This window comes from Ammospiza nelsoni, chromosome 5, assembly GCF_027579445.1.
Source record: "Ammospiza nelsoni isolate bAmmNel1 chromosome 5, bAmmNel1.pri, whole genome shotgun sequence".
Taxonomy (NCBI): Eukaryota; Metazoa; Chordata; class Aves; order Passeriformes; family Passerellidae; genus Ammospiza; species Ammospiza nelsoni.
The window spans coordinates 50098433-50167767 of NC_080637.1; the positions used below are offsets into that span (position 1 = coordinate 50098433).

Below are 69335 nucleotides of genomic sequence, written 5' to 3' on the forward strand. Positions count from 1 at the left end.
TGCATGGCATCCATGTATCTCAGCTTGCAGTCTGTGTCCTGCCCTGTCCCTCTCTCTTTTGCAGGCCATAACAAGGATGTAGTTGGATCATGTCCTCAGGGAAGCAGTCAGAAGGTGTCTAGGACAAATGACAAGTGGTTCTCAATCCTCACCGCTGTTTGGAGCAGTTCTTGCTAGTCTCGAGTCAGGGACAACAGTAAAATCACTTGTGTGCCTGCTTGAGCAATGCAGACAAAATCAGAGAGCACTGATTTTGCTCTTATTTGAGATCCTTTATTGGCAGACATAGGCTGTTTCAATTGAATCAGCTCAGCTGGGGAGGAGGGAAGACACAAAATTCAATCTCACTGCTTCCTCAATATTATAAGTCAGCAGAAGAGCACTCCGGGAGCATGAATGGTGTATTTTAATGTGTGTGATGGCCAGCAGTCAGGCTGTGGCAGCAAGGCTTCAGGAAGAGCCCTGTGTGTTTCCCTGTGTGTATTGTGGCTGCAGGGGCTCCAACATGAGAGATGTGCAGTTTCAGTCATGGGCAGCAGCACAGTTGTGGTGAGGGTGGGAGTGTTAAATAGTCTTGACTTCCAGCAGTGGCTTGATACACTCATAATGACATCTTTGTGGCAGATGTATTCGATTCAGATGCACTTCAGAAATAATTGCCAGTTAATTAACCTCATTCTATGGAATGATGGCTTTTGCTGCAGGGTTTTTCTGCCAGAGGATTCCAGCTTCCTTTCCTGTAAATCCTCTGTCTATTGTTTTGTTACATTTCTTTCTTCAAAATATACAAAGATTACAGATCCTTCTCCTTCATGCAAGGCTCACAAATATACAGATATTCAACCAGGATTAGGTACACGGGCAGAATTACTTTTTTTTTAAGCTTCTTTTATGCAAAGATAGAAAAAAATGCAGGATTTGGAACCTGGGTCTACAAACAAGTTTCCTTAGGTTTAGGCTTCTGTGAGCTTGGTCTCAGTGATGTCATTCAGAGCATTCCTGTGGGTAAAGCTGTGAATAGGTACAAATAATTATAGGAATGGGTCTGAAGTCTGTATTAGAAGTAGAATGGACAGATTTAGTACTGACAAAGATTTGTTTTCTTGCCAGTATCAAAAGAAGAATTCCCAGTCCTGTAGAAAAACGCATAGCACAGCATTGTCCATGTCATTAAAAAGCTGCAGGCAAGTGCCTTTGCTTTAAAACAGGATGACACTTTTTCAGCATTGCAGCAGCAGCTTATGGTTATTTAATGCCACTGAAGGTTGCAGTCATGCACCTTGATGAGCACAGTCAGACTCCATCCTTGCTCAGAGCGACACTGAGATCAGCAAGGCTTTGGGTGTGCCTAGAGACTGTCAGCATGTATTGCATTGCAGGGCTGGGAATTTAGGAGTCATTTCTGTCTTCTTCTATCCATAAGTGAGTCCTTTTGAAACTAACAAGAGCAGAGTCTGTGTGTGAGTGTGATAAGGCAGAATGTGAAGTCAATGAGAGAGCAAAACAACTTTCCTAAAGATACAAGATAGAAAATCTGCCACTTTCCTTGTTTGTACAATGGCTTGTCACCTCTTGCAGTTCAAAATGTGCCCTAATTTAAATATCTGGCTTCAGCTCATAGTCACTAATCTTTGTCATTTGGGTTTATCTTTTTTCTGCCAGTTTGTGCTGGAATGCAGACCTGGTGCAAAGCATTTTTTTCTTGGTGAAAATACTTGTGCCAGATTCTGCCTGGATACTCCTGTGGTTCTGTCACTGAGCTTCTGCCCTAACCTTGAGTCAGTCAATTAACTACTTGACCTGGAAAACATGTGGATAGTAGGATTTAGCAAACGAGGCCATTTGCAGCATTAAATGCATGTTTGTCCAGCATTTCACAGTCCTCCAAAGGAAAGTGCTACAGAAGCTTGTGAGCTGCTCCATTAATGTCTGCTCATTGAAAGCTTTATGCAGCACTTGGAAGATGAAATAGTGCACCAAGTTTCTGTTGGTTGTATTGATCAAACTTAATTTAACCTCTGTTTATGCTTCTTACCCTCTCAGAAATTGCTGTGCCGTATTCCCATGCAGCCAAGATCTCCTCAGGAATGCAGGATATTGGTCACTGAACCTCACCATCCATGCAAAAGTAAATGAATTATATGATTCAGTGGTTACCAGATATACAGCTCCCCCTCTCATGTTGAATTCCCACATTTCTCATTCCTCCCTCCCTCTCTCTCTCTTTTTGTGATTACTCTCCCATTTTCTCTGTCCCCAGTGCTAGAGATTATACACGCAGTATTCCTGGTTCCAAGCTGTTCTGCTGCCTTCCTGGTTTTGTGGAAGCTTTCTCTGCAGGAAAGGAAGAAACATGGTCACTACTCTGCTGGATGAAAGATGAACAGCATGACTGAGGAACGTGCCACCATCACATCATGTCGTTTCCCTCTACTGATGATGTGTGACATATGTTTAGGGAGACTTTTTTTCTGTTTTGATGCTAACAGAGGCTGGGGCTGGAAAGGAAAGCCATGATTTTTGGCAAAGCTTGCAGGAGGTGACAAGGGAAGAAGGAAGGGTCTCTCTGCCAGAGCCAGCTTGCCACACTCGCTCTGCTCCCACGGCAGACAGAAGGGGATGGTGGGGGGGGGCGTTGTGAGGCCTCACACAGCTCCACCCCAAGGTCACCTCATCTGCCTTTACCAGCTTCATCCTGAGGCTTCCCACAGGTACAGGTGCCCTGATACTCATCGTTTCTCTGCAGGCCACTGTTTCCAGCCATGCTGGAAGGGCAGAGAAATAAGATGGGGCAATAAAAAGAACAAATGTTAAGGAAGGAAAGCTGGAAACAACAGATTCCTTCCCCAGCACCCTTTGTGAGAGTTGGAGAGCCAATGAGCCAATGTGGAGAGCTTCTGCCAGAGAAAGGGGGAATGATGAGAGTGTGCTGATCACCCCAAGAGGGAGTCAAACCACTCTGCAAAACAGAGTTTGTACTGTTTTAGGGTAGATGGATTTATGAGGGAGGGAAATGGGTTGTTTCATATAATTTTATTGATCTCCCTGATACACCAACCAGAGTTTCATCTCCTTGAGTCCTGGGATTATGTGAACTTTAAAAAAAAAAGAAAACAACTTTATAACAGAATTGTTTCTAGATGTCATGGCTGCAGGGAGAAGCTTCAAAACATGACTCATAAGCATGTGAAATACCAGAGAGCAAAACTAAAGAGATTTCAAATGATTAGAAAACACAAACAAACTAGTAATGTTGGAGTCCTACTCATCTGAAATGCTTGCTTTTGGCAACATCTTGTCTCACCAGTTCTTAACACCACCTGCTGCCAACACAGATATTTGCCTTTCTGTGGGCTTGGTATCTCCACAAAACATCCACCCCAAAAGCTGTGACTGTAGGAAGGGTCTTTGTCCAAACAAAGATTAATCATGAAACAGATGGGTTGGTCCACCAACACTTTTGCACATAATCTGATGTGCAGCTGCAGTGTGTGCTCAGTAGTGGCCCCAAGAGGGGAGACAGTTTGGGGGACTGGCTGGAGCCTGCTCACCATCATGTGCCTCTGTTTACTGTCCTCAAACCCTACAAAGGTTGGGAAATGTGATACTCAGGTACTTGGGTGACAGACTCATTAAAAGGGGATGAGAGGGAAGCTTTAGCTAAGCATCAGCACAGGATGGGATTTTGAATTTCATTTTTATTGCAAAGCCTGTTGGAACAAGATCTTTTTTAGTGATGGGCTGCCAACCACTGACACCCACTGTGGACAATGGTCCTGAGAGCTCATTTCCCAGGATTTGATTATGCTTTGAACACCTGCAGTACACCAGACACCTGAGCAATGGTCACACTAGATGACTAAAGATAAAGACACATCAAAGGACTAAACACTTCTGCTTTCCTGGGTGTGGAAATAGAAGAAATAGAAGGTATTTCTTTGCATATGGATTTGTATCCTATATTCCTGTAAGTCCTCCATCCACACCTCCTATTGCCACATCCTTTTCACAGTGAGAGTCCACTTCTAACATGGCATGTCAGGTTCCTCAAGTTTTCCTACTGATTAGGTGAGAGACACTTGATGGTGTGTGTGATTTGAAACTTAGGCCAAGTAAAACATACAACCATTAGCTTCCACTGAAACACCTTAATAAGGGCAGCTCTTTAGGTTTCTTTCCTCCATCCAAGCCACTGATTGTCACTAAGCTTGCCAGCTTGGCCATGCAGGAGCACAGGAGCCAATGCTCTTGCAGCCAACCAAGCTAAAAAAGCCATCCCTCCCCAAAGAAGAAAATCCAGACCAATTTTTTTTCCATATATGTATGGTTATTTTGAACATCATAACTTTATTGAGACACCAGTAGTTACCACCTTCACTTTGTTAACCACAAATATATAGGACATTGTAAACACAGGTGCCGAGGTGGCGGGGTTCGCTGTAGTTGAATTTCGGAAGGGACGGGGGCAGGGGCAGGAGGAGGAGGAGGAGGGGGGGGGGGGAGGGGGCTGAAGGGACACTCGGGCTTAGACAAGACCACTCAGAGGATCCTGTATGCGGCAGGCCATCCATGAGTCATCGGGTATAGTATATATGTATAGCTTTATATTATACATCTCTTTAAATATATATATATAATATATATACTATACACAGGCAGTAATGTGGCAGGGGAAGGGGCAGGGCAGCCCAGGTGGTGTTACAAATGCCACACAGGCAGCAGGGAGTTGTCTGGATGGATGGTTTGAACTTGCTGCATGAGGTGGCCTCACTGGGTTCCTTACCTTGTACCTGCTCTGGGGATGGGAGCTGAAACTCTTGTGGGAATCACCCTGCAATGCTGCCTTCCTGGGTCCTCCCAAGTGCTTGCAAGGGTACAGGGACAAAGACACCTCCTCCCCTGTGGGAACTGCCAGGAATAACGCAGAGAGGAAGGGCGTGTGATGAGGTTATGAACAGGGTGGCGGGGACATGGGTGATCCAGGGATGGGGACACATCAGGAGGCTCAATGCACAGACAGAACTGGGGCAACATTTCATCATCTCTTTGCCCTTCACAGCCTCTGCTTCCACAAAACAGTCCCTTACTTGGGGGTTTCATAAAATAAGAAGACATTTAGGGGCCATTGCTCCCAACAAGGGATGTGTAATCCCTGTAATCGGGACAAATGGCAGAGAGGGAAGAAAGCTGCCTTATCATTTTGCTTATACAGCCTTCCCTCTGATCTCCTAATCTCTAGAGCAGGGCTGATCTCACCCACACTTAGAATGTAAAAGGGACATGTTCCAGTCAGCTGCTCAGGTCTCGCCTATGATCACCAGAAATAGGCAGCACCTTATCAGAAGCACCTAAGATAAGATAACCAGCCCTTTGGGTAGGTCTGTATGTCTCATCAGCTACAGAACCAGCCAAATGCCACTGGAAATTGCATTCTGCATTTTAAAGGGCTACGTGCAAACAAGCAGAGTCCCACTCCCAGGTCTGCTATCACCAACCCTCCACTGCAAAGGCTGAAAGCACATGAACCCAAGCAGAGTATGTCTTCTCCCATAAGCAAAAGCAAGAACTTGTCTTGAGTATCTACTGCTGTAGTGTCACATCAATGCTTTTCTTATGACACAAAACAAGGAGAACAACAGAGAGATGGGAAGTCACCCAAGATGAAGTCACTTGGCTCATGTCCCACTGAAGTGCTGGTTCTGAGGGGGAGGCTCATTCCTGCCTCAAGCCCACCTGAGCCATCAGCTGGTTACATGAGGGAAGCAAGCCCAAGAGGGTAAAGAAAAGCCTGCTCATTAGTCAGCCCCAAATGGCGTTTAGCCACCTACATAACTCTGATGGGAGAAGCGGCATGCAAGATGCTCCTGCACCACACCCCAAAACAGAGCCCCAGGTAGATCCCCCACATACTGCCTGTACCTCTCCTTATGTGCCTAGTCACTCACAGAGGAGGGGCCTCCCAAAAGGTACAACATATTTTTGTGCTGAGGGATGGTTCCTTATAGCCTCCACCTCCTCTCAGTTCCCTCCCCACATCCCAAAGGAAAGCATGAAGGATGACACAGATGAATCTAGGTGAGTACAACTAACTTCTCTCCTCCTCCACCTCCTCATTCAATTCTTCCCTGGTGGGAGACAAGCAGGAGGGTGCTCCCCCCACATCCAGTCACAACAAACCTCTCTCAATAAAGTAAACCCATCCCAAGCCTAAATATTAGGCTGAACCCACAGAAAATGAAGCTCGAGGGGCTTCCTTCCAAAAGGCACCCCTCTTATTTACAGTATTGCATTCACTCCTAGGCACAGAGCAAGGGATGTGTGCCTGTGCCCAGTCATTCCTGCTGTGTCCTTAGGGCCACCTGATCCCCTCTCCTGTCCTCACCAGTGGGTAACAACCAGTGAGATGGGCCAAGCCTGGGGAGAACAAGCCATGGGGACAGCCACAAGCAGCACAAATGTGCAGGAAGGAACAGGGAGAAACGGTGCCTGTATATACAGTGGAGAACACTGCTCCACTTCCCCCTGCTGCTCTACAGTTTCTACCCCTTCCTTATCATTGTGGGGCACTGGGAGGAGGGAAGGACTGGGAACCTTGGTGTCCTCCAGATAAGATATTCACACAACCACAGCCCAGGCCTGTGTCCCATTCTCCCCACTCCTAAGGGGGCTATGAGGAATAGGCTGGATGTGCAGTGCAGGCACTGACAGATTTTGGATCTGCTCCTGATCTCTGCTACTGGGACCAGTGTTGCATCAAGCAGGGTGGCTGCCTGGGGGATGGAGCTTCTCACTTCTGCAAGATAAAGTCTGCTTCTTGTGCTCTGAGAGATGTCTGTGCCCAGGAGAATTGTCTAGGTAGCTATTGCTGAATTATTTCCATTTAGAGGAAACCTGGAATCTGTCTTCATGCACAGACCTAACTTCTAACTTGGAACAAAGAGTGGGCTTCCACAGTTGTGTCTTTACTTGGAGCACAGTCATGAGGAGTGTGGAATGACACCCGTAAGAGCTCTATCTAACAGTCACTGCTGCCACCTAGGCGAGGCTTTAGAGTCAGCCAGGATCTGAGATGCTGCAGAAGAGCACTAAGGTATGGTCTGTGGCAAGTACAGAAAGACCAGTTTTCAGACAGCTCAATCTGGCCCCAACCAATTCTCTGCACATCAAGATCTCTTTCCTATCTGAGTGGGAGGCAAAGCGCAGCCGTACAGGGCAGGACCCTTCCCACTTGGCTGCCCTCCTGTGCAAGAGCCAGACAGGCTGGCTATCCCAGCAGCAGTATTTCTTCCTAAGTGGGGTCCTTCTCCATTCCTGTGCGCTACAAAGATGGTGTCAGCAAGAGGCTTTGCACTATTCTAAAGGAACAGAGGAAGAGAGGAAGGTTCAGCAGGACGTGAGGAGCAAAACTGTCTTTCTCCTGGTCTGGGTGAAATGACAAAGCTCCCCTCTCCCCCTCAAACCAGCCCAGCTGGGATTGAAAGCTATCTTCTAGAAAGCCCAGCTCCTCCATCCTTCCTCCCACAGGCACTGTCTCTGGGCCCAGAGGCTGGCCATGGCTCCCCTCCTGCCTCATCAAACACTGGTCTGGGAAGAGCAGTGACTAGCAGGACGTACAGCCGAGGGGAATCACCTCCACCTCAATCCAAGGGGGCTGAGGAAGGACTGAATCTCAGGGCACCACCCCTCTGCTCTGCTCAGTCTCTTGCTAGACCCTACAGACGTGCCTGCGATTTCTGATTGTACCTGCAAATCTTCCTTTTTCCCTTTCCATTTTTTCTTCTTGTAGTCTCCTCCTCTCCAATACCACTTCTCCCAAACCCTCTAAAAATAAAGGACCCCTCCCTCACTAGCATGTGGCAGGGAAAAGCTCCCTTGTCTTTACATGGAGAATGCTGTTCCTTCTGTCCTCCAGGCCCCTCCTCACACTCTTGAATGCTGACTCCAACACCATTCTCCTCCCTGAGCCACTAGGTGCTCCAAACCAATGTGGATGCTCCCACATCTACTCCAGCCTTTAGCAATACCATCTCTTCTAGGAAGGTCCCAGGTCCCTCTCATTTCTTCTGTTCTGCCTCCAACATCCTTTCCCCTGCCCTGCCAGTGCCATAGCTCCTCTCCTGTTCACAAGACAGACTCTGCCCTCTGTAACAAGGTAGAGGGAGAGGAGGAAAGGAGGGACTTTCCTATCAAAATGCAGATTTTGGAAGAATTTGGTTCTGGCAGGTAGCTTGGTGGGAGAGGAGAAGGAATAGGTGATGGGGAAACCTTTTTTTCCTTTTTTTGTTTTTTGCCTTTTTTAAAAACAATAAATAAAAACAGATGACCCAGAAGGCTGGAGCATAGCTGATAGCCACCTCTTGTACCACTATGCACGTGTCTTGTTTGTGCCTCGGCTTTCTGCCGGCAGTGGGAACGGGGGCAGAAGGGAAAGGGGAAGGGAAAGGGGCGTCGGTGGCTCAGTAGTTCTGCGTTTGGTACCCCTGTGTCTCGGTGTCGAAAGCATCTGCTGGAGGGGGCTGCTGGTACGTCCCCACCGCATCTGGAGCATCCTCCTCGTTGGTGTAGGGAGCATAAGGCATACCGGAGTCCTGGCTTGGGTCCATGTAGTCCTGGGAGAAGAGGGCCGAATCGGCACCCAGCTGGAAACGCTGATATGCCAGGAACGCCTGGCCCACCTTTAAGGGAGGAGGTGCAGGGAAGACATGGGAAGCAGAGAGGGAAGAGGAAAAAGAGGAGGAACGTACCGAAAAAGAGAAACAAACAAAAGTGGGTTAGTAGTGGTTACGGATTAGTGTGCGAGGCCCGCCTGGCAGGTCACCGGTGAAACGCCCCACGAGCGTGGAAGTCCATGCTCTCCCACAGAAAGCACGAGCCCACAAGGAGAGAGAGCAGGGATGGCTGCGAGACCAGCTGCCTGTGTGCAGCCTGCCAAGGCTCCCTGCTTTCTCTGGGATGTTCAGGGCACCTCCTGTCTGCCAGTGGGGTTTCACCAACGTTGCACAGGTGGCAGAGGCTCAGTTGGCACTGGTTATCCCAGTCAGCCCCTCCTGGCTGTGGGAAGGCAATCTGCCTTGGCAACACCAGAGGGCTTGGCTGCTGGGCTGCGTCCACGAGGCCATTTGACTTGTAAAGGCCAGTGAGGAGAGCAGGGTTTGACACAATGTACTGAGGTAGAGGTCACCCCCTGAAACACCTTCACCAGTCAACATCTGCAAGGTGTAGCACAGACCTTGGGAAGGAGCAGCAGGAAGTAAGGCAGCTGCTTCCCAGACCAGGGGACAGTTAGCAAGCAAACTGCTGTCTCCTGCCTCAAGCACCTTTTGGAGGACTGCAGGGGCCTGGGCATGGGGTTTAGCAGGCATGGCTCATTGTCCCAGAGCATCCCTGAGAGAGGTGAGGAGTCTAGCAAGTGATGGGGGAAAGGTTTTTGGGGAATGAGGTCTGGGAAGAAATGGAAGAGATAAAATAGTAGGGGCAGAGGGCATCTCCTGGCTGAAGTATTAGGTCTGAGCAGTCATCAAAAAAAGGCACAGTGGTGTTAGACAGCATTAGTTAGGGTATGGGTGAGGGAGAGAAGGGAGCAGAAGAGGAGAAGAAATTGCCAGTTCCAACTCTCCAGAGGGAGATCCACCATTTAATGGACAACCCCACTCCAATTCAATGGCCCATATCTTCCCATCCCATGCCCTGCAGTGAGCACACACTCATAGTCAGGGCATTGGAACCAGCTCTGCTCAGTGACCTCCTCCAGCTGCATCCCTCCACCCCTTCCCCCAAATTCTCCCATCAGCAAAGGGCACTAAGGCAGCAAGGATGGGGAGTTAGGGAACAGGGTATTGTATTCCTCCTGAAAATTAATGTCTCCAAGTCTCCGGAAAGCCAGAAATGCGAGGCAGCCCTGTGAGGAGAGAGAGGGTTGTGGGAAGGAGAATCAGTAAGGTAGAGCAAACCAGAGTGTTTGACTGAAATAAAAAGCCCCCTGAGGAATCAGGGGAAGAGGATGCCATTTTGGCCACTTGCAAGCCTGTGCATGGGAGAGGATCACTGCAGGTGATGGCACCTCCAAAAGTGTCCTGAGGGACCCCTTGCAAAAACCCTGCTGCTTGTCTCACTTTCTGCTGGAGCTTGCAAGGAGCTTTTGGCAGCTCTTGAGTGCAGGACACAGCTCATGAAGGGAACACACACTGCTGTCCCTCAGTCCTGCCCAGTGTCACCATGGCGAGGGTGCTGACAGCACAACCCTTAGCAGCCCTCCTTCCTCTTTGACAGCTCCTTGGTTTTATGGCACCTTTCCTACCTGGCCCCTGCCCAACATCAGAGCCTGTAGGAAGAGGAGAAGATAAAGCCACAAGAGCTTATGCATGGAGACAAGGGTAAAATGTTTTCCTGCTTGGCACTATCCTGTCACTTCAGAAAAAACTCACTTGTGCTTGGTGCACTCAGAGGCAGGAGGAAGTCATCAGAGATAATTATATTTCACCCAAGTTTTTCCAGGAAACTGGCAATAAAGAACTGCTGAGGAAAGGGCACTTAAGAGAGACAGCACTATCACCTTCCTAAAAGGTGACCCAGTGAGGTGGCACTCCAGTGGTGGGTGCAGAATCCAGAAGAACTATGATGACATCTTGCATGATGGGAGCAAAGGTGGGAGGGAGATGGATGCAACCCCTGGCCTGCAGGTCCCTTCTCTGTTTAGTGTCTGTAAGGTGAAAATGCTGAAGCCCTCTGACACACAGAGAAAACAGAAACAGGTTGTCCAGAGAGGTGGTGGATGCCCCACCCCTGCAAACATTCAAAATCAGACTGAACTGTGCTCTGAGCCACCTGAGCTCGTTGAACATGTCCCTGCTCTTTGCAGGGGGGGTTGGACTAGATGGCCTTTTAAAAGTCCCTTCCAACCCAAATTACTGTATGATTCTATGACAATGGTGGTTGGGGAGCTGGCTTGTCCAAGGTCATATTAAAGGTCTGTTGAGAATGCTCCTTAAAGGGATATGAAACTCTCTTGCTCACTGTGCTTATTAGTGCTCTAAAACATTTTTCCATGCAAGTTTTTGAGTCCCAAATTTATTTCTCAACCACCTCCTCTCCTGCACTTCCTTTCAGAAGCCATGTGAACTAAGATCCCAGGGGCCCCACTCTTAGCCAGTCTCCTTTCATTCCTCATAAGATAATACAGCACAGAGGACATTTGATCCCATGTCATGGCTACTCTACTCACCCAGGTAAAGATGGAGAAGAACGAGAACGTGATGGCGGCTCGGGCTGCATCCCCTCCCTCATTCAGTGGGTTGTCCTCTGGTTTCGAAGCTTGCCACTGGTTGGTCAGAAAGCAGAAGCCAACGAACCAGAGGAATGCCCAAAAGGCTGGGATGGACCACCACCAGCGTGCCAAAGGGAAGGACAAAGACAACAAGAAGATATGCGTGAGCATAACATACACATATTACATTTCTCTGGAAATTTCAACCCTCTGAGACCCACCACTGTGTTGCAGACTGGGCAAAACTGACTGCTCAGCCAGTCTGAGCCCAAGAGAGCTGGCAGGCTCCCTGACAGCAAACTGTCAAGGTGACCAAGAGGTGTCTGCAGAGAGCACCTCAGGAGAGTGCATTTGCTTGTGTTTGGATTGATCATAGGACTTGCATTTGGCCTTGGGAGGGAGCCTGAAGGGCTTCCAGTACTAGAGCAATCACCTGGGCTCAATGAAACAGCCACTGCTTCACGATCCTGTCCTGCAAGGACAAGCAAAGAGCAATTTCTTCCACGGGAACTGCAAAAGAGTGGGAAGCAGCTGGTCTGCAGTTACACGGAGATCAGCTTGTGCTCAGGACAGAACAGCTCAGAGACTCACATCAAGGAAAGGTGCTGAAAGATCACTAACATGCTGTGCCCCCAGGAAAGGGTGAAGGTAGGAGGTACTCACCCTCTGCCAAGCACAGGCAGACACCTGGCAGTGAGGGAAACGGGCAGTCCAAAGCAAAAGAAAAACAGGGCACAATCCCTCCCCTTCTCTTGTCAGCTGTACATAGGACTGCCAGGCAAGGGGCTAACTGGGAAAGAACTTGCAAGCCCAAAGTCCTTAGCAAATCCAGGTGCTTCACCTGCTCCTGCCCTCACTCCATTCCTGGTCCCTCTGCCATACTCCATGGAGAGCCTGACACTGAGCAGTTTGCTGACAGCTGGAACAAGCCAGCAGGGCCAAAGGGCCGGGAAGCTCACCCGAGACGCCAATGTCCGAGAGCACTGCCTTCTTGCGGTCCTTGACGCTGCTGATCTGCGGGAAGTAGGCATCCAGGGCCAGGTAAAGAAGGCAGCTGAGGAAGGCGAGGACACCCACGGTAATGCCATAGTTGCAGGCATTGGAATTGCGGTTGAAGATGCAGTGCTCTTCCACCTCATCCACGCGGTTCACGTACCCTTCATTGACAATGGAGCCGAACACCACGATGGAGAACACCTGGGGGGGAGGGAGGCCAGAGACACATCAGGGCAAGCCCCATCTCTCTGCACCAGCAGAAAGGAGCAGAGCTCTGCAGGGGACAGACACCCTTCACCAGCACCTTTCTGCTCTGCTGAGCTCCTGCCCGGCTGCCTTGCCTGGGTTGTAGCCACAGGGAATTTACTGGGAACATGGTCTCATTTTATTTCTGAGGATTAACTTATAATAGGACATTTTTAGATTGAACCTTTTTATCCATCTGACCTAAAGCGATGCAAAGCAGTTGCAGTCTGGAATAAGGGTGGCTTCCCACAGACACACAGGGAGGTGACATGGAATGTAAATTGGGATATGGTTTTGGTGTGGGTGCCTGCATACAATGGCTTTTAGTAGTGGAAATCCTCTTAGTGTGCACTTACTCTCCCACTCACTCCTTTCTCTTCAAGAGATTAATTGTTTCTACCATGCATCTGTTCACTGAATTTATCTATCAAGCTACTACACTCTTTACCCCATCCACCCTCGCACAATCCACAGCCTTGCTTGCTCTGCAGCTCCATTCTGCTGGGCTTCCATTCTCCCCATTTCCCCACACTACACACCTCTCTCCACCAGTTTTCCATCAGCCCACTCCATGACACCACCTATCCTGTCCACTCACCCATATGCCAACACCCTCCAACCTTCCCCATAGATTTCAGGGGCCAAACATCCCTACTCCAGGTCCACTTGTAAGAGCCACTTTGAGTCCTCCCTACCTGTCACCACCACTGCCACTGCATGTTATTTTAAATCAGGCAGAATTAAGGATGAGTCCAGGTAGAAATGCCCTAATCCGCAGTTGCTGGTCTAATCTTTGCTCATGGGCTTAGCCTTCGTCGCCTGCCGCAAGGCTGTCCCTCTTTGACACAGCAGGTTCACCAAAGCACAGAGCTATTTACAGCAGCCCCAGTCCTGCACCTTGCATCTCAAATAAACAGCTTCCCCACAGAAGAAAGAGGGGAATATTAAGGCAGCATGTACAGATTTTTCCTTCGGGACATCTGGAGACCCTCACTACGAACAGCTGACTGGATGCTGCCTGCAAGAAGAGCCTCAGAGAAATGGGAATGGGGCCTCAAGTATGGGATGAAATTACATATGAAGTGCATTAGGGCATCACCAGGGTACTCTGCCAGCCTGGGAGATGTCTGCACAACAAGACTTGGCACCTTTGAAACCACCCTCCCATCCCCAGGGAGAAGCAGCACACAAGAAGATGTGGCCAAGTCTCCTGCAGGAAGTGGAGCTAGGTCTGAGTGTTTGCCTGGTCAGGACTCCAGTTCCACTTAACCCAACCAAGCACCAGAAGAAAACCCAGAAAAGCAGCTTTGTGAGTGCAGGGAAAATGTTTGATTAATGCCAACCCAATACACCACCTATTATCAGTGAGGTTGGATACCCAAGATCCAAAGCACAGACCTCTGCTGCTTGGCCTGGGGCATCAAGATCCAAAGGAAAAGACTTACCCAGAGTCCCCCAATAGCCCTTGGGCAGACACTCAACATCAACCACATTTCACCTGCAAAACTCCAACAAATATCCGCTGACACCAATATTATTTTTTCACCTCAAGTCTCATAATTGGGTCACACTTGAGTTGCTGAAATTGAGTATATCACACTAGAGCAAACTAAAAAAAGCTGGAAGCTGGTGTTCCTAAGCATAGGAGCTATATGGGTTCTCTGAAAATCATAAGAGCTTTTTAAGTTTAGAAGTAAAATAACCAATTTGTCCTCCTCCTCCTTCTTCTTGCAAATCAAGATTGATCATATTTCGCAGAAATTGCCCATGAAAATTAAATAAGAACCTCTTCTGTTAGAAGCAAAGATTTAGTCCTCAAAATTTCAGCCTGAATGGTTTGGAAAGCAGCAGAATTGCAGAAAATTACAGCCAGGCTCTTTCAGTGGGATGTCTCACACCTTCACAACAGGCTGGGCTGGCAGGTCTGCTTAGGGTCATTGAATATAACACCCTGCTCCTCTGACCCAAGGGAGAGCTGACAGACTCCTGAAGTGACATCCCAATGTGAGGCTGTGACCAGCACTGATGCTGACACCTGAAGTACCAACCTCCATATATTGAGCTTACAAAGTGGGTGCCCTGTTCTCTACAGCATTCGACAGAAAGCCTATCTTCTCTTTGGAAGGTGAGGAACAGCCTCTAAAGTAGCATAGTCTGGTGTTCAGTTTTGGTTTAGGACTCAAAACTAGTAAAATGTTGATTCCGTGAGTCAGACAAACCCTTGCAATGAGATTTATTGCGAGTCTCCGCTTACTCATTTGGGATGAATGAACTTTTGCAATGGTCTCTCCCCAGAGACATATCCTGATACACATCTCCTCTCTGCTTTGGGTTTGCTGCTGGGCTGGACAGAATAATTTCTTTTTACATTTGCTCTTTCATATCTTTTTATGCTGGCACATCATAAAGGTACAGCTCAGAGTCACAAGACTAGAGTTGTGCCTCTCCCTAATTTTCAAGCAGAGGTGGCATTTCTAACTTCCTTTCTCCACCTGCGGTCAGCCAAGATGCCAGACTTCTCTCCTATGAAGAGAAACCTGTTTCACAGCCTGGAGGTGCCCCAGGTATGATTTACTGGCAAGCATCTGGTTTCAGATGATCTTAGGAGTTTCCTAGGGAGATTCCACTAAGCATGTTCTCACTTGTGAGCACAATAAGACACTGTGGATGCTTATCCTCTCTGTCCTGAAACAGCCATCCCAAAGTACTCTTTGTCCTTAGGAAAGCTTTCTATGGACCAAAGCACACTAGCTTACAAGATGTCTCCTTCTCTCTGTGTTTTTCCTCACCATTGGCATCAGCTCTGATCCATGCTCCCCTCCCTGGCACTGCAGAGAGGGCAAAGAGGGCGTGCTCCCTTTGTCTGCCTGTCACTACCCTGGTGACAAAACACTGTGAGGACCCACTGTGCACAGAAGCCTTGAGCTGGGCTGGGTTACACTCACTGGGCAAGAATGGGCAGGCTCAAACCAGAGATTCCAGGCAGAGCTGGACAGCAAAAGAACCAACTGCTGCTGCTGCTGCTGCTGCTGCTGACAGGCAACATCACCTCTTTCACTGCCATGATGTCCATACCTGGAAACTGTTGTGACAAACAATTTTCTAAAAAAATCATAGTTACGAGCATAGATCTTGCAGCCTTTAGGAGAAGCAGTTGCACACTTCATCCATGGCAGCTATTCCTTGTTGGTAAGGGAGCAGCTGGGTAGAAGCTCACTGATGTGGCAAGTCATCTTAGAAAGAGCAAATATATTTTATTTCCTTGATTTCACAATCCATGCCCTGCAAGATGATCCAAGCAGCAGATGCAGAATGAATGACTGCTTAGATGGTAAACAAAGCACCAAGTTTCAAGGATGAAGTGTTTACATTTCTGTTCCTGACACATATGCAGCACTTGTAAGGAAACACCAGTGACCACCAGCACTGGCACAAGCCTCTTACTGCTCTGTGTTACTGCTGCTTGTGTCTTCTCCCCCCATTTGACACTTGCTGCACAAAGCCTTGCCTACAGCCATTGATAAAGTGGCCCAAAAACCACATCCAACTGCAAAGAGGAGGTAAAGAGAAGATGGCAGAAGTCTTCTCCTGACTGAGCAGTGAGATGCAGACAAGTGGCTTGTCTGCAGGCCAACAGGAGGTCTCCCCAAGCTCCCAAATGCAGCCCATCCTTCCACTCTGCAGAGGGAGATCACTGGCCACTTTCCTATGCTTGGTAATGAAAACCAGCCAACCATCCCCAGCTTTGTGCACTTAAGCTGCTTCATTTCTTCAGCAAGGCTACTTAAGTCAGTCAACAGACTTGAACTAACTAGATTTTTAGGTTGAGAGGGTTTCTTTCAGCCTCCAAGAACAACATCAATTGGGCAGGTGTGTGGCCTGTCTGGAGGTACTCATTTAATAAGCAATAATATATTTGGCTATGCTCAACAAAGGGACAGAAAAGAGCACGTGGAAAAGATGTGACCAACTCAGCCCTGCTGCTGGGACTGGGCTTTGCTCCACTTCACTGCTCCTTACACACCACATCCACATAGGTTGTTGCCATCATTTTCCTCGATTCCTGTTTCCATCCAAGAGTTTTGAGGACACCGAGTGCAGCCAGAGCCAGGTGCATTGCAAAGCTGACACAGGCAGAGCAATGTGCCAAGAGACGCAGCAAAATGAACTTAATGCTTAGCACTGCAGGGAGCAGAGAGAGAAGCTGAGAGTTTTCCTCTCCTTGTTTCTCAAGGGGCTCATGCTGGCCTTTACAAGCATGTAAGGGTTCATTACAGTGAGAAAAGTGCAAACCAGGCAAAATTCTGCCTCTTGTCATAAAACACCTATTTTTTTCCCCTTGGTAAACTAGGTGATCTGGTTTTGCCAAAAGCAAAGGTGAGAGATGAGAAGAGAGGCTCTCCAGTCCCTCCCCACTGCAGGCTCAACCCTGCAGAAAGCCAGGCAAAACCTCCTGAGCATCATGTGAGGCGCTTTCCACCATGCTGCCCATCCCCAGCCACGCATCAGACGCTCCTGAGCATCATGTGATGGATGCAAAGCACGGCCAGCCTCTGGCAGTGCACTAGGATTTTCCTGTACCTCATCCCAGCACTTTGTCATGCTGCCTTCCTGCCCTCATCCCCAAGATCCCCATGATGGCTGTGGTTGGGATGAGGCTGAAGAGGGTTTCTGCCGAGCTGCCTGCTCGGGCTCACTGCAATGCCCTCCAGTCACAGCCTCTGTCGCACTGTGTGCTGCCTCTCCCTCTCACATACCCCCTTTTTTATTCTGTTATAGAGAGGAAATAGTTTAATGACATAATATTCCTCATGGGACTTTAAATCAAATCCCCCTCCGGCAGAACGAAGCCATAATCTCTTCTGAGTTTGATCTGGTAATGACCAGGAATGAATCTGTTTAAAAAGAAAGCAAGAGCAGGAGAGGGTGCAAATGATAAACTGGCAGAGATGATCTGGCTTTCATTGTCATTCAGCCACTTGAAAATGGAGTCTCTGGAAAGCTTTGGAGTGCCCTGCACAGACATGGAATATAATAATTATTATTATTGTCATTAAATCTACTTGTATTTAGTTCATTTTGAAGAAAACACATGCAGCTTTTGAGATCCATGGGACTGGCAGCTTGGAAACAGGCGGCCTCTATTTATTCCCCCCAGCCAGCACCACGCAGGCAGCAAACAACTCCTGCCCACAGTCTCGACAATCTGAGCCTTGTGCAGCTGCCGGAGGAGGCCAGTCTCCCTGGACCCCATTTCCCTGAACGTGGGACAGGGGAAAAGCACGGCTGTGCCAGTACTTCCCTCCCAGCTCACCCTCCCTGGCCATCAGCCATGTGGCACCAGCTCCCAGCCAGGGTTGAGCTGGAGCAGGTGACTGAAGGGAGAAAGGCTCCGCATCCCTAATTCCTGCCATGGGATCTGGGACACACTTTCCTGGCCAGCCAGCCTTTTTTTTACATGTGGTTTGGCAGCTGACTGCCTGGCCATTAACCCTTCTGCTTCCCACCAGACCTGTGCTCAGGTCTCATGCAGTTCCCATGGTTAAACAGCATCCCCTGTCCCACCACTGCTGGTGACAGCCTCCACAATCACATGTCCATGCTGGTATCCAGGTTCTTCTGTACTTTCTAGATGGTTCCTACATTGCTGTGCCACTGGCCAGTGAAGTGGCTGCCTAGAAGTTGCATCTTTTTCCCAGATGAAAAGCTCAGTTTTCTTTCTAACACCACATCTCCCCCCCCATGGCTTGGCTGTGCCAGCATAGGCAGAGAACTGCACGCCGTGCCACCTGCAGTGCCTGCTCCTCTTGCAGCCACACAGGCCCTCTCTGCTGCCTTGTTTCACACAAATATTTACATTAGCCATGTCCCATCACCACGCAGCTCCTGTGCTTCTCCCCTGTATGCCTCTCATGTTTTCAAACAGCAGACTACATATGGTTATTTTTTGCTCATGTTTCTGACTGCCTTTGGTCCCTATTGGTACTTCTCAGATTTTTATCTGGAAATATCATTAATGAGAGATTTGTTTCTGCTCCAAGATCCTTCCTGGAAATGCTGTGCTGGAAACAACACAACCTGCTGTATCCAACCTGAATCACTGAGCAACTGTGCATATCTGTTGTTCATCTTGTGACACAGCCTTTCACCCAATCTTAATGACAGCAAAACCTCAAAAATCCTTTTGAAGCTGACCTAGGCAAGGGCATCCCATGAAGAACTGTCCCTAGGGCTTGACTGAGAGCACGTGCTTTGAACCTCCATGTTCCTTTCATCTGCACCAATTTACCTCACAAGCACACAGCCAGGGAGCATGGGGGCTGCAGCAAAATGGAGTGGAGGAGCAGAGGCAGAAAGCATGAGCCAGGGCTCAGGAACAGGGGCAAGATCTCAGCTAAATTAGCTGGGGACAGAAGGAAGGTGGGAGCCCAGCTGCAGCTGGTTTTAGACTAACAAGGCCTCCAGGCTCTAAGGCTCAGCTTAACTGCCATTACAAGCCTGTACTATGTCCTTGGGAAGAGCCTAGTGGTGTTGTAAGCCAAGCACGAGTGTGGCAAGCCAGGGACCTGCTGGCAAGGCAGGAGATGGGGCTCTCTGCCATGCTGTGACTAGCTCCCATCCTCCAGCTTTCAGGTGCCAGCCTCTCATGGGGAAGCCAGGAATGTGGTTCCTGTCCTTCACCTGCCTTGTCTGCTCAGCTGGAGCTGCTTGGGATGTGCTGTGCCTGGAGACACAGGGGACAGCCCTTCCAGTACCAGTTCAAATTTTCCTGATAGGATGCTCCTATCAGCCAGAGGACATGGTGGCACCAGCAGCAAGTGATGGAAAAGGAGACTGAGTGCCTCTCCTCACTGAACCTCCCTTCAGAGAGGCAGTGTCCTTGGTGTCAGAGGGGGACTTGGCACCTCAACCTATGTGACAAGTTTTAACGGGCTGCTTTGTCTGTGCAGCTCTGGTTAGAAATACTCTTACTCAAGCCCACGTCAAAACAAGCTGGGCCTGCTTCCAAAAACTGAGTTACTTTTGCCTTGTTAGGCTTTTACATCAAGCAGCACTTCAGTTTCTCCAGCAAGTAGGTTTCCAAGCAGACAGGAGCACCTGGAACAACCTGTTTCAATTAGCATTTTACTTATTTATGGCGCCAGCGCTATATCCAACGCCTGTGGGCTGCAGAGGAGCCAGCCAGCTCCCCTGCACCGGCTGTGGAGAGCACCGCTGCACTGCCCTGTGGGTCAGGACACAGTAGGAATATGTAGGGATGCGCTCACACTTGCCTGCTTTATTTCAAGAAGAATCCTGGAGCTGTGCAGCCCCAGCTGGGTGTGGGTCACCCAACGCCACTAGCTCCAGCTGTAGCACCAATGGCTGCAGCTTCTGGGTCACCTAAACACCCAAACCTGACACAGGAACCCCACAGAGCCACCACTATCACCCGCACACACACCAGGCAACCTTTCTGGAGGGAGACACTCACTCTGCTGTGCCTGCTGACCTCCAAAGCACCCATGAAACCTGAGCTGCCTCACAACACTGTTGTGGTGGACAGATGTTCCAGAATTGCTAAACTCTTTCCACAGTTTAGCATTCTGCTTGTCAAATTTATCCTATCTCCTTTTCAGCAAGGAGCAACAGAAATAATCTTTGGTCATCCCATCTGTTCCTGATCCTGCAGTTCTCCCTGGAGATTTGCTGCTGCCTCAATTGGGCTGCAAACTCTGTGGGCAGGAGCCAGTTTTGGTGCCTCTTAGTAAAAAGTCATGTGCACCTCTGTGCCATCATGAAGTCTGCTAAAAGGCAGCCTGACCCAAGCACAAGGTCACTGCCTAAGGAAGCAATCATGAGAATTTCTGCTCAGTGAAAGCTCATCACGTGAAACAGGCCAAAAGGAGCCTCCAGCTTGCCCTGGAGGGACAATGCACCATTCATGCCATGAGCAGGATAAAGGCAAATGAGATCTCGGGAGATGGCAGGCAAAATACTTTCAGTGTGTGCAAAAGCATGTGAAAGGAAGGATTCTCAGGGAGACCACGAGGAGGGAGAGCCCTTGGCCACCAGAAGAGTTTGGTTCATAGAGCCTGGCACTGCAAAGTCTAAATATGGATGCAATCAGTTTATAAATACCCAGGGGAAAACACCAGGGACGGAAAAGCACCATTTAAACTGAAGGGCAAAAGATCACAAAAGTAAACAGATACCAAACAGATTTACAATGGAAAACCTCTGACCACTGGAACCATGGAACCCCCTCTCAGAGGAAGTGAGAAGGGAAGAAAACCACAAACTAGTCTTTTTTCAGAAAAGCTCATGCAATTTATGGAAGGGGCCATAAAGGGTCTGATGCTTGCGACAGCCTGAGAGAGGGTTTCGCTGCCCACAGGGATCTCTCTTGGTCTCAAGTTTAAAGACAAGACCAAAACTACAACTAGGTATTTGGGGTGAGCTTTTGGTTTCCCTGCTTTGTTAAAGGAGAGATGCTCAGGACAACACACAAGACCAAGCCAGTGGAAAAGCAGGTGAAGGAAGGCATAGCCTTACACCATGATGGCCATGCCATCCTCCCTTGCTGAACTGCTGACCTGGAGCATCTCCAGCTTCTGCAAAAGAACTTCAATTTCCAGGGCCAAGTGAAGTGCCTGGGGTAAATCCCATCCTGTCCTCTGTCAAGGTCAGACGGGCAGGGAGAAATAGCGTGGGGTCCCAAGGAGATGCTGCTCTGTAGAAAGTGCCTCTTGCCAGGGAAGACCTTGCAGGGCACAGAAATGAGCTCAGCAATCAAGCCAACAGTGTCTGACATACTCTGAAGCAGATTAGGTGCCTAATTAAAAACCAAATGTATTTCTTGTTCTCTCTCCCTCACCTGGTGCCTCTGGGAAGCCAAAATCCTGCAGTGCTTGGATGAAAAAAACCCACCAGACTGAGAGGCAGATAGAGAAAACATAAAATTCTGCCACAGAGATTAGCAACCGGAGAGCCTTTGTAGGTCACATCACGTCCATCATGCCTGGGCACACAGGCTGGCTCCACGCCAGCCTCCCAGGGGCGGGGGGCACGCGTGCCCCCTCGCCTGGCGCCCAGCAGCAGCTCCCCCTGCCCGTGTGGTGTGCTGTACTGTAAACAAGCTCAGGCAGATGGACAGACAGACAGAATGCCCGCATTAATCAAGTCCTCAGCTGTCCTAGCACTCTCCAGCCACCCCCAAGTCGTCCGGAGGAGATATCACACACCCACCCGGTTGGGAAGGCAAGGGCTGCCTCTCCACCACCATCAGCAAGCCAGGCCACCCTCCCTTTTCCTCTTTGATTGCACCTGGCACTGCTTTTATTTTATTTTATTTTATTTTATTTTCCAAAGTCAGCCTGCCGCTTTGCCTCGCAGCTCCCGCGCGCATGTGTCTCCCCGGCGCTCTGCCTGCCCTCCCTTCTCCTCTCCCGGCTCAGACCTCAATCTCTCCCCCGCCAGCTCGCTGCTGCAGCTCTGCTTCCTTAATCCCAATGACCTTCTTGAACAAACGCGCCAGCCCCATGGGCAGCCATGGATCCGCGTCACGGGAAGAGGGAGAAACCTTCCCGTGACACCCCCGCTAGGCTCCTCTTTCCCCCTGCCCCCTTCCCCGCCAATCACCAAGAGGAAAACGCTACAGGGAAGCAGGTTGGGGGGCTGAGAGGATAGGGGTAAAAGGCAGAGCAACATCCAGCCCCCACAGCCCTTTCAACTCCCCAGCACGGCCTGAGCCCAGCACCCTCTGACCCACAGGGAGGCAATTCCAGGACTGCAGCATCCCCCATCCCGGGCTCCCCCTGTCACCCCACATCCTGCCGTCTCCCTGCATCCACCATAAACACACAAGCATGCCAGAGTGAGAGAAGACAGCCCACCCTGGAAAGCACCAGAGACCGAGACAGGGTCATGGTCCAACCTGACTCACCCTGTCCCTTCCCACGGGAGAAACCCCAAACCAGCCTGCTCCCACCTCATATGGGCCTGTACTCACACACAGATATATGTGCACACAGCTGTACATCTATGTGCATGCATACGTGTGGATATGCCTGGACATTTATACATACAGAGATATATATATATAAACCCAGAGACAGACCCTACAAACATATCTATAACAGAGGCATAGCCATAAACGCTATGGAAGCATATATGCACATATCTCTGTGCAAAGACCTAGGCTGTGTGGAGACATATTGATGGACACATGCATATTATATATATATATATATATATGCGGATACATGCGCAGACACATGCATATATAAAGCATATAATAATAAATATGTAATACATAACCGCATATGATGATAACATATAATAACATATAATGCTATACAACATACAGCGCAATGATTTTAGGTGTGTGAGTGTGTGTGCAAGTGTGCAGGAAGGTCAGGGTCGGTGGCGGCCGCCCGCCCGTGAGGGAGCCCCGCGCCCCTCGCAGCCCGGCGGGCCGCCCCCCGCCCCGGTGCCGGTGCCGGTGTCGGTGCTGCCCGCGGGGGCGGCGGGGCCTTACCCAGGAGACGAACCGCAGGATGGTCTGCGGCTGCCGGATGAAGGCCTGCGGGTCGAAGGCGCCGCCGGCTTTCCCCGCTCCGAAGGCGCCCCCGTCCATGGCGGCGCGGGGGTGGGCGGGAGGCAGGCGGGGGGCTCGGCGGGCGGTGCCGGGCTGCGCCGAGCCGAGCCGGGCTGCGCCGAGCCGCGCCGAGCCGAGCCGTGCCTGGCAGCCCGGCGGCGACGAGCCGCGCGCGCCCGCCCACGGGGACGCGCCGTGCCGGGAGCGCGCAGCCTCCCCTTCCCCCGCCCCGCCGCTGCCGCGGCCGCCCGCGGCACATTGCGGGGACAAACGCGCGGCCCTGGGGCCGCAGGGTGCGGGGTGCCCGGGGTGCGGGCACTGCGGGGCGGAGAACACCTCCGGTACCGGGGCAGGACACCCAGACCCCGGGGCAGGGATGGGGGCGATGCCACCCTTGGGTTCTGCTGTGGGGCCCAGGAGGGCCAGCCCCCCGCCCGCCCACAGCCTCTGCTCGGCCCCAGGGAGCTGTGCCCAGCCCTGGACTCCCAGGTAGGGGGCAAGGAGCCACCGGAGGGGGTCCCGCAGAGGCCGCAAGGAGGATTTGGAGTCTGGAGCGTCTCTTAGGAGGAGAGACTGCGGGAGCTGGGCCTGTTTGGTCTGGAGAACAGGAGACTGAGAGGGATCTCATTAATGCATATAAATATCTGAGAGGTGGGTGGATGTGCCAGACACTTCTCAGTGGTGCCCAGCAGAGCAATAAGCTAAAATACGACAAATTTCACTTCAACATGAGGAAGAACTTCTTAAGGTTCGAGGTGGCAGAGGCACTGGAACAGGCTGCCCAGGGAGGTCATGGAGCTCCCTCTGCAGAGACACCTCGTGCCTTCCCATGTCACCTGCCCTAGGTGTCCCTGCCGAAGGATGAGGTGATCTCCAGAGGTCCCTGGAGAAAAGGGACCTCTTTAGGCACTTTTAAAAGGGACTTTTTAGCAGTTAGTCCTGTCTTTCTGGGATGCTGCCCCACAGAGGGGTAACGCTGGGCCCTTGGGCACAACCCATTATCCCTCACCAGGTGCCTGCCCTGGACAAAGATGCTCGGTGAGCCTCAGGATCACTCTGCAGCAAAGCCTGGGGCTTTCATTTCCAGCATCCACCACTCCACCCACACTGTGTCCTAGGAGGGGGTGGGAAAAGGCCCTCTGTGAACATGGGGCCTCCAGATTTTGGGGAGACTCCTGACTCTAGGAGGCAGAGACTGCACGATACACACTTTGCACTGTAGAGGCTGCAGCCTTGACAGTAACTTGGGCTTCTCCATATCTCACATTGCCACCATGGCCCCTGGCACAGCCAGGAAGGGATGTGTGGGGAGAAGCCTTCCAGCCTTAAGAGCAATTCCAGCCCCTTGGCCTGTGCCTGTTGGGCAGACTAGCTGCACACCAGTGGTCTGCTGGCTGCTGCAAAGTCCCTAATAATCTGGAATGGAAAGCAAGCCCTTGGGTTATGACATGGCTCCGTAAGCCCAGCAGTGGGAAAAAAACATACAAGAGTGAAAGGTGAATGTATGAGGGAGATGGAGGAGCATTTACAGCCAACCATGGGCTCCCATTGGGAGTTCCAAAGAGGGAGCAGCCATTCCTCCCCTTCTGTGGGGCTCCTTTTGAGGGGCGGGTTGGTGGTAGAAGATGGACATTTCTCCATCACATCCATCTGCAGAATTCTAGAATGGTTTGGGCTGGAAGGGGCCTTAAAGGTTATCTGGTCCAAACCTCCCTGCAATGAGCAGGGACATCTTCAACTAGATCAGCCTGCTCAGAGCCCTGTCCAACCTGACTTTGGATCTTTCCAGGGGTGGGCCATCTCTGTTTTAGGAAGATGACCTGCAGTGCCAGCACAGCTGGATCCTTAGCTCTCCAGTTCATTCTGGGTGCAGGAATCTCCTCGCTATCTTGTGTCAAATACATCCTTATTTGTCAGCCCCAGGAGATCCTGAGGATGCCCCATGTGTGGGAGGCTCTAAACCACCCAGCTCTGGCTTCCACTGATACCATTGCCTTGGGTTTGCATCCTCTTCTGTACAAGCAATAGTGGATTAAGGCCCGTGTTCATTATAATAACACAGATGAAATTTCACAAAATTAAAATAAATTAAATTTTGAAACTCCATTTCAAGAAAAAAAAAAAGAAATGAAAATCCATGGAATGAAATTTCAAAATTTCATGAAACTGAGTGACATTTTGAAATTTCATGAAATGAAATTAATATTATGAAATAAAATTTAATTAAATGAAATGAAATGGAGAAATGAAATGAAGTTTAATGAAATGAAACGAAACGACACGTCAAGTTTTCATGACATTAAATGAAATGTAGTTGAATGAAATGGGATGAAGTGAAATAAGCATTATCTCTTATGACCGAAGTTCCCCACAAGCCCCGCTAGATAATTTATGCGGTCTTGTTTTAATGCGCATCGGTGCCCGCGCACCTTTTTGGATGCGCCCGCCACCCGTAGCGCCGCGCGCCCTCTCGCGAGACCGAGGGCCGGGCCGCTTATAAAGGCTGCGCGCGGCGCTGGCGGCCCTTCCGGCCCGGCGCGTGGACAAGATGGTGGGTGCGGAGGCCTCGGGCCTGGCCGCGCATCCCGCGGGCATCGCCGCCATCCCGGCCCCGTCTGCCGCGCCGCCCCGCTCCCGCCGTCCCCGGCACCTGCGGGACGCCATGCGGGGCTCATGGCGGGGCGCGGGCCCGGCGTTGTGCCGGGAGACCGGGTGGGCCAACCTGGTGCCGGGCGGGGAGCCGGGGTGTGCGTGGCGCGGGCAGCTGTGGGGGCATTTGGGGCACTTTTTTGTAGGAGGGGGGCGGCTTCTCTCTAGAGAGCTCCTGTGGTTGTGGCCCTTTTGGGGATTTAAACTTCGCTTAGGGTAACTCTTGTGGGGTATTTTTTTTCTTATATAAATGTGTGCTCTTTTTAGTTCCGTGTACAGCTGCACGGTATTTTTCTTTAATTTGCGTGTGGGATTGGATGGGTAGATCTTTCTTTGGCCTGAAAGTTCTCCGGGTGGAAGTTAGTCTCTAATGGCTCTGAGGCTGCAGGGGTGGTACTCAAGGAGAAAATCTTGGGGAAAAATACTGCTCTTCCACCCAGAGCAATGGCTCAAAGGCGGGTGTTGGCATGCTGCTTTACTGCAGTTTTTCAAACTGAAATTGTGTCTGTAATGCTTATTTTGGTGCCGATTCATTGGAAAATGTGAAGCTGTCTGTGCTGCATTTTTTAGACTTGTGAGGTGGGACTGAACTTGTAGTGGCACGCTGTGGCCAAATTGCAGCTTCTGTAGTTCCCTGGCCAGAGTGGGACTTGGTGGCATCTTAGAATAAGCTTGGAAGGGGCATTAAAGAAATCTGGGAAGTTCATAGTTAATGCGTGGGGATTGCATTCTTGTAACATAATAGAGTTCAGAAGCCCAGCAGGTGATAGAGGGAATTTCTATAATGCAGAATGCCTCGGATATATGTAATATTAGTGTTCCCAGGCAAGGACAGAGCTGGCCTTGGCCCCGAGGGGGCCCAAGTAAGGCTCTGCAGCAAGCACTGAGTGCTGGTTGTCTCTCGCAGTCTCACCGCAAGTTCTCGGCCCCGAGGCACGGCTCCCTGGGCTTCCTGCCCCGCAAGCGCAGCAGCCGGCACCGCGGCAAGGTCAAGAGCTTTCCCAAAGATGACCCCAGCAAGCCCGTCCATCTCACTGCCTTCCTGGGCTACAAGGCTGGCATGACCCACATTGTCCGCGAGGTGGACAGACCTGGATCTAGTATGTATTAATGTTCTCTTGGAACAGGAGGTGGGCTTGGTCAGGAATGGTCACACGTGGTCCCTTCAGCAGCAGCTCTGGGTTCTAGTCCTAGCTTGACTTCACCCTGTTCCGAGTCCAAGTAGGAGGCGTATTTCTGCTGTAACCACTGGTTTGGTTTAGCTGCACCTTGAGATGGCTCTTCTGGATGGGGGGACATCAGTCATCTGCATTTGGTGTTTTTTGGGAGATTGTCCAGTCCTTGCTGCCATCCATTTTGCCTATCCATTTTGGCTGACCTTTCTCCTGAGCCAGCCTCAAAGTTTTGCAAGGCATTAAATAATGATGTCAGAGTTGGTTGCTTTACTCTGCATCATCTCTGAGAAAAGAGCTTGAGTCATTTAACCTTTCACATGGAGGACTTGGGAGTGAGGAAAAACAGGTGGTGTTAGAAGAGTTGCTGCTGGAATTAATTGTGCTGTGTTTCTGTTTCCATCCAGAGGTGAACAAGAAGGAGGTGGTGGAGGCAGTCACTATAATAGAGACCCCTCCCATGGTCATCGTGGGCGTCGTGGGGTACGTGCAGACTCCTCGTGGTCTCCGTAGCTTCAAGACCATCTTTGCTGAGCACATCAGCGATGAGTGCAAGCGCCGCTTCTACAAGAACTGGTGAGACTGCGGGGCCTGGCCTGCTCTCAGGCCATGATTTGTGTTTTTACTGTTGGGCTGCAATGATCCTAGCATGGCTTTTTAGCAGTTAGTGTTTAGCTGTGACAGACTGGCCTAATAAAGGGCTAGGCTGTAGGAGTGGCACCATAGTGAGGGTGCACCGTAACTTTTGGTGGTGCGGGTGTGGTGGGCTTGGCTTTGCCCAGGCACTCCCTAACAGGCTACACGTGATGATACTTCGACGGGCGGACATAAGGAAATCGCCTCTGGCGCTTGTTGATGAGTGTCGAGTCCTGACTGTAGCCCTGTTCTCTCAGGAGAGGGGAAGGCAAGTGTCACTTGTGATTGCCATTCCAGGCGCTGTTGTTGTGATTAAAAGTGTGTTTGCCCAAGTGTGGTTCCAGCGTGTCTGGAGCTTCCAGCCTGTTTATGAACTTGGCAGGCTGAAAAGACGTCAGAGTGGAACAATAAGGTTCTCAAGGGTGTTTTACTAACAACCTTGCTGTCGGGCACACAAGGGGGGGAAATTAGGGTATTTTGAAGCAGATCACAGTCATCTCGTAATAGCTTTAAAGATCTGTTTTTTTTCTGTTATTGTTTGACATCTCCTTACAGTCTTTTGTTTTCTGTAGCGTGAATGTTAATGTGCTTTGGAATTCATGGCAGCTCCGCTCAGCTTTGGCAATTTTGCCACTGTCTGATGAGCTCCAGGCTCCGCTTGCCAGTGGAAAAGAGTCATTAGAAGCTGGCAATGAGCCAAAGCCAACTGAGGTGGCAACTCCTTCCGCTCACCCCACTTCTCTGGGGATTGATGAAGGGCTTAGCCAAACCTTGTCTCTGCTCTGCTCCTGAAGGCACAAATCCAAGAAGAAGGCCTTCACCAAATACTGCAAGAAGTGGCAAGATGAGGAGGGCAAAAAGCAGTTGGAGAAAGATTTCAATAGCATGAAGAAGTACTGCCAGGTTATTAGAGTCATGGCTCACACTCAGGTAAGTGCCTGTGGGCTCAGGTATGTTGGAAACTGCTGAGAGAGCAAGCTTGAAACTTGATCCATCTCTGTAGGGAGATTTCTGCCTTCCCTTGCAGCTTGACACTGTCTATTCAGCACACTCATTCTCTACAGAACTGTACTCACTGGATGTTTGAGGGGCCTTGGCAACCACTGGCTGGTTTTGAAAGAGTGTCCAAAAGAGACTGAGCTGTAGTAGGAACTTTTTGGCCTCAGTCATTTGCTGATACTGTGTAGACCTAGACTCTTAATTTCAGCTACAAATAAAACCTGAACATTTAACTCAGGGCTTTATGTGCTCAGCATCATTTCAGGCTGCATTCTCTTGGGATTGCAAGCACTCAGACTTTTGGCAGGTTCTCTTGCTCAGCTGGAGGAGGTCTTCTGCTGAGTGATGTGTCTCCCCAGCTGTCAGTGCTCTAACTTTCTTGGGAGATGGATTAAATCTTTTGAGTTGGTTCTAATTGCAGTAAGATGGCAAATTTTAATAGAATTAATTTCCTGTAGTAGACAGTACAGGTAGTGTTGCAACCTGTATTGATTCTATCACCAGTTCCCTCTGCTAAATACAGGAGAAGTAACTGTAAGTACAGTCCAACCCAAAGCAGCCTTAAGTGTGGCAGGCTTTTATCAAACAATCGGAGCAGTTTGGGTTGGAAGGGGCCTTAAGGATCATCCAGTTCCAACCCCCATGCTCTGGGCAGGGGCTCCTTCCACTACACCAGGTTGCTCAGGCCCCCCCCTCCCCCCGGGTCAAACCTGACTGAACAGTTGGAGGGGGTGGAGGGGCTTCCAAAGCTTTTCTGGGCAACCTGTGCCAGTGACTCACGAACCTCATATTAAAAATAATCCTTAGGTCCAATTTAAATCCACTCTGTTACAGTTTAAAACTATTGCCCCTTGTTTTCATGTTAATCCTCAGTTGAATTTTGCTGATGGCTGTGAGGTTAGAGAACTCTGTGCTACTGTGGGTGGCATATAACTTCCAGGTGCAATGACTTGCAAGCCACTAAATAACTTTCCCCCTTGTTGTAGGGACTTCTTTAAGTTCTGTATTTTGGAAAAAGGATACTAGAGAAATATATTGGGCCAGGGCTAAAAGGAGGCTGGGCTTACAGGGTCCATTGCAGAAGAGCTGGAGCCGAATGTCATATTTTCTGTGTCCTAGATGCGTTTGCTCCCGCTGAGGCAGAAGAAATCTCACCTGATGGAGATCCAGGTGAATGGTGGCACTGTTGCTGAGAAGGTGGATTGGGCCCGGGAGAAGCTGGAGCAGCAGGTGCCTGTGTCAACAGTCTTTGGCCAGGATGAGATGATAGATGTCATTGGAGTCACCAAGGGCAAGGGATATAAAGGTAAACACATGGAAGCCGTTCTCTTGGTGATAGGATACAGTTTTTAATGAAATGCTGGCCTTGTGTTTTCATAAGTGCATGTACCAAGAGCTGGGTAGGTAAATCTGTACTGCTGTCACAGTTCAATGATGAGACCATGGAATGAGCGCTGGGCACAGCGCCTGACACCCGTGAGGAGTCATTCCATGCTGCCTTCCTTCTGAGAACACAGCCCAGGGACAGCCAGGGAGGGACCTTCACCGGGAAGTGGTGATTCCTGGGACGCTGCATCTGTGCTTTTGTTGCCTGGGGACTGCAGCTTGACAAAGTGGCTTAAACTGTGATTGAGGACTGAAGTGACATCTCAGCTTGACAGCAGGCTGCTTTGGTCCCTTGCAGGTGTCACCAGCCGCTGGCACACCAAGAAGCTGCCCCGCAAGACTCACCGTGGCCTGCGCAAGGTGGCGTGCATCGGTGCCTGGCACCCCGCCCGCGTGGCCTTCTCTGTGGCACGGGCGGGCCAGAAGGGCTACCACCACCGCACTGAGATCAACAAGAAGGTTGGTGTGTCTCAGCTGCTGGCCAGGTGCGAGAGCTGCCTGATGTCACTTGCTCTGTGACAGTGAACAGACAGCGTGGGGAGCTCTGCTTGGGGTGTTTTGCTGTGTTAGAATGTTGTCTTGGGGATAGTGGCCATGGTTAGTTTTGTTAAATAACTAAAATTCTTGGATGGCCACGTGTTTCCCAAGTGCAGCAGACTGTTTCCTCTGAGGCTTTGGAGAATTCTTTATATTTTATCTGATGAAAGGTTCTTTCTCCTACCTTTTGCTAAGTAGACTTTCTTTATGTTTTTAGATTTACAAGATTGGCCAAGGTTACCAAATCAAGGATGGAAAGCTGATCAAAAACAATGCATCAACTGATTATGACTTGTCTGACAAGAGCATTAACCCTCTGGTGAGTTGCTGCAGCTCTGTGCAAGGAGTTTGCTCGTGAGCTGCAATCCTAAGAGGCAAATGGGCCCTGGTATAAGACACAAAGTTATTAAATGAAGAGCTCTTGAATAAGTCAGCTGCTGTTGAAGGTGGTGGTGTTTAGTCAGCCTCAGTATTGATTTGTATAACATGGAAATTTAATTTGTTATGCAGTAATAGGACAGGGATGTTGCAAACCTTGAATGGTACTTGTACAAGGAATAACTTAGTGAGAAGAGCTTTTGCTGTTTTGTCAGCCTCTTCTGCTGTTCTTAGTAAAAGCCCTACAGCAACAAGTAAACAGCTGCATAAGAAACTTGACCAGTGAAAGGCAATACTGGAAACAGGATTTCAGTGGATGTGGGAATGGCCAAGGTGGATCTGTAGAAATGGTGTGGATCTGTAGGCAGATGTGATCACTGGTCCTGCTTGGTACAGAGCACTGACTGTTCTCTCCTTTTCCAGGGAGGCTTTGTCCACTATGGTGAGGTGACCAATGATTTCATCATGGTGAAGGGCTGTGTTGTGGGCACCAAGAAGAGGGTCCTGACCCTGCGCAAGGTGAGTGGTGGGCTGGAACAGTTCAAGGGAGCTGTGCTGTTCTCTGGTGCAGGTGGGGTGTGTGCTGTTTTGGGGAATCATGTGGCTTGCTAGAAAGAAAAGCCTTCCACACAAACCCACTTCGTAGTAAAGGCCTTGGGAGTGGCCTGAGGTCATTTCTGCAGGTGTAGTGATGGACATGGTTAGGGCTTGAGAAATCTTGTGGGCAGAAGGGCCCTGGTGGAGTGGGACTTGTGCTGCAGGGAGCTGGCCAGTCTTCAGCCTGGGAGGTCAAAGGTGCAGGGTAGATGGCTCATGGTCAGGTGTTCTTGCACATGGTAGCAGCTGAGGTCTGGGGTCAGAGGGACCGAGGAGGCATTAGCCATGGAGGGGACAAGAAGTAGCCAGTGTACTGGAGGCTAAAAGGGCGCTGCTGCTGCATACTCACCTGGCATCTCTCTTTTTAGTCCCTGCTTGTGCAGACCAAGCGCCGGGCCCTGGAGAAGATTGACTTGAAGTTCATTGACACAACCTCCAAATTTGGTCATGGCCGCTTCCAGACAGCTGAGGAGAAGAAGGCTTTCATGGTAAGGGCTCTTCCTGACGCATTTATTGCTGTACCCCACTGGGTTATCTTTGAGCTCATGGCAGCTGGTAGCTAGCTTGGCCTTTTGAGCTGTCATGTGGCCAAAGTTCCTGTGAAACAAACTTCTCTTGAGAGGTCTCTTCCTGCCAGCTTGGTTTATAACTGCAGTGGGCCTGGGGGTCTCTGTTCCCCAGTGACAGCTCTCTGTGTCTGAGGGGTGATGGATGCCATATTAGGGCACAGGTTGTTCAGTGTTGAAGCACGGAACAAGCGCAGCTCGTGAGGAGGGTGCTCACAGTGGTGGCATTCCCAGTTTGTCACTGGCTGGAGAAGGCAGCCAGGAGCTCTGAAGGCCCTGGCAGGGTCCGAGCCGTGCCGTGCTCGGGGCCCAGCAGGAGCTTCCCCACCAGGTGGCGCCAGCGTTGTGCTCAGGAGCAGCCGCAGTCACCCAGCCAGCCCAGAGGGCTGCTCTGCATTCAGCCTTTCCCAGAACCTCTGCCTGTGGGCTTGGGCCATGGGCTTTCCAGTGGGTTGCAGCATGGAGGGCTTTTTTTGCCTTGATTTCTTTACAGTTTTTGGGATTGGGATGTTAGGTCATTTGTGCAGGCTGCTGTTTACATGGCTTGTTTTTTGTGGGTTTTTTTCAGGGACCACTCAAGAAGGATCGCATTGCAAAAGAGGAGGCAGCCTGATGGGTGGAATGGTCCTATGGCCTGTGTGCTCTCAGACCAAAAAATAAATATGTTAAAGAAGTTAATTTTGCCTCTTGCTACATACATTGCTGTGTCAAGCCTGGTACTCTGACTGCAGGTTCTACATGTGGATCAAACCAAAGAAGCATGTGACATGAACATCTGCCTTGTAGCAGCAGGGCTGCTTTAAAAAAAATGAAGCCGCTGTTGCTGGTTTTGCAGAGCAGAGATTGTGGGTCAGAGCAGGATGTCTCTGGGTTGTGTGAAGTAGTGAAGCAGCAGGGACCCAAAATGTGTTTGCAGTTGCTGAGATATTGGTCCATCTGTCAAGCCCCAGCTGGGTGGACAGAGAACTAACTTTAGGTCAAATGGGTTGTGAAATAGCCCAGACATTCAAACCACTAAATTTTAGGTAGCTGGTGGGTGCTGGCTGTTGCCATGGAAACCTTCCAGTGTCCGTATGGCAGGGGCTGCTAGCCTGCACATTTTGCAAATACTGTTTGTTGCTGTCCCTGAGAGCAGCAGAAGGCAGCAGATACACTAAAAATTCCCAGCTTCACAACAGCTGGGTTTTTCAGAATCACATGCAGTTTCCCTGCTGAAGGGTGGCAGGAGGCAGGCCTGCCTGGGCAGGGAGGGCGGTGATCTGCATCCACCCTCTGAGAGGTGGGAGAGCTGTGAGTGCCGCTGGTGTTGTGTTACTGCCTGGCCTAAAATACCCTGCTGGCTCCCAGGGAGAGCTTTGGTGTGTCCTTCCCTGACCATAATTGGAGACGTGGCAGCAATTGAGGCAATTACTGCAGACTTTCACACCAAAGCGTAGCACTGCCCTGAAACAGAGCTGGGTTGGCCCTATTTGCTCTTATCCAAAGTGGAGAAAGGTGGGATGTAGAGATTTTTTCATGTGGTGGTGAACAAGAGCCTTCTAAGAGTTAAAAGGTGGCAAGAAGGAGGAAAAACATTTACGTTGTTTCCCTAGAAACCAGACTGGGTGACTGAATGAGCTGCCTGGCTCACTGTCAGCCTCATTTAACACGTGAACCTGCTGGCTGATTTCAGCCAAGTGAAATAAGGGAGAAATAATAAGTAATTCTTTTTCCCTTGTCACAAGTCTCAAGTTGGCAGGTAGGTGGAGAAGATCCTTAAATTAGTATTCCTCTGATGCAGAAAAGTGGAATTCCCAATCTCTGTCCAGCCTGAGCCTGCAGTTTAATGGACAACTCTGAGGAGTGAGGTTGTTTCCCCTCCACCTGTTAGCCTTAGGTGGGCTTTTCACTTTCTGGAATGTACTAGCTGGCTAGGGAGGGCATGGCTCTGAGCCAGCCCTGCCTGCTGCTGCTTCTGTCTCACCAGTCAGATGCATCCAAGGGAATTGGGATTATCAGGATAAAAGGGTGTGCTGGGGCTGAGCACCCATGACAAACTGTGGACTACCTTGATGAAAATCTCTAAAAGAACCTAATTGTACCATAACTTGTGGTGGGAGCTCTGGGATGTTGCTGATTTTAAGTGACAATGATAGCAGAGGGAATTTTTAGTTAAATTGGCACCGAAGTAGGTGGGAGCAGTCCTGGAGGAATGTCATTGTTGAAGATGCTCGGCGTGTGTCTGGCAGGAGGAGTTTTTGTCTTGGAACCCAGTGCCAGACTTGGATTTGTTTATTTTTGAAGCGATTGTTGCTGACTGATAAAACAGCGAATAGAGAGGGGGGGAAAAAAGCCCCGCAAAAGCGGTTTCCTGGAATCCTAGGGACATCCAGCGTCAGGAGGTGGCGCTCCTTCCTCTGTAGACACTTGTCACCGAGGGCTTGCTGGTGGGACTGGCCTGGGGAAAAGCCCTGCTTAGCCGGGGCACCCGGGCTGTGTGTGTCCCCTCAGCCCCCCTTAGCGCTCCCTGGAACCCCACGATAACTCCTGGCTGCCTTGCTGGGCAGCTCCTGGGAACCTGCTGTGGGAGGTCCCTGCCAAGCCGTGTGCCTGGGCAGTGAAGCCATGGGTTCCAAGCTGGCTTTGGCAAAGCCTCCCACTCCTAAAGCCTGCGCCCACCCTGCAACTCTCATCTCCCAGCCTTCCTGCTCCTGCAATGCACGTGTCCTCTGTTTTGGGGACAATCCCCACTGCAACAGGCACCAATTGTTGCAGATCACACATTGGTCCAGCAGCTCCTGAGAGCCAACATTTTTAGGGTGACTTATGTTTATATTAAATTACTTTGAGTTTTTCATTTTGGCAGTGTCATCTCATATCCCACAGCTCCATGACTGCATCTTCCCTGCTCCAAAATGTCCGACAACATCTGAGTCCCATCAGAAAAGATCCCACACCCTGGTGATGCTCAGACCAACCCGGGAGCCACAGGAGGACAGGGACAGCCCTGGCCCTGCTGAAATAAAACCAAAAGCCGTGGGAACGTGCCCTGTCCCAGCTGGTGGTGGGAGGGCTGTGGCTGGGAAGCGGGGCCGGGTTTCTCCCCCAGCAGCCGGTGCTCCCCAGCCCAGCTGCCGGCAGGGCTGGGACCCAGGGCCGCTCCTCCAGCAGCATCTGGCCCCAGCTGGCGCTGCCGCCTCTCTTCCTCGCCGGAGATGAAACGAGATGCAGCTGTGATGCTGGAGCGGAGACCTTAGAAGTGTGTAAGGATGCCTGGGGGGCGAAAAAAAATTGGGTTCAAGTTGGAGGTCTTGGCTCCTGCAGTGAGCTTCACAAGTGGCCCAGCTGACACCCTGCCTTCCCAGCCCGGCCCCTACCTTTGATCCCAGTGACAAGCAGGGAGCCTCAAGTATGCTCGCTGGGGAGCAGGGCTGAGGAAGGTGCCCCGGGGGGAGTGGCGGCCGGGTTCACGCACTGCACCGCGGCGCTTTTCTGCCGCAGCCGCTCCGCCAGCGCGCTGCTCCCAGGGCGGCGTGCTGCGTTTGATTTGCAGCCCCCCCGGCCCGAGGACTCCTTTTGTACCTGACAACTTGCTGGCTTCTCACCAACCCTTAGAAGCGCCTGTGGGACCTGGGGGCATGGATGTGGTGGGGAGTGGTTCCCCACAAAGGCACTCCCAGCGTGGGCCAGGGCAGTGGCAGGCAGCCCTGCTCCAGGACTGCAGCTCCCTGGGCCAAAGCAAAGCCAAAGCTGAAGTTTCCCCATTCCCATGGCCACCAGGCCCTCTTGCCCGGGAGATGTCAGTAGTCCCGGTGCAGCACTGTTCCCTGGCTGGGCACAGGACCTATGGGAGCTCATGTGAGTTTTGGGAAGTCTTTTCACTCCTTCCCTCAGCACGTTGCTGCGGAAGGAATCACATGTTTCTGTGGCGGCCAATGGGCGCATGGGGGAAGACTAAATTTATCTTCTACAGCCTCCCAACTTCTCCAAAACTGTGTGGGACTGTCCTCCCTCCCTGGTAGGGACAGCTCCTGTGCCAGGGTCCCCTGGATGCCCAGGTGCCACCCAGCTCCCTACAAGCCCCAGAGCACTCCGATGTCAGGCAGCATTCTTGGTAGCATGTGTGGCATCAAATTCAAACCCAAGGATTGAATCAGGGAAAGACATACACCTAGATCTAGCTTGGAGATCTAAAGGACACCTCCCTGAGACTGTCCACCGGGCTCAGGCATCACTTCACACCCAAATGCCACATCACAGGCCTTTTAAAACATGTATTTTTAAACTTCTTTATTGACACCAGTGGTGGTAGAGGCTGAATTAAGCTAACAGGGGCTGTTGCTGCTGAGGACAGCCCTGCAGGCAGGCAGTGAGAGGAGATACCCTCACATGTATCATTCCATAGGATAATTCCCCCTCATCTTTGTGGCTGGAGCTGTCTGCTGTGTGCTCTGCTCCTCTCTGCCACTGTCTCGAGGGGTAGATGGAAAGCAAAGCTCATTATTCCCCTTGGGAATCAGCCAGCAGCCGGGGCTCTGGCAGGCCAGGTCGGCGAGGAGCTGTTGATGGCAGAGGTATTTATAATCTTTGTTTGGTTCCAGCAAGGCTGGACGCCCACTCCCGCTTCCCTTCATACAATGAGATCAAACAGCTCCGGGACATTTCCTTGCTCATTGCAGATGAAATTCTTGCATCTGCCGACCTGCTCCGCCCTGCCTGGGGCTGCAGCCTCTTCCTTCACTCCAGGACCTGGAGGGTTGCTGCTGCTGTTTATTCTACCCCTAAACTAGGGATTTGCTCATTTTTCCCACCCCACTCCCCACCATTTTCAGAGCTTGTGGGCAAGGGGTAGAGGACTGTGGCAGCTTCCCTGCCTCAGCTTCCTTCCCTCTCCCACTTCTGAAGGACCTCAGCTGTGCTTGATGGGTCACATGTGAACTTTGCCCATGGATGTCACAGCAAATGGAGCAGGAAAGCAGGAGCTGGCACCTTACCCAAGGGCAAGGTGCCTGGCAGGAGTTTGTATCTGTCCCACACATCCGTCCTCCTCTTTGGTGCCTGGCCCTGGTGACAAGCAGGGATAAGGAGAGGATGAGGCTCTAGGAAGGCAGTACACCTGTGCTGGGCAGGTTGTGTGCATCACAGATGATGTGGAGGCAGCATGTACATCCTTGCTGGAACCTCTTGCTGCTGGTCTCATCCCATCCCAAGGCCCTCACCGTGCAGCCATGTTGGGGATCTCATCAGACCTTTCCACAAAGGCCATTTTGTTCTGGGGATCCCTCCCAGGTGCTCTGCAAGGGGAGACCCCACCACCACTGCTGCAGCCAGAGATGCAGGAGAGACAGCGTGCAGCATCCTGAGGGAGGTGACACTGAACACTGACAAAAGCTGACTGCTTGAAGCTGTGCTTGAGGCAGAGTGGAACCATCCCCTGGCACCGAGCCACTGGCAAATACCAGCCCAGATTCACCTGCCTCCTCTCCAAGAGGGGTTTTCCTGCCAGCAGGAACAGGCCCCAGGGATTCCAGCCAGCTGATGGAAGCTGTGGCTGACCACGCCCCAAGCCGTGCCGTGCAGTCCTGTCCATCTCCCAAGGAGGTTTCCATTCCCCTCTCCAAGCAGGAGCCTTCCCAGGTGTCCCTGGTGTTGAGGGGCTGCTGGCGTGGCAGGGGAGCCTGGCTGTGGGCAGGAGACACAGCTGCTTTTCATGTCCGCCCTCACAGCACAGCTCACGCTCAATCTTTCAGCAGGTCCCTGTGATCTAGGGGTAAATTATGGGTGTCAGGTTTGGGGCAGCCAAGAGGGGATTTTGGAGGGGGGAGGTAGCAGGGAGCAGCACGTGAGAGTGGCTGGGGAAGGACAGTGCAGGGCGGTCCATAGCTGGATTTTGGTACCTTTACAGCATCTCCTGCTGGGGCACAGCAGGGTTTGGAGGGCCAAAAGGCATGTCACCCCGACTTTGAGCCTTTGGCATCCCTTCTTGACCCCAAAGGCAAGCCTCAGTACTGTCCCCCATGCCTTGCTGCGCCTCCTGCTTGCCCCGGGGTGCCGGGCCGGGTCTGTGCGGTGCGGAGCACAGTGGGATGGGTGCCAGAGGAAGCAGCGGAGACGGCGGCGGGCCGGGGCCCAGGTGTGAGGGAGGGCACCCAGGTAGCGGGGCCGTGACTCAGCCCGCCGGGAGCAAGCGCCGCGCTGCCCCCGCTCCCGGCAGGGAAACACACGGCGCTGGCCTCACACTCACCAGCCTTTTGCTCCTCCTGCCCCGGGGCTGCAGGAGCACTGAGCTTTCACATTTAGTGCTTTTCATTTCCACGGGAAAAAGCACCTCTTTCCCCTGGAGACCCAAGAGACACGCGAACCCCAAAGATTTGCCACCCCTGGGCCCAGTCTAGTGTTCAAATCTGAGGGGGTGCAACCACGGAGACCCTTTGTCCTTGCAGGCAACCTTCCCTCCTCCTTCTCTTTCTCTGCAAAGAGTTAAATCTCTTTCCAATTCGGCACCTTTTCCCCTCCCTCCTGCCCCCGGGATAATGTTTAACCGAGCTCATTGCTAATTAAATATCGATGACCTCAGGCAGGTTTTGTTATCGTCTGGAAACACCTGATGCATGTGTCACCAGAAAGAGTTTTTCTTGTCTCAAGTACACCGGCAATCCTTGAACTCGTGTTGGCTTTTCCCTTCGCAGCCCGAGGCCGCCCCTGCCCATGGGCACCACCGAGGCTCTGCTGGCACCCAGGCGACTCCGACTCGTGTGGGCTTGTTGTAGCTGCTCCCAGCTGCAGGGGACAGGCACGGGGGAAGGAAAGTTTTATTCCTCCTCTCCTTTCCCAAAGCATGGCCACTGCTACCCACCATCCACAGCTGAACAAGCTCAGCTTGGACTTGGAGGATCTTCCTCTTCTGAGCTGAGTCTGTGCTTTCCTGCCTCCTGTGAGCATGGGGATGACCCATCTTGGGGTTTGGCTCTCCAAAGTATCTCCTGGGATTTCCCAGGGGAGCAGCAACATTCCACAAGGAAAATTCCCCATTCCTTCTTCTCCTATCCTCCAGGGCAGACTTGGAGCAACATTGCCAGGATGAGCAGGCAGGAGCCAAATCCCTTAAAGGCTGCAATGGAGAATGGGATAGGAAAAAAGGGGAGCAAAAGAGAGACAGTGAGAAAAGGGAGGCTGTGAAGGGGTACTGGGAGGGGGTTGTGAGTACATTTTAGGCAAGATGGACTTTTACAGGGCAGAGCCATATTCTAGATAGGTTTGGGACCTCTGTTCCCCTAAGCTGGATGTGTGGAAGTAGAGGGGACTTCTCAGGAACTGCATGGCAGCTGGTGTTTCCTGCCAGGTCCACCAGCCTTGTGAGCAGCCTCTGAACCTTTCTGCTCAAGGAGGTCTCTCAGCCCTGCAAAAATTCTCAAGTCTGATTTTCTTTGTAGCGAGAAGCAGAGGCTTTGCTGACATCATTTTCACACTCTGCAGTATAAATAGCCAACCTGAAAAACAAAGGAAAACTCCCCATGAAGACCATGTAAGGCAGAGCTACAGTTGCACCATTTATTTATTCGCTCACCGTAGCTATTTCCTGCCTCTGTTGGTCAGAGACCTCCTGTGTTGGCCAAAAATCAGATTTCCTCCCTTGCCAGGAATTTATGGATCAGCAGCACTGATGGTAACAAGGGAATCACAACCCCCCAGCCCTGACAGGACAAACTCCTGTCTACACTTGGCCTCAGTCCCACCAGTTGCTCCAAGGCCCAGCACATCTGCTGGGCATCTGCAGAGCAGGGCAGTGGAGGAACAGCAAGGCCAGGCTGAGGCTGGAAGGTCCAGTAAGGCTGGAGGAAGCAGTAAGGCTGGAGGCACTGTCTTGCTCCCTCCATCAGCTCTGCAAGTCTGGTGTTCGCCGGATGTTGCAGCAGGCAGGACTTCCTCGATTTCTCCTGGGTTGCACCACCTCCAAGCTACCCAGAGCCCCGGTGGGAAGCAGATGCCATGTTGGTGGAAAGGTTTCCAGGCCATAGCGCCAGAGAGCGTCCCTTGAGTGCACATTGAGTCAATTTTGGCTGTCCCCCTGTCAGTCTGCAGGTCCCTGCCGTGCACGGCAAAGGGAGCACTCGGTCAGGGACAAGCCCAGCACCTGGGAGGGGGAGGGTGGCGCAGACACGGACCCGGCTTGTTCAACAAGCTGGAGCGTGGCTGCAGATGCACCTTCTTCAGGCTCCAGCTGCTCTGCAGCTCTGCAGCTCCTTCCCAGTGCTTGTTGTTGTCTCCAGCCCTGCCAGCAGATCAGTCTGTGCATGTGCTCCTTCGCTCGCTCCAGGCACCGTCAGCCGCTCGCCCGGGCCCTGGCTCCCCTGCCCCAGCTGTGCCGGGAGGGCGGCAGCTCTTCGTCAGGAAGGGGTGGCCAGCAGCTGGGGATGGGACCTCCTCCAGGAGATCCAGGCAAACATTTTGGGCTATGAGTGAGGGCTCCCTGAATTTCAGATCTCCATGTGGGGTGCTAAGCAATCCCAGCTCTCCTTTGGGCATGCCTGGGTGGAGAGGTGGACACACAGGCCCAGGACTGCTGCTGCATGGAGCATGTCTGCAGGCATTAGCTCCCTTGGTCCCACCTGTAAGCCAGAGCTGCCTCCAGCTCTGTTCATGGATGAAGACAGATTGCAGTTACCCTTGCCTGCTCCCCAAAAATGCTCTGTTCCTTGGGAAATGGAGCTGGGATGGCAAGGGAAGGCATGGCACAGTACCTCGTTGCTCTGCTGACCAGTGATGGGACAGCAGCTTGGGACAATGGAAAACAGTGTCAGAGCTGCTTTGCCTGGCCACCATGGCCAAGGCGTGGGGATGGAAGGACGTGCCAGCATGGAGCAGTTCCCCTTTCTGGCTGCTCACTCCCCTGCCTGAATTCCCCCCTGTGCACGAGTAGCCACGGGAGCAGGGAAGAAGGGGGTGCCAAAGGTTGGTGTGAGCTGTTTGGAGGGCTGACTCTAGGGAGGGTCCCGTCCAGAGGACTGTCTCCTTGGTCATTGTTATCAGGATAATTCTCCAGCCACTCGAATCCTGTTTTTGTGCTGGTGTTGCCTGGCTCTACAGGAGTGAGGGGGGAGAAACACAGGAAACGCTAGCGACGGAAGCAGAATCATCTCCTGGAGGGAGCGAAGAGCTGCTGACGCCACTGAGGGGAACAAAGACATTCAGAAGGAGTTAGACATGGGCTTGTGCTGGAGACAGCCCAGACAAGTAGTCTCAGTCCCAGCTTATGGCACACCTCACATCCCTCCAGCAGGCTGCCCCTCCATCTCCCCCAGCCCAGCCTCCTGCTCTGAGTTCTGGGGTGCAGAGAGACCTCGGGGTGAGGAGAGGAGGCAGCTGTGAACCAACACTGCTGTGAACCAACACTTGCCATGGAGAGGCCCTGGAGGGGATGACCTGGTGGGATGTCCCCTACTCTATCCCCAGCTGCTGCAAAAGCTTTGGCTGGTATGGTGGCCATGGGAACAGCACAACACTCGCTGGCAGCGTGGGCGCCTGCCTCACCACTGCCTCAGAGCTCTCCCCTCCATCCCCCCCAGTGCCAGGGGGCTGTCCCCACGCCTTGCACACACAACAGGCCCTCTGTCCCACAGGCACAAAAGGAAACTCTGAGTAAAAAGGTCAGAGGGCCTGGCATCCCTCTCACCCAGGGCCAGGAGGAGCATGCAAACCCTGGCTCAGCAAGGTCACAAACTGTCCCTTTCCTCATCCCCATCCATGGCACCTTCCAGGTCCTAGGGAAGCCCCCATGTGCTTCCTCTCTGGAAGGTGCAGGTCCAGGAGTGCTGCATCCTAAGTGCCAAGGGATCTTTCATGTGGCTCTGGGGCGGGAAATCCACTCTCCCAGAACAGAGACCTTGGGTCTCCTAGCTGCTGGCCCCTTGGGGTGCAAGAGCCTCAGCCAGGCTGGGCTGAGGTGCTCTCTAAGTCCTGGCCTTGCCTGTGGCAGTGGAGTGTGATGGCAGTGGACACAGCCTTCTCCTCAACACACTTGTGCCAAGGTAATTTGCCCCATCCAGCTCCCATATTTCTAATTCCAAGAAGAGCATATGTACCTATAAGTAAAGTAGACACATTTTGTGTTACAAGGGGCAGTGTTCACATCTCAGATCCTTCTGTGGCTCAGGAGTGAGAGCCCATTCCAGCTCCATCAGATGTAGAACCTCCTCCCTTCCATGACCCCATCCCCATGGCATGTGCACTCCCTGCTCCAGAGCAAGGAAGGAGGATTTTCCCCACCAGTGATGCAATGAAGCTGAGTGGTGCTGTGGGGACCACAGAATCATTTGGGGCAGCACTGATGGGGGGGAGCTTACAGCACCCCTACCCTGCTGCCTGCAGAAAGGGCAGCACAGCCAGGATGCTGCTGCTGCTGCCAGGAGTGCCTCCAATCCCCAGGGTCTGCCTTTGTGAGCAGTGTTTGTGGCTGGAACATAAGCGTCAAAATGTCATCAGTCCCTTATCTGCAACGTATCTGGGTCCTTTTGGTACCTACTCAGCCTCCAAAAATAGCCTAGCAGGGAAAAAGAATACATTCCTAAAATAGCAGCACCACTTGGGCTCACCAGTGCTGGAGCTGACACCTGGTTGAGTGCCCTCCGCAGCTTTGCAGGGAGATTTCAGATCCATCCTCCTGTGCTTTCCCAGCCTAAAATAGCAGCCACACCTCACTGCACGGGGAGGCTGGCAGGTGCTTTCCAGCTTTTGCCCAGAGCAGTGCCAGCTGCTGCCCGTGCCATGGCAGGACACCACCCTTGCTGCCCTGTGTGGCCCCAGGCATATCCCTGTGCCCACACTCCTGACACCCCCCAGGCGGGCAGGGAGGTGTGAGCAGCCCTGGGGCACAGCAAGGCCCAGGTGAGTCACCCTAGGGATGCAGCCAGCCATGTGGGAGGGGAGGACTGGCTGCCTGCCTCTCCTGAAAAGGAGAGCTGCTGAGGAGGAGGAAGCTGGGAGGAAGGAAGGCCTTGTTTGTCCGTTCCCAGAGCGGTGCAGGAACTGCTATATGAGGAATTACCTGACCTCAAATCTCCAGATGCTTTTCACTAACTTCCTCGTTTGAGCCTCCCCCAGCTCCTGCAATCCTGCCCTGTGCTCTGCTGCTGCTGCCTCCCCTGAGCCACCCCAGCTCTGGCAGCTGGTTTCCTCCAGGCTGCGAGGACCCTTCCGCCTCCCTGGGCTCCAAATTTATCCACACCTGCTCTTCCTCCTGCATGGGCCACATTCACTCTGCATGTGTGAATCCAGAGGCCCAGCTCTGCCAGGCAGGCAGGGAAAGCCACGGTGAGTGGGTGGTTCCTGAGCTTCCAGTCACAGGGAGGATGCTGCAGGTGTGGGGTGTCCTGTGGGATGCTCTGAGGGACCCAGGTGGGAAACTGGGGACTCAGGATGTAGGAAATCGATGCTGTGCATCCACCACTGGCACATCTTGGCCTTTCACACACATTCCAACCCTACCTACCTCGTGCTGCTCCCTGTGCAGCCCCATGCAGCGCTGCACAGCTGGACTCCTCTGCATCCGTGAGGGATGGGGGACACGGCCATCACGCAAAGGCCTCACGGTCTTGGAGACTATTGCTTCCTCTCCTGGCCCTTTAGGAGGTCGGGCAAAGATGTTTATGCAGAATACAAAAGGTCTAAGGATGTGTGTTGGATGCTGAGGGATGGAGCCCAGCATGGGATAAATGCTGATCTGGAAGCAGGATCCAGCACTGCTGCTCCTCATGTTGAACATGTTTCCTGGGGCAAGTGGTGGAGGAGGGGTGAGGCTGCTGAGCTCAGGAGGGCTGGGAATCACAAAGATGAGGTGCTCCCAGGGATGTGGTCAGGGGCTGGGTGTCTTGGAGAGCAGGGATGGAGGCACACTTTACTGCAGAACAAACCTGGGACTGTCACGTGTGTCCAGGAGCAGGGCTGGGAAAGGACTCATGGAAGGGCTGCCGAGAAGGGGAGATCAGCAGTGGCATGTGCTGAATGGAGCTTAGAGCAGGGGTCTTTTTGGGGAGACTTCTCTTCCAGTGACCATGCTGGGAATTGAGTGGTGCTCAGAGTACCTCCTGGGACAGAGTACCCCCAAAAGCAAGACTGAGGGATAGAGGGCAAAGGAAATGGATTGCTGAGGTATGAGATAGAAAGCTGGGAAGGTAGGGAATGGCAGAACTTTGGTTTTTCTCCAGGGAGAATCTGTTCAACAAGAGTCTGTCCAGTGCTTTGCAGCCTCAGAGCACCCCACCAACCCATGGTTAAATTAGGGTCTGAGACCTTCCAGACTGGGGCAGGAAGGGGGGGATGTGAGTCAAAACAACAAAACCAGCACTCTTGAGGAGGCTAATTTCAAGGTTGGGATGGATCTTTTGAAATAACAGGTTATTTCTAGACTTAGGAAATGAACCAAGTAGCCCACAGGCCCCGAAGGAGCCATGGGGATGTTTCATGGTCTCATACCTCTGAATTCAACGGCCCGTTGTGCAAGCTGAGGTCACTGGCCATTGCAGATGACAGGAACTCAGGGAGAGGAAGAGGGGACAGGATGCTTGGCCAAAATACCTTAAGAAATTATGTTAAGGATATCCCCTCTCCTCCATAGCCAAGATGTGACAGCAGCTCCCCAGGGCTCCATGGGGAGCAGGGGTGAGAGGGTCACTTGCCCCAAACCTCTCCCCAGCTCCATCACTTTTCCTGGCCTTCCTCTGGCTACAGCACTGGTTTTCCCCTGCCCCTCTTTCTTTCATTTCAACATGAGAAGCAGCAAATGAAACCTTCTAAACCCAAACAAACAGGATAAAGATGGGTCAAGACTGAGCAGGGGGTGGTGTAATGGCAGGGTCATGAGATTGCTGACCTGTGAGAAGCCAAAGAGAAAATGGGATGGGTTTTTGGGGTTTGGAAGAGCAAACAGGCCTGTGCTGCAGCAGCAGAGGAAGCAGGAGCCAGCCTGAACATCCTGCTGGACCCTTCAAGCATGATAGACTGTCCAATTCCTCTGCCCATCTGAGCAAGAGCTTGACATTGCTGAAGTAACTGTGAACCCCAGCAGGAATTTCCCAGGGAGGTGGGGAAGCCCCGCCAGCACAGGGATCAGAACTCCTGAGGGGCTGTGCCTGTGCTTCTGGGCCTGCCTCTGTCTAGCAGAGAAGTTATGGCTGAAGGACTCAGGTCACCTCAGGCAGGGAAGGTGGTGCAGCCCCTTAGGGTGCCTTCGGTCACCCTATGGACAAATGGGACTATTGGAACCTTAAAATCTGCAGTAGAGCCCTGGGGAATTCTGGTGGTTGTCCAAAGAGAGGGGGCTGTGGTCATGAGCAAGAATGTGGCAGAACTGGAGAGATGCACAGCTTTGCTGGTTCCTGGGAAAGGAAGCCACCATCTGTCAACAGAAAGAGGAATGTTGATGGAAGAACAATTTCATTAGATAATCTCTCTAATGAAGACAGGTGACAGGATGCAGATTTCCCTCCTGGTGAGACCTTTGTGGACACCTCAAGCAAGGATGCTTCTGACCTTGTCCTCTCAGTCAAGGCCAAGTACCAGAGCAAAAAGAGAAGCTGAGGGTCCCCAGGACCCTCCCTGCTGCTCCCCAGTGCCTGAACCCCTCTGGAGCTGGATGGGATCCCTCTGCAGGCCTGGCTGGGGATGCTGGGAACCAACAGCCAGCCTAACACAAGGTATTCCATGTCCAGGGCAGAGAGACCCCACAGCAGCAGGCTGTGTGCAAACCTGCCTTCCTCTGCCAGCCAACATCTGCTGAAGGCCCTTACTCAGGCTGTGCTTGATCCTGGCAGCTTCGTCATCCTTCCCCTCTACCCAACCCCCTTTTTCCCCTGAAGAAATTTCTAGGAGACTTTTTTTTTTTAATTGGCTTTGTCTGTTTGATCCCTAGTTCCTATCCAGGCCAAACAAGGAATGCATCTTACTGGAGACAGGATAGAGGACTCTTGGAGTTAATAGTTTTCTCCATTGTCTTTCAAATGTGTGCTGAGATGTCCGTAGCAGGGGGACCCATTGTGCTGCCTTCCTGCTTGTTTTTCCAAAAGTCTCCAGTGAATAAAAGCAATGCAGAGCTTGTAATACACTTTCCATGACCTCTAATCTTGTGTACGATCTGTCTCAATTGCCAGGTCGAATACAGTATTCATTAGCAGTGGTTCCACCTCCATCTCATCTACTCCTCCAAAACCCAGCCCCGAGCTATCCCTGGCTGGCTCCAGCCCCCCTCGGCTGCACCACCATCTCCACTGCCCTCATCCATACCTTCTTGCCCCTCCTCCCTTTTTCTGCTCTCCCAAATCACGTGTCCTTCCCTCTTCCCCTGAACATTTGGAGGTGCTGGCACGGAGGTGGCAGTGGCAGGGAGGTGACAGATCCTGGTGAAGGAATGCCTGCACCTTCAGGAACATATTTCCTGAAGATCATCCTCCCTCCCCATCCCACCACGAGTGGATTGGGGATGCCACTTAGTGGTTACCAGCCCTGGCAGCACAACAGGGAGCCAGAGCAATGGCTGGATGGGATTTGAGGGCAGACAAAGGCTCTGGGCTTGCCTTCCCACGCTGGCTCTGAGTTCACTCTGCCGCGTGGGCTTGATGAGATTCCCAGATGCACCGGCACACAATGCAGCAGGGAAACCCTGCTCTCCCACTGTTATTCTGCATGGCTTCTCTGGGAATGTTTGCCCTTCCTACTGCTTTCCTGTGATGCTGGAAGCCTTCAGGTGTCCCTCAGCTAGGACAGCCACCTGGGCTTTAAGGATGAGTCACCCTCTCTTCCCATGTTCTCCTCAGCCTTCCCTTTGGCAAGGACTGGCAACAAACAGCAGGAGTGAATCAGAGCCCAGGGTGGCTGAGGGACCAGAAGGCCATCCCTGGGCATCCCAGCATACGTGTCCCAGCTGCAGCACCACAGGGGACATTACCCATCACTGAGTGACAAGGACTGGTGATCCCAGCAGCAGAGAAATCTCCAAGCCATTTCACTGGAAGCTGTGCCTAAGTCCCTTCCTAAAAGCACTGAATTCAAACTGTGATCCCTTCCAGCACCAAAGCGACACTCCCAGAACTTGCTCTGGACAGAGTAAGGATCCCTCTCCTGCTCCAAAGGTTTGAGCCCAGGCCAAGGATAAAATACCAACTTCGTGCTTTGGTCTTTCTCCATTACCCACACTTTTATCATTGTTTCTTTCCCTCTCATTTTCTTCTTCACACCAATGGGTAGACCCTGGCCTGGATGTCTGTGCCCACCTTGAGCTGACAGGGTGTCCCTCTGGAGCTGCCAGACCCAATGATCCATGTCCCAGCTCTTGTTGAGGGAGTGTAGGCAGCAAGGTGTGGAGCTGGGGCACCACCACAGCCCGAATCTCCAGACAAACCTTGTCAGTCACATCTGCTGAGGAGACAAGCCCAGTCTTGCTCTGGGGTTCCCGAGCACTGTGCAGCTGAGCCTTTCTGCAGAAAAGAGGACACTGGGTCTGACTGCTTGCAAGTCTCCCATCTTCTTCCCTCTTCCCAAGAATCCTGTAACAGGCCTGTACCTCGCTGTGCCACATTGCAAGGATTGGTCACTGGAGGCACCACAGCCACAAAAACATGGGCTGGGGAAAAGACTTGGCAAGCAAGATTTACTGGGCTGTGTCGTGCAGAGGACAAGGGGATTGGACTAAGCAGTCAGAGTGGTTGGGTTGAGAAAAGGCAGCTGGAAATCAGCCTCTCCTTCTGGAGATTGTTCACACAGTCACAGAAGGGACTTACGCTTTGGTAGAGCTGCTTCTCTGTGCCTCTCTTCCCAGAGCTCTGCTCAGTTCAAACCCATCCCATCTGTGGGGGCAGGAGACAGACTCAGGGCCTCTGAGAGCTGAGGCCATGGCCTGGCCTGCAAAGCCTGCACAGCCCAGGCTGGGGACGGCATGGGCAGGCACTCTGGTGCTTCCTGCTCCCTCTCAGGAGGTTAGGGCCTGTGCTGTGAAATGCTACCCAAATATTCTGCCACCTTTATCAGCCTCGGCTTTACTGCCCATTATCTTGCTCCCTTTTTCCGAATTGCTCCTCAGGTTACAACTACTGATGTAAATCAGTGGGGTGTCGTGCAAACAGGCTGGAGGACACAGGTCACAGGGTGGGGAAGGAGAGGGGCCATGGCTGGGCTTCTCCTGGGGAACCCACCAGGGACAGTGGCAGCCCTGGGACCAGGGGTACCCAGGGGGACCGGCCTGGGGTGGCTGTGGCTGCCCCTTCTGCTGCAGCTCAGCATCAGGTAAGCTGCCCAAGGCCCCCATTATCTCTGAAGAAAGGCAAACAGAAAGGGGAAAGTGAGAAGGAATTCCTCATCTGAGAGGGCTCTTATCACCTTTCCGCTTCCTTCCCCCTGGAGAGATAGGGCAGCAGCTCAATGCTCCGTTGTTTCTCGGGGGGCCTCTCCTTCCCTGCTCCCACCTCCATGGGGATGTGACGGGGGCTCCCGGTCCCGCAGCTCTCCAGACACCCTTGGGGACACATTCCCTTCCATATCTGAACCTCTGTGCCTGCCTAGTGTCCACCACAGCCCCTCGGGGCTCTGCAGCCCTCATCCAACACACCAACAAGCCCCAGGTAACTGAGAGCCTTTTGCTCTGCCTGGGGAGCACCGTGATGGTTTCGTGTGCTCCCAGCACACACTCAGGTGGCAGAACACACAATGCCTGCTGGCCCCAGCCACGCCACCCTCCATCAGCAACAGGTAACTGAGGCCGAGGAATAAAGCCCAGGCTCTTATCAGCCCTGCAGCGAGTGGCAGGGTGCTTCCACATGGCCTAAAGCAATCAACCCTCCCAATTAACCCTCCACAGAAGCAGAGGGGGTCAGGCTGGTGGGCTGAGGGCAGGTGGTTGGATGCCCCTGTGGCAGTGAGGTCCTCAGGGCAGGCAGAAGAGCTGAAATAGTCCCTGGCACTGCATGGGGGAGAGGCAGACATGAAGGAGACCCATGCTCCATCCTGGCAGAGGCAGGAGAAAATGCTGGTCACCATCATCATGGAATCTCAAGGCTCCTTGCACCCATGGCTGTAAGCAGAGCGCTTGGGAAAGATTTTATGCAGAACAGCAGCTGCCAGATATGGTGAAGCTATTGATCATCAGGTTACAGAGTGGTGGCATAAAATCATGTGAATCCAAAGAGTGAACAGATGGCCAGCCTGAGCGGGGATGAAATTATTTTGTAGCAGATCTGACAAGCAGCTCAATTCAGTGTTAGTGCAAGAACCGGATTTGATTTGGCAGAGAAGACAGGGTGCTTGCAAGGCTTGGTAGTGCCACATTTGTTCAGTTCTCAGATTTGTCTTCATCCTGAGGTTGTTTCTCTTGGGTTGGGGATACACTCACAACTCGCTCAGCTGTGGTTTGATGCAGTTGCCCAAATATTGGTTTCCAGTTTCAATTTAGATGCAGTAGTGTATCCTGCCTGGCCTCCAGCTGCTACTCCAGACGGTCTTGGGCTCCAGTAACATCCATGGCAGATCTGCCAGCCTCCTTCATGGGTCTCAGATACTCTAAGACATCTCATATGACTCTAAACCACTTCATTTTGGCAACAGGATCCCAGGATTATGAATACACTGAAGAAACTCTTTAATTTTGCATAATTTTTGCCCTTTTCTGACAGCACCTTTGGGATTTGAGGTAGGCAAACCTCCAATGAAGTGATCATAAATCAATCAAAATAAAAGGGTCTGTTCTGCACAGAGTTGGGGGAGAAAATCTTTGGAGAGACAAAGAAGGTGCAAATATTTCCACTCTGTTTTTCCATGCTGGATGTTGTGATTGACCCTTTTGTTGGCAATTGAGGTGTCTCAAAGAAACACATGTCTGAAGGACTTGAGAATTGAGAAATACCCGTGGCTGATAGGTTGATTTGGAATCAAATTGATCAGAAATCACACCTGGAGCCTGAAGAAGATGCCAGCCAAAGGGAGCGACTGCCCCCATCACTGCAGGCACCAGGGCTCCTCGCAGGGGGAATCTCCCAGCTGAGAGCAGCCTGCCCTCAGAGCTGCCTCCTCTTGGTACCGTTACAGGAGAATGAACGCCTGGGAAAGTCCCCTCCTTTCTCCGTGGAGCAGGAGAGACGGTGCCAATGTAGAGAGGCCTGGCAGAGCACAGGGGCAGGTTTGAGCAGATTCAGCCAGGGGCAGTGGGGCTCTGCAGGCTTTACCAGCTCCTGCAAGCACTGAGCTCTGCATGCCCAGGGTCTCTGCTGGCAGCACGCTTTGGTGGGCCTCCTTCTGCAGGCAGAGCTTTGCTGGGCCTCCTTCTGCAGGCAGAGCTTGGAAGAGCAGCTCTGCCTCCCCCCTTAGTCTTTATTCCCCTGGCTTGCAGAAAAAGGGCATGGAAAGTGTTGTGAGGGTGTAGTTTGTGAAGAAGGATCCCAAAGCCTTGTGGAGATTTGCAGGTGTATCCAGGGGCACAGCAAGGTTCCACAGGGTCTGGGGCAAACCCAGGTCTGTGATCTTTCCTAAATGAGGGTGTCTCATAATGTAATGAGCCAGGCTCTCTCAAGAGATACCCAGGGGCAAACTGCTCTCACTCTTCTCTCTCCCTGCCTGCTGCCCTGCCCACCCTCCAGCTCATCCTGGGCATGTTAAGTGAATTAAAATTAAACGCATCTCTAATTTATCTCCATGCTATTCTCCCTGGAGAATGGTTGTCCCAGGGTGATCCCTCTGATAATGAGAACTGCTTTGGAAAATTAAAAAATACTTGTTACAGAAACCCCAAAACCAAGTGCCTTGAGATTAACGAAGAGGCTAAAAAAACCCGGTGAATGCAAATTTGCAGAGATTAGCAGCTGTTCAAATGCAAGATGATCACCCAATGGCATATGCTTCCAGAGCATTGACTAAAACCCTACAGAACTATGAATAGATTAGGAAAAAATGTTGGCAATTGCTTTGACTTTGTGAGTGGTTTCATGGATATCCTCGCAGGAATTGGTGAGGCAGACACCCATTCTGGACTGGTAAAGCCTGTGTTTCAGAAACCAGAGTGGGACTCACTACCAGACATCTGAACGTGAAATTGGAGGAATATTTGTTACTGAAATTCCAGTGTGTCTTCCAGAGAGCTGGGATGAGGGGAAAGGAATTGACTGCCAGAATGGCTCCAGCCCCGCTTTCTTTGTGAAGCTTCAGAAAAAAGCACAAATGACCCAATGTTAACAGGCCAGGGAGCAAAGGTCTTGCTCAACAGGCGCAAAAATCCTTGGCACTCTGAACCAGCACTTCATTGGGATGATAAAGGTGATAAAGGTGATGGGATCCTGTGCAGAGGACATTCCTTCACCGTGTGGCACAGAAGGAGGTCAGACAGCGTAAATCACGGCCGTGTCTGGGGTCTGAGAGTGTAAGAGGAGATCAGGTGCTGTGGCTGTAGGTGCGGTGCTAAAGCCATTAAACCCTGCAAGCGCTGCGCTCACGATGGGAACAAGAGAAAAGCACAGCCAGCTATGGGAAAAGCAGATTGCCAAGGAAAGCCCTGAGCTTTATGGTGTCAGATATTTCCCAACACGGGTCCAGGTGCTGCCCACACAAATGCAAGCGTAACCCTGTGGAAATCGGCCAGTTCCTCGCTGCGTGCAGACACCAAACCTCCCCCAAGCAGGAGCAACACAGACCTTCTCAACGTCCTTGCCCCTTGCATCCCCTCATCCCCGGTGCCCTGTGCCCCCTTCCCTTCCCCACGCTCAGCTGTTCCAGCAGCAGCCTCCCCGCTCGCTGCACTCTGCGTGCCTGGCTCGGGTGACCTTTCCCGGGACAAAGGCTGCCATTGACGGGGGCAGGCTGGGCCGGCGGTGACACAGAGCCGGCGGTGACACAGAGCCGTGGACACAGCGGTCCCATCCCGGCAGAGACGGTCCAGCCGGCACAGCTGGGAGCGGGGGAGGCAGCCTGGGAAAAGGCTTCAGCCTTGCATGGCACTCGGTGGCCTGTGTGTCACACGGGTGGCTCCGCACTCAGACACGCTCCTCAGCCCCTTTAGTCCCACTGCAAGGTGCCAGAACCTCAGCACTGCACATTAAAGCCCATAACAGGACTTTAGGAGCTTACAGTGGTGGTAAAATCCTTCCCATGTGCCCACGTACCAAAACAGCTTTGCTAGGAAAAAAAATCTTGCGTAGTTTGGGAGAGATGCACGCTTTGATTCATCAAATCCTTTGTGGCTGGGGTGCCGTGACTGTGTAGCTGTGTTTTAGAGGGCACTTTTCACACAGAGTCTTTTGGATGTGGAACCAGAAGGCAGGGACCATTTTACCAACTGCACCCTGGGACTGACCCTCTCTGCAGAGCTTGGGATGTCTGCTTCCCCACATCTCAGCCATGGGATAACAATTCCTCCCTGTCTCACCAAGGGAAATAAATGAGTCAGTGCACACACAGCAGTTGCAAGATGGAAATTGCTATCTGAATACTGTGATGATGATGAATATTACCATTGTTGCTAGAAGTGCTAATGCCATGCAGGACCAAAGGATCTGTTCTGTATAATTCATAGTCCCTCCCCCAGGCCCCTTCCAGCTTCCCTGCATTTTTACAGAAACATCAGTCCAAGTTTGACATTTCTACCCAGCACCACCTCTCAGCAGAAATCACAGGTCTTTATGATTCAGAACCCATTGCTAATTCCCTGCCTGGAGCTGAAGCAGCACCAGAGAACATCTCACTCCTGACAAGCCCAGTCCCTCAGCTGAAGGAGGTCAGCACCACTCCAGATCTAGGCTGCAGTAAAGGTGCAAATGAGAGGGAGGCCTGCTCCCTCGGTGTCCTCGCATGAGCATCACAGGCACAGGCATTTTGCTAGCCCCACCACAGGCTAACTGCAACCTCTCAATCCAGAAGAAGAGGCAGGAAAACACATACATAGTATTAGTGTACTGAAATCTCTAGATTGGTAATTTCCATCAGTGCTAAAGGTGAAAAATAGCTTTGGAAACATGTAGAGTCAGGCAGGAATGTCAGTGCAAACTTTAAATGAGGAAAGATACCATATTGGAAAAATGGACTGATCAGTCCAGCATAGCCAGGTTTTAAACGTGCCCACCACCCCTGGCTAAGCCAGCAGCTGGAGTCCCCCTGCACCTGACAGAAAAGCTCAAGAAGAAGGGACTATCCTCTCTCCAAATCCAGTGTTTTATTCCAAGCCAGTCAGCCAGGCTGCCCTTCAGACACCAGTGAACCAGTGTGTCTGGGGCCAGCAAACACCTTGCTGGCAATGTCTGAAATATCTCACTGCCCTTATCTGCTGCTGCCCCGTCTGTTGGATGGAGGAATCCCAAAAACATTTCCATCCCTCTCTTCCTACCATCCTCCATGAGAGTGGTAAAAGTCCCCGTGCTCTTGTGTGCAGTGGGGTTTAAAGGTTTAGAGGTTTAAAGGTCCTTATCAACTGGTCCTCGACCTGCAGGCCACTCCAGCCTGAGTTCCCACACACGTCCTTGGGAATGTACCTCCCTCAGAGCAGGGAACAGATACCCAGGACTTGTTTTGCCTGCTGGGCAGTTTCCCTGAAGAGGTGGGAGAAAATGGGGGTTAATTCAGGGTTTCATTAACCTGAGAGTTGATTGCAACAGCAACTTGTCCTATATAGGAACTGTGTCAGGAAATAGGCAGAGGAGGAGGGGGAGAAGGGAGTGGGTTACAGCAACCCTGCTGCTTCTTCCACACTCGCTTTCCTCAGCCGAGTCCCAGGAGAACAAAGCAGCTTGTGTGGGTTTGATTTCCAGCCCCATCCAGCTCTATGGGGGCAAAGGAAAGGCAAAGTTGTGTATGGCTGCCTCACACAAGGAGCACAGATAATCCCACAGGCCATGTGTCCCATACAGGGACACATGTGAGTCCACAGAGAACCTTCAGGTCACTTGCATGGCATCTATTCCCATGTAAGAAGTTATACAGCAAAATTCTCCCTGCACACGCTTAGGTGGCCTTCTGGATGTGTGGAGCATCTTCAGCTCAGAGGCACAGCCACAGGTACATGTATCCCACACAGCTGTGGGGATACTTCCCAGTATGAAGAGAGAGGGACTGGGAGCGAGTGGGTTTAGGTTTGGTTTCTGCTGGTCTTGGCTTCTGCTGGCAGCAGAGGGGCTGGTTCCTCCAGCCTGGCCGTGCCTTCTGCAGCTTCCTATGTCAGTGTGAGTGAACAGGTGGCAGGGTGGCAAGTTGGAGCTGATCAAGCCTAAAATAATCCTTGCAAAATGGATGAACCAGGGGGAAAAAAGTTAAAAAAAAAGAGAATGCACAGCTGGAAGGAGAGGAGAGAAAGCAGGAGAGCTGCTTTCTCCAGAAGCTTTTTTCCAAGTGACTTGTGCCAGTTTTTGAAACCACACCCTCAGTCACAGACAGAGATGTAAATATGTCTGTTCCCAAGCAGAGCTGCTTGGTGGGGACAGCCCTCCTCCCCAAAAGCCCCCCTTGGCTGCCCTGCACGGCTGTGGCCTGCCATGCTGGGGGAGGAGGGCAGGAATGGGCTTTGCTCAGGAGCTTCTGGAAACCCCTGAGAGCAACTTTGGGAATGTGTGAGAGCTGCAGAGGTGCAAGAAGGAATAGGGTAAGGAAGGAGGAATGGGGGAAGGAAGGAAGGAGCTATTGTCACTGGAGAGGGCTTTGTGTGACCAACATTGCTGAGATTCCTGCATCCCTGCAGAGAGTCCTGCAGGGGGTGAGTGAGGGAGAAGGAGAAGGAGAGGCCAGACAGGTGGACAAGAGGGTCTGTGCCATTCCTGGAGCTGTGTTTTCTTGAGATAAGTCTGACCTATTCGCAGTCACTCCGGAGCAGCAGCAGGAGCCGGCCTTTACGTCTGTCTTGACCTTCTATTGTGGCTCAAATATTGAAGGAGATTATGGCAGTGATCAAACAACTCCCAAACTTTGAGACATTCCCAGTATGGGTCCACAGCCATGCAGAGAAGCCCAGAATTGCTGCCAGGCCCAAAACAGCCCATCTGGAATGTCCTGGCCTGGCCCTATGCAAGGCAGATTGACTGGGTGGTCTGGGGCATCTGGGGGGGTCTAACCCACAGCGTGTGCATCTAGGGACTGCTCATCTCAAAATCCTGGAGGACGCTCTCCAAGCAAGAGCCAACCACCCCCAATGGCTCGGAGTCAAGTCCAGGCCACTGTGGCACCCAAACATGCCAGAAGCATCCATCATGCTATTCTTCTCTGCTTAGTTAAGACAAGTCCAGATCCAGGTTGTAAATAATTGTGGGGAGAGGGGAGACAGTGAGAAAAAGGAAGGCAGAAAGATTGAGATGTAGCAAAGGTACCAAAATCCATGTTTCAGGTATCTCTGACTGGCTGCTTTCAGTGGAAAGAGGAGGTCATGTTGAACCTTGGAGCACAAGGTCCTTCTCAAAGTGAGGGGCAGTGGTTGTACAGGATGTGTGTGCCATGGATTCTGTCTCCTGCTGTTCACACAATATCTGGGCAGGTTGGAAAGGCAGAAAAAAGGGGACGTGTGCTCCTTTCACCACTTCCAGACTTTAGGGACCAGGGCAGTCAGCCCAGTGCCTTTCCTAAAAAAGGGGCCAGGAGAAGAAAAGCAATGCCTTCAGGGAATATCTTCAGGGGGAACATGAAGAAAACATAGGGTTTTACAGGTTTCAGCACAATTTTCAGAGCTGTAAAGAGAATACTGAATCCCCTTGTGGTGCCTCAGGTGGTTGCAGGCATGCACCTCTGTTAGACAGTCCTCGTGCAGTGACCACGGTCCTCTGCTGGCACTGGTGGCACTGGTGGCACTGGTGGCACCGTGGTGTGCATGAAGGTGGCAGGCAGCCCCCTCTCCTGAGGTCAGGAGGGTCGCCCTGGAATGGCACATGTCCAGTACATAAGGAAGGGCTAATATTTGGGTGCAGAAATTAAAGATCTGTAGGCTGGCCCTTGTTTCAAGACCAGCCAGAACTTGAGATGGCTGGTATTTTAAACACATTAGTTTTGGTTTTTGTTGTTTTTTTTTTTAGCAGCAAGAAAGCATCTTTGGATCCCAGCTGGGTCCAAGGGCTGGTGAGACGTGAGGGTACATCTGTACCACAGCCCTTTATCTGGATTTTTCCATTCTCTGAGGTATCTCAACCCTCCGTCTGCCCAAGATAATGGAGAGGCAGCCAAAATGGCATTTTAAACTCTTGGCTCCCTCTACCAACAATTGGACAAAGCAAAGAGGCAGGATGGGAGAAACTGGCTTTCTGGAAACTTCTGTTAGATGGCAAGGGGTCACACCCCCTTCAATAGAGATTGGAGTCGGGGGTCATTTTACATCTGCCTTTAATGAAGAATGGTGGGAAGGGAAATTTAGCTCCGATGAGCTAATTAAATATATATATATAATTTCCACTCTGTTAGCAAGGGAAAAAAAAAAGCCTTGGACCAGCTGCTAGGTCATTGTTTGTGAATTTAAAAATAAAAGTTTCTTGGCATAGGTTTCAGAGATGGAGGCAGTATCTTGCGTTGTCATTCCAGAGAGTAAGGGAGAGTGAGGGAAAGAAGGATGAGGCCAGGCAAGGATGGTTCAGCATGATTACGTGTTGCTCAGGTGCGTCTTGGCTTTTGAGCCTCTTTTCCCTCTGGCTGGTTTAGGTAATCAACATCCTGCCCAGATGGTGAGCCTCAGCAGGGACAGATTTACAGGTCCCACACCCTAAAGAGGCTGGAAATATCCTGCTGGGGGGATGGCTCATGCGTGGCAGTGCCATGAGCACAGGCGGGCTCACCTGGGACTCTCACCCCATGTAAGCTCCATTTCAGCTCAGGTCCAGGTACCTGCTCCTGAGCTCTGTTGGAGGTGTATCTGTGCCCAGCCTCCTCCTCAGCTGTCCTGGATCCTGACTGGTTGTTCCAAGTGGACTCCTCCAGTCTTTAGCTGGTGGTGGCTGGGTGTCCAGGATGCCCCTTGGGCCTGCGCTGTGGCCTTGTCTGCAGCCCTGTCTCCTGCTGCTCCTGGCAGTATCTTCCCTTGCCTAAGGCTGGGACTGGAATTTCTCCCTGTTGTCACCTTGGTGGTGCTAATCACTTGTTGGACATGTTGGGCTTGTGCTTGGCCTGAGCTGAGCTCTCCTCAGTCCTGAGCTGTGCTGGATCCTGGTCCTGGGCTATGTGTGACCCAGACCCACACCCCCTTCTTGGGGGAAGGCCATGGACCTTGCACCCCACTGCTTCCCTAGTGACTTAGGGCACTACTGCATCCCTTTTTCTGTCCCTGTGCCTTCTCAACACTGGCTTTCCCATGTCCCTTCCCACTCCCTGGCTCTCCACAGTGGGGCCTTGGCACCCCTCCCCGTGTCTGCCTGCCTCTCGGAGCCTTTTTTCATCCCTGTGTCTCTGAAGCACATTCATGTGCCTGCACTGCTTCCAAGTTATGATCCCACCCTGGCTCCAAATTCCCTGTCCCTGCACTGTGACCTTAAACTGGTCTTGTGCCACCATCCTCAGCCAGTTCCATGGCCCTGCCGTGTGTTATCCAGTGTTTCACAAGGAGCCATCCACGGAGCCCAGACCTCCACGACGTGTGAGAGCACACCTGGAGGTTACACCCCATTTAGCCCAGCTGTGCTGGAGGCACATCCATGCCTGCTCCTGTCCTGGCTGTCCTGGCGTCCTGGGCAGTTTTCCTAGGCAGACCTGACACCTGCTTTGTGGGTCACTTCATCACCAGCCTCATCTCTGTCTCTGCTTAGGTACTCAGGAGCTACACCTGGACCAGGGGGTCACACCTGGGCTGGAGTCACACATGCAGTGTCCCCTCCTGTGGAGCAGCCCTCTCCTTGCAGGTGGCAAGCCAGACCACGGTAGGAAGCCTCCTCTCCAGGAGCCTTGGTGCTGGATTTTCCCTTCCCACCCTGCTGCATCCATTAGTCTGATGCTTTCTGGCAGCAGCTGCACATGGAACTGGAGACCTGAACTTTTCCATTCCCCAGCCTCCAGCCCTGCCAATCTCTCCGAGCTGGGAATGGGCATTAAACTCAGTCTCCAACAGCAAAGGGGTCCCAGCTCTCCCTCTCACTTGCTGAGCCCCCTGTGCTGTTCCCTCTTTCTGAGAGGGAAGGAAGGGAAGCTTTTCTCTCTGCCCCAGTGGGTGCAGCCCTGCTCGGCTTCTCTGCAGGCTCACACTGTGTTGGTGGGCTTTGCCTGCTCTCTCCTTCCCTGTGAGCCCCAAGTGCTGCTCCTTCCCCTCTCCTGTCCCAGCAATGGCCCTGGCACGCTTGCTGTGCTGTCATTCTGAAGACCCTGTCTCTGAGTGCTTGGCAAAAGGGAAATTAGCAATATTATTATTATTATTATTATTATTATTATTATTATTATTATTATTATTATAGTAATAAATACTCATAATCCTCCCAGACAGCCAGGGAAAGAGAGCAAAGCAGGGAGGGCCTGGCTTGCCTCAAAGTCCCATTCCACCTGCTTGTCAACTCAGTGACCAAGCTGGGGAGGGTCAGAGGAAGCTCTTGGGAGACACTGTTTGAAGCCAAAGGAGGGTGAGAAAAGTTTTCCTTGCTTTTGATTCAGTGTCCCAGCCCACCTGCCTGGATTCCACTACTGGAAAAGATCTGGGCACCTCCAGACACCCCACAGACATGCTGGCAAGCTGGAGTTAGCTGCTGGTGTCCATCTTTGTGCAGAAAATGCTGCTGGCCCATGCTTCCCTTTCCACTGACACCGAGCAATGTGGTCAGGAGCAGTGTATGCTTTTTTCCTCTCCAGGAGCAGGGCTGAGAGGATTCCCATGTGTGCACTTAAGACATGTCTGTTTGTCAAGAGGTGTTGGCTCCCTCCTCACTGTGGTTGTGGGAAGGCCTTTTTGTTTAAAAAAGAAAACAAATGAATAGATTCCCCTGACACCCAGACTTATCAGGCAGGAACCCAAGGGAGTCCCTTGTTTAAACATAAGGAGCACATTGCTGGATAACACCCCTCCTCTCCCTCCCCCCTGGGCATTTTTGGGGGTTGTGTCAGGCTTTTTTCTGCTTTTATTTGTTCTTTCTGAGCTTCTTGCTTCTGGCTGGGCCCACCCGGAGGAAGTGGGAGGACAGTGAGGGTCCTACAGGCTTGAGTTTCTGGGCTGGAACAGCGCAGGGGCAGCGCTGCTCTGGGGACTTGCCGTGGCAGAGCTGTAGGAGGGGATGCCATGAGCAGATGGAAACATATGGACAGTGCTTGGGGCAGGTCAGGGCCATGACATCAGGAGGCTGAAGTGGGAGAGAAGGTTTCCTCTCTCCTGATCTTAGGTTTCCCTCCCTTTTCTGCACATCTAAGCTGGTGAGGAAAAAAACAGCGTGCTCCCCTCCTCCCTGTCTTACAAAAACAGAGACTAGAGTCAAACTTGGAATTCCCCTCTGTCTCATCACTGGGGAGACAGGGTCCTGGTGGTGATCTCACCCCATCAGAAACCTTTCTGTGCATAAGGCTAAGCAAGCAATGAAGAGGGAGGACGGGGAGGAGGGGAGTTATGGCAGGAAACCAAGAACACATCAGACACTCTAAATTTAGATCTTTTTATTCAGCTCGGACAATATTCCTTGATTTCTCATTGTTCAGGAGAGGGCAGAGGGCAGGGGATCTATTGAAAGGCTTTGTCCTGAGAGATGCCACTTTGTCTGGATATAGGGGGGTGGAGGAGCCACACATCAGGCTGGTCTGGCATGGGGGAGAGGTGCATGTGCCACACTTCCAAATGGTTTGGGATGGGCTGGTGGGTGGGCACCTCTGGCACCTGTGAGGCAGAGCTCAGGGCTGCCCCCAGCCCCACACTGCCAGGCCAGGCGGGCAGCCATGAGCAGTGAGCGGTGCCTGTGCTTTGGGGCAGCTCCCGTGGCAGCAGGCTCGGGCCCAGGGCGTGTAGGATAAACACACACCCTCTCTATACGTTTCGCTGCCTTTCCGGCACTGCAGCTCAAGGGCTATTTTTAAACTCCCTCCTTTATTACACAGGCCAGAAGATAGCGCGGCCTACCTCCTGCCAGGCCAGGCCTGCTGCTCTCCCACCCACCCAAAACCGGGGGCAAGCTGTCCCCCACAGGGCATGGCATGGGGGCACCCTGCCCGGTGCCAGGGGTGGGTGCAGGGTGGGCATGACCTCGCTGCTGTCCCCCACAGGGCATGGGGGGCACCATGCCCAGTCCAGGGGTGAGCTGTGGGTGGGCATGACCTTGCTGCTATCCCCCACAGGGCATGGCATGGGGGGCACCCTGCCAGCGCCAGGGGTGGGGTGCAGGGTGGGCATGACCTTGCTGCTGTCCCCCACAGTGCCAGGGGTGGGTGCAGGGTGGGCATGACCTCACTGCTCTCTCCAGGCTCAGGCCACGGCAGGCAAGCAAACTGGGGTGTCTGGCTGCACTTGTGCTGCTGGTACAAGGGTACTGCTGCAGGGTGTTTGGTCCCACTGTGTCTGTGGGATGTCAGCTTTGCTCAGGGTCTGCAGCTCAGGGGAGGTTAAATGAGCTGAAAGTCGGCTGCAGCATCACCAAACCCGCCTGCTGCTGGTGTCAGCACCACCAGCTGGGTGCAGGCGAGAGGACCAGCTCTTGCAGGTAGCACGAGTGGGGCTTTCCGCCCTGGCTGATGCCCTGACCCCCAGCCAGGAGCACTCTGAGTGGGTTTTGCTCTGTGATGTGAGCAGCAGCAGCAGGTGGCAGGGGCCGGGGGGAGGAGAGCTGCTTGCTTTTGGTTTTCGACCCTCATCTTCGTTTCACATGAGTCATGTTACGTTCTGAGCTGAGTAACTGCTGGGGCTATTTTTACTCCAGCTCAGCAAAGCTTCCTTCTCGCTGCTGCCACCGCCACCACCGCTCGCTGCAGACCCGAGGGCAAAGGATGGGGACACGGTGAGTGGCAGAGGGCGAGGGCAGGGGAAGCAGTGTTTGGGGTGGTGCCAGTGGAAAGGGGGACCGCTGCCCACCTAATCAATTTGGAAACAAAAATAATAAATGCCTTTTGAAAAACAACAGATGACCTGCGATGTGTGGCGTATTCACACACACACATACGTATGTATTTATTATACTGGGAGAGGGGAAGGGGGGAGGAAGAGAAATTCCTTTCGAGTGCTATTCACCAGTCTGGAAAAATAAAGAAGGAAAGCAGAACATTTTTTCCTTTCATCAAAACAGGAAAGAGAGGGGGAATGGGGTGGGGAGCAGATCCACAGACATAATGGATGGTTGCCAGTGTAAGGAAATTGTTCCCTTCTACCCTAAACTTGGGGGTTGGGGTGGGGGGAGAAATATATGGCAGCATGATCAGAGAAGGCAGCATCCCCTCCTCCCCACTTGATGCAGGAACGTGTGTGCACACGGGAAAGTGCTGGGAAATCAGTGCCCCTCAGCCTTGCCTTTTCTCTTTGAATCCTGCTCGAGCTGCACATCCGCAGAGATGTGAAATGCCTTCGCCTTCTCCTTCATCCCAAAGCCCGGGGCAGGAAGGCACAGCCAACTGGAGCCCTCTCCCCTCTGCTGTTGTCAGGGGCTGGGCTCTGCCCTCTGCATCTGTCTGCATGCTCGTATCCCTTCCCCATCCTTTTCTCTCTGCCAGGTTCCTGCCAGGGATGGGTGAGATGAGGGAGGTGGTGAGGGGCTGGGGGAATCCCTCTGACGGAGAGACAGGCAGAGGGGGTGGTTCCCGGGGAAAGCCTGGCAGGTCCCAGGTGACACCTTCCCTTTCCCCTGGAGCCGCTGGCTCTGTCAGGGTTTTACTCATCCTTGGAAAGCGTTTTCCCTGCCAGTGCCAGGGGCGGGAAGGCAAATTATGCAAGCCCTGGGTACCCTGAGGCTCTGCCTTTCTCCAGCCCCAAATACAAGCACCGAGCTCCGTGCCCGTCTCTGTCTCCTTCCTTTGGCCTCTCTTCTCCTTTCCTCCTTCTTCCTCCATTAAACCGAGCTCGGTCCTTGCTCAGGGAGGTCGGGGCAGCTCTCGTGTCAGCCCCTCTGGGGCAAACGCTGTGTGACACAGCATGAGCAGGGCGCAGCAACCCCGTCCCTGTCCCCTGAGACAGCCGGGACAAACCCCGCTCAGCCGGGGCTGTGTGTACCACCAACTCGCCCACAGAGCGGATCTCGGGTGTAAACGAGGTGTAAAACTCGCTCCAGGTGCCTCCTTTGCGTCTCCCCTCCATTGACGGCTGCACCGGCAGCCCCAGGGCGTGGGCGCAGGGATTGCTCATCCTCCTCCCGAACCCCGGCACCCGAGCAGCAGCAGCACCTAAGTCACATACCCTGAGTGGGCGGGCTGACTACACGTTGGCTGTCAACACCTCCTAATTTCTTTCCATTGATTGTTTTCAAAATAGGACTCATCATGGAGAGGCTGAGACACCTCAGCTGTTCAGACTGAGTCTTGCTTTCCATTGTAAGCCCTGTTTTCCTTCCTGCTGTTTCATAATTCTTTACCTGCCCTCTCAGAAATAAGGTAATAAATTTAAAAAAAAAAAATCACCCCTCACTCCATGCTGCTGTGGATGGTGGCTAGGATGATAATTTTTTCCATCAACACGAGATGAGGGGAGAGCAGCCTTGCAGCAAGGAACTGCCCATTGTCCTCAGACACGTGTGGCTCTCCTCCCTGGTGATAACAGAATAACCAGGGAGATGAGTTCAGCTGTTTGCAGGCTTGAGAGCTGTAGTGGTTAATTAATAAGAAATCCTGGTGCAGGCTCTTAGGAAATCTTGTTTTGTTGTGGTTTGTCTGTGGGGCCATTGCCAGCTAGCGCAGTTGCAAACACATCTTGTCAAGTCGTGGAGCTCTGATGGGACATTTTTATGGTCCAGATGCTTCATGTAGCCTCAAAATACCTTCCCAATATATGCCATGGTGGCTTCAAACCTTAACCTGTGATATCTGGCACACCAATAGCCCACAGGCCAGGTGAGAGGGAGATCCAGTTATCCCCATTAGTTTTAGGGGTTTGAGGGACACATCTCAAACTAATTCCACAGAAGTAAGAGAATCAAGGGAGCCCCCAGCAGGCTCAAGGCACAGGAGTTTTAGGTGCATGCACCCCTGTCAAACTCAGTGCCAGTGAGACCGACCCACCCAGTCTAAAGACATCACTAGAGAAAAATCTCTCCCTGTCTTAAAAACAGAAAAACTGCTGAAGCCTGAGCAGCTTGAGTATCACTTTGCTCTATTTCCAGGCAGGGTCATAGGTAGATGATTAGTCAAATTCCAAACATCCTCTTCCTTGCTGTCTGGAGGTTCTACAGGGATTAGCTTTTTGTTTCTGATGTTGAGCTTCTAAAAACTGCCCAGCATCATCCACATGAAAATAAATAACTCTATTTCTATCCCATCTAGCATGTAATAGAGCCGGATATTCAAAAAAAAAAAAAAAAAAGCACACCATATCTCCCCCAAAATCAGGCCCTGCAGCAGCTCTTGTTGCTACCAAGCAAGAAATTTGCAGCAGTCCCTGCTAGCTTTCTGCTGAGACCTTCTCCTCTCTGGCAGCGGTATCTCTCGCTGCTGAGGAATTTGATCAGCCCTCCCACACACAGGCTGTTCTGTCCTGGCCAGGAAGCCACTGCAGCATGGGGGACTCCCCGCACAGGTGGCACCGGGCTGGTGGAGCCACCCCAGCTTGTTTGAGGGCAGAGATCCTCAAAAGGCACCTGGGCCTCCACTGACCCTTTGGGAACCTTAAATACCTGACGGGGTCATGGGCATTCAGGAGCCAGCTGTCCCCAGAGCCCTCTACAGACACAGAAAGACTACTCAAATCCTCATCTTTCCCCCTGCTGACTGCGAAGGAGCCCAAGGCTGCAGCATTTCTTTGGCTGGTGCCATTTGGAAGGAGGTGAGATGGATTGAAGGCCCTTTAAAACTCTTTTTTTGAAGCCCTCTACAGATTTCAAAAGGTGTTTCAGCACCCAGGTGGACATCAGGGTTGCAGCTCCACTCCACTGGGGGGTTAGAGCCAAATTATCATCACTTGAAATGGCTGGTACTCTGCTGGCAGGCCAGGATGGAGAATGAGGGGAATTCTAAGAGCGTCCTGAGGAATTTGGGGTGAGACAGGGCTATCATGGCTGGAGCATCTAAGATAAAGTCTTGTTAAGGTCTCTGACGGTGGAAATGAGCAAAGGTATGCCTTGCATTTCTACTTTCTCCCCCTTGAGCTCCAATATTGGCACTGAGCCACTTGAGACTCGGTTTGAGGGACTCCCAGGACCCTCCTTATCCCTGCACTCAGGCACCTCAGATGGCCTGGGCTTTGGAGCTGACACGGCTCTGACCAGCTCCCCAACTGGGGAGATATCTGCCCACTCTCCTTCTGGGTTGGGGTGAATGAAGATAATCCTTGTGACCCAAGAGCCCCTTGACATGCTGCCCCAGAGGACCCAGGCTATTTATGGAAGACCCCCAGTATTCCTTGTGTCCCTGTGCTTCCTGACCAACACCCACATCCACGAGACAAAAACCAGGTTCAGGGGCATAGCTGGCCAAGCTGGGGTGTGCTGTCAGGTGCCTGCTGCAGAGAGCATTTGGGGGGCTGCCTGCTGCTCAGTTTCAGGGTCTGCTCCTCCTGCGCTCGGCCCTTTTGGAGTGCTGGTGCAAGACCGTGTGTTTTGGGGAGGCTTGGCTGCAGGAGACTCAGGCACCCAGAGAGCCTGAGGGAGCATGTGTGATGCTGTGAGATGAGGCCACTGGTTTGCCAGTGGGTGTATGTATGTGAGAAGGGAAGAGAGAGGGGGAGAGTGAAGGAGAACACATGGATGCCCAGGGATGTGTGAATGAGACAAAATTTGCACGTAGCTGTGCATGCACGGCTCGAGCAGGAGCGTGTGCGTAGCATAGGAAAGGCAGGGGGGATGCTTGGGATTCAGAGCGAGCGCCTGCGGTGCATGACGGTGCAGGAATGTCTCGGTGGATACGAGCCTGCACAAAGATGGTGCAGAGCAGAGATCCCTCCTGCTCGTGCCTGGAGTGTGCGAGTCGGCGCCGGGAGAGCGCTCCCGTGTACGTGAGAGGGTGTTTTTTCAATAGGATATGACTCTTTCTTGAACTCACCTGTTAGCAGCCTTCCCCTCCCCATCCCTCTCCCCCCCACAGCAAATATCTGCTGGCTTAATTTCCCTTCAGATGTTTATTACATCGTGGAGATAATCATGCAGCAAAATACCTCCGGGTGCCACGAGCAACACCAGATTGTCTTATAGCAACGTGTAAATTTCTCTGGCTCCTTTTTTTTCCCCTGCACACAAAGAGATGTGAGATATTAAAGTCATCTCTCTCCCTGAAGCTAGTGGTGTAGCAGGGCAGGGAAGGCAGTGAGTGGAGCTCAGAGGAATGGGCTCCAGACTGAAACAGCGAGAACCTGGGGCCAAAAAAAATAACAAACTACCGTGCCGGGAACTCCTCTCTTCTTATCTCTTGCCGAGGAGGCAGGAATTTCTGTCCCCATTCCTCACGCGATATTAAAGCCACATTATACAGGTTGCTGCAGCATTAGTCATTTTTAATTAATTTATCATTTAAATGAACACACTTTTTATTTTGTCAGAATGAACTGCTACTCCCTCGCTAGATTTGTTCCTTGATACCCAGCCAAAGAGGAGGATGGCAAGTTATGCTCCACCCATCTCCTCTCCTTCATAAAAGGAGCAGCCCCGAGTGCCAGCTTAGTCTCTCTTGCAGCTCGCAGAAAATAAAGACCCGTCGGCTCACTCGCCCCTCCTGCAATTTTACCTTTTCTGCCTTTTTTTTGTTTTTGTTTTTGTTTTTCCTTTCTTGCTGCAACAGAGTGCGGGAGGCAGCACCAGTGGCTCCACTTTGAGGCTTGTCAAGGCTCAGCGCACGCACACAAACACACACTCACAACCCAGAGCAAAAACATTCGCTCTCACCTGTCTCCAAACCCAAAGCAAACCTCGCCTCCAAGCCAACTCCTGGAACGAGAAGGCACCCGAGCCAGAATCTAATGTAAGGGGAAGAAATTCAGGGCACGCTGGCAACTTTTCTCTAAAAAGCAAGTGGCAAAAAGGAAGGAAAGGAGCATTTTAAGAAGAGGACAACTTAAGGAAGAAGATTTCATTTTTTGGATTTCACTCCAAACTTTGGAAAAGTTTTTTTTCCGTTTAGTTACTATTCTGTGCACCTTCTTCTAAGAACATTGAGACATTGTTACCTGCACGTAAAAGCTTTTACAGGTACACATTTTTTTAAAAGGGAAGAAAACCAAGAGGAAGAATAGCATGTGGACCACCTAGCCAAAGGCACCATTGAAGCATCCCTTGCGCCAAGGGGGACCCAGACTCTGGATGTGTATAATTCCGAGGGACTGCATTTTTTTCCCACCGGGCTTATGAGATAGCGCAGAGGCAGGCGAGTCACCGAGAATTACTTCTGTCTCCCCTCACCACCAGCACCACCGGCACCTCTACGTCCTCCTCCAAGGGCTCCCGCGGCTCTCCCACCTCCTCCCAGCTCGCAGGGGACATGGGAACGCGCAGCGCCCTCGATGCCTGAGGCCGGGCGGCCGCGGGGCTGTCTGCGGGAAGCGCTTCCCTGCCGGGGCTCGCCGTCCATGTGCCCGCAGCCGGCGGGGCCTGGAGTCGGGATGAATTTCGGCGTGGTCTTCGCGTTCATCCTCTCGCTGCCCCTGGCCCGCATGGAGGTGAGTTTCCGCCGTGGGCAGCGGGCGGTGCTGCCGAGCTGCCAGCCCCGCGCTGGGGGAGCGCCGGCGGCGACGGCTCCGGCCCGCAGGTGCGGCGGGCGCAGCCGGGGAGCGGCGGGGGCGCGGAGCCCGGGGCGCGGTCCGCGGGAAGGGCTGCGGCGGCAACCGGCCGCGCTAATGGCGGGCAGCGACCGCCGCCCCTCCGGAGGGCAGCGCCCGCTCCCGCGGGCACCCCTGTGGAGCGGGCACCCCTGTGGAGCAAATACCCCTCTGGAGCAGGCACCGCTCTGGAGCGGGCACCCCTCTGGAGCGGGCACCCCCCTCTGGAGCGAACATCCCCTCTGGAGCGGGCACCCCTCTGGAGCAAACACCCCCTGTGGAGCGGGCACCCCTCTGGAGCGGGCACCTCTCTGGAGCGAACACCTCTCTGGAGCGGGCACCCCTTGGAGTGGGCACCCCCCTCTGGAGCGAACATCCCCTCTGGAGCAAACACCCCCTGTGGAGCGGGCACCTCTCTGGAGCGAACACCTCTCTGGAGTGGGCACCCCTTGGAGCGGGCACTCCCGTCGGGACAGGCCCGCCAAGGGGGGCTCGCCTGGGAATCCACCCACCCCCGTGTCTGCCCCTGGCGGCAGGGGCAGGAGTATCAGGCTGAAGCGGCCCCGGTCAATGTGGGAGCAGGGATGCTGCTGGCGAGCCCCGGGGAACCCGAAGCTTCCTGCCCTGCCTCGCCCGGGGCTGTCACCCCGGGGTGGGTGCCCTCCTTCCCGCCTCTCACCCCACCCCGCGATTTTGGCACCATGGCAGTGCAGGTACAGCAGGGACCGGGGCCCTCTTGATGCCTCTGGAATAACGCACAGTGTGAAATCCACCCTGGCATTGCCAGGGGGCAGTGGAGAAAGGGCGTGGGGCTTTGGAAAGGGGAAGGAAGGGGACCGTGTGAGCAGAGGCATGGCACCGAGTGGCAGGGTTATTCAGCAAGGTGTGTGCCCGGCGGGGGGAAGGGGCAGGAGGTGGGTGTCTGCTGGGCTTCCACAGTCACACAGACATCGTGCCCAGCAGTCCTGAATGTGCTGCTCAGGAAGAAGCTGAGCAGAAGGTAGGGGCCGGGTGGTGGATTTGAACAAACACCCCAACCCACTTTGGTTTCCCTATGTGGAAATTGAAGCCTCATCCTCAGCCCTGATTGAGGAAAAGGAGCCCCAAACTCCCAAATCCTTTGGCCTCTGCTGTCACATTTCATCATCAGATTGCATGCAGATTGAGGGGACCAGAAAGCCCCTGACATTCCCACACAGCACTTGGTTCCCACTTTAGCTCTACCCAAGATGGCAAAACTGTGGGTTGGATCTGCAGCTTGATTGTCAGGGGCAGGAAATATCCTTCCACCAAAACTTTCCCTTCTTTGCATCATTTTTCTCTTTTCCTTCCTCATTTTTGGGCAGGGTAAGTGGGTGTACGCCTCATGAGATGGCAAAGAGGAGGGTTGGGTGCAGAGCATCAACGTCACCTCGCTGTGGGCCCATTTTGCCCTTGCCACAGCCACAAAAGGAAGCAGTTTGAGCTGTGGGCTACCCAGCTCTGGTCAGGCTTGTTTCGGGCAGAGGATGGTATTTCCTCTGTGGATGGCTCAGACCTCTTTCTCCCATGCAGCATGAAACATCAACTAGGGTTGGCACTGGGGAAGGGTGAAGATGGAAGTGTCTGATCCCAAGGAGCTGTTCCTCAGCTGCCATAATCAGACTGAAATACTGCACAGCTCTATGACAGCCTAGAAGAGTTAGAGTTTGGTAATTCTGGCCCGAGGTTTCATGGGAGGAATTGTGATATTTGTCACTGCATGACAGGAGAAGCAAGAACGTTTCTGCTTGAGTAGATGCTTCAGGCTGCAGCCAGTGCTCACAGTTACTTTGAGGGCAGTGTGTTGCACCCTCAGCACCAGGCACAGACAGCACAGCTCCCACCAGGCTGCTGAACCAGAGTCATCCTTGGAAAGGGGCTTGCAGCTCCTCCCTAGCCATGCCACAGAAAGTGCATGAGGAGCACTAGCTCCTCAGATCAGCAGAGGCCCTGAGCAAAGAGATGGAACCTCCTGAGTCCCTCTCCTGCTTTGATCACACCCATCTGGAGCTGGAGGGCCCTGGAGCTCTTCCAGCCGGAGGGAGTACAAGCCTCAGCGGGAAGGTATTTGCCAGTTGGGAAGTGAGGATGCTAAACCCATTTGCATTTGCCCCAGGGGCTGTAATAGTTGCCTTGCAACATTTACAGAGCTGGGCTGAGCCAGCCGTGGTTGTGCCGGGGTGAAGCCCCACTGGCAGTGCTTTCTGGAATTGCCAAGGAATGGGGTGCGGCTGGCCTCTTGCTTATAGCCTCGACCCAGCTCCCCATTGCATCTTCCTGCTGCAAGGCTCCCGTGGTCTTCCCTAGTCTTCCTAGCACGAGGCAGTGACAAGGACAAAGCAGTGGAAGCTGGGATGGATGACACGTCTGGGGTGAGCTTGTGGAAGGAGCCAGGCGAGCGTCCCTGCCTCCCTCTCACTGTCAGCTGATGTGCAGCAGCAGGAGGGAATGACAGGGCTCTTGCGCTCCTTCCAGTGCTGCTGGTACACAGCCGGCCCCGGGGGTGGAAATGCCTCCAGCCCTCGCAGGGGAGCTGTGGGGGGAGTGTGGAGGAGCAGTGGAGTCCCCCTTGAAACGGAAA

The 69335-nt window shown here is 52.4% G+C and overlaps 3 protein-coding genes and 1 non-coding gene across 7 annotated transcripts in view; 3 read left to right on the plus strand and 1 right to left on the minus strand.

The window, feature by feature from the left end:
* Positions 1-7556: 7556 nt before the first annotated feature.
* On the minus strand, positions 7557-23240 carry SYNGR1 (synaptogyrin 1). 2 transcript variants are annotated; one of them, XM_059471480.1, is made up of 4 exons: positions 23025-23240; positions 12223-12460; positions 11222-11367; positions 7557-8675 (listed from the first exon to the last, which is right to left on the minus strand). In XM_059471480.1, the coding sequence occupies exons 1-4, from the start codon at positions 23121-23123 to the stop codon at positions 8457-8459; spliced, it is 702 nt and encodes a 233-aa protein (XP_059327463.1). In that variant the 5' UTR covers positions 23124-23240; the 3' UTR covers positions 7557-8456. The 2 variants fall into 2 exon arrangements, with proteins under 2 accessions (XP_059327463.1, XP_059327464.1); XM_059471481.1 differs by having other exon boundaries at positions 7557-9898.
* Positions 23241-25609: 2369 nt separating this feature from the next.
* RPL3 (ribosomal protein L3) lies at positions 25610-32682 on the plus strand. Its single transcript, XM_059472030.1, has 10 exons — positions 25610-25635; positions 26641-26833; positions 27313-27481; positions 28336-28471; positions 29660-29846; positions 30225-30385; positions 30681-30782; positions 31265-31360; positions 31807-31926; positions 32573-32682. The coding sequence occupies exons 1-10, from the start codon at positions 25633-25635 to the stop codon at positions 32615-32617; spliced, it is 1212 nt and encodes a 403-aa protein (XP_059328013.1). The 5' UTR covers positions 25610-25632; the 3' UTR covers positions 32618-32682.
* On the plus strand, positions 29964-30056 carry LOC132074028 (small nucleolar RNA U83B). Its single transcript, XR_009418571.1, has one exon. It is a non-coding gene; the product is annotated as a small nucleolar RNA U83B (small nucleolar RNA).
* A 33011-nt stretch (positions 32683-65693) lies between the features above and the next one.
* Positions 65694-69335, plus strand: part of PDGFB (platelet derived growth factor subunit B) — a 17467-nt gene continuing 13825 nt past the window's right edge. For all 3 annotated transcript variants that reach the window (XM_059473313.1, XM_059473314.1, XM_059473315.1), the window contains exon 1: positions 65694-66634. In XM_059473313.1, coding sequence (XP_059329296.1) covers positions 66479-66634 — 156 coding nt within the window. In that variant the 5' untranslated portion in view covers positions 65694-66478. The remainder of the gene's footprint in view (positions 66635-69335) is intronic.

Coding starts and splice junctions, on each gene's coding strand:
- SYNGR1 (XM_059471480.1), bottom strand. CDS start 23,123: ATGGACGGGGGCGCCTTCGGAGCGGGGAAAGCCGGCGGCGCCTTCGAC. Junction 12,461..23,024: donor TCCTGCGGTTCGTCTCCTGG/GTAAGGCCCCGC, acceptor CCTCCCCCCCAG/GTGTTCTCCATCGTGGTGTT. Junction 11,368..12,222: donor CTCGGACATTGGCGTCTCGG/GTGAGCTTCCCG, acceptor GGTCCATCCCAG/CCTTTTGGGCATTCCTCTGG.
- RPL3 (XM_059472030.1), top strand. Junction 27,482..28,335: donor CGCCGCTTCTACAAGAACTG/GTGAGACTGCGG, acceptor CTGCTCCTGAAG/GCACAAATCCAAGAAGAAGG. Junction 30,386..30,680: donor GCACTGAGATCAACAAGAAG/GTTGGTGTGTCT, acceptor TTATGTTTTTAG/ATTTACAAGATTGGCCAAGG.